The 72,089-nt window shown below is 36.5% G+C and overlaps 6 protein-coding genes and 1 pseudogene across 7 annotated transcripts; 2 read left to right on the top strand and 5 right to left on the bottom strand.

Annotated features, from left to right (window-relative positions):
- Positions 1-12,398: 12,398 nt before the first annotated feature.
- On the bottom strand, positions 12,399-12,974 carry LOC148771503 (secreted RxLR effector protein 161 pseudogene; annotated as a pseudogene).
- A 12,721-nt stretch (positions 12,975-25,695) lies between these two features.
- Positions 25,696-26,960, bottom strand: LOC105966940 (uncharacterized). 2 transcript variants are annotated; one of them, XM_088815394.1, is made up of 4 exons: positions 26,303-26,960; positions 26,093-26,185; positions 25,947-25,995; positions 25,696-25,872 (listed from the first exon to the last, which is right to left on the bottom strand). In XM_088815394.1, exons 1-4 carry the CDS (start codon positions 26,406-26,408, stop codon positions 25,830-25,832), a joined length of 291 nt encoding a protein of 96 aa, XP_088671520.1. In that variant the 5' UTR covers positions 26,409-26,960; the 3' UTR covers positions 25,696-25,829. The 2 variants fall into 2 exon arrangements, with proteins under 2 accessions (XP_088671520.1, XP_012846968.1); XM_012991514.2 differs by having other exon boundaries at positions 25,696-25,995; positions 26,303-26,935.
- A 1,467-nt stretch (positions 26,961-28,427) lies between these two features.
- Positions 28,428-29,913, top strand: LOC105951016 (F-box/kelch-repeat protein At3g23880). Its single transcript, XM_012974408.2, has one exon. The coding sequence runs from the start codon at positions 28,530-28,532 to the stop codon at positions 29,646-29,648; it is 1,119 nt and encodes a 372-aa protein (XP_012829862.1). The 5' UTR covers positions 28,428-28,529; the 3' UTR covers positions 29,649-29,913.
- Positions 29,914-45,630: 15,717 nt separating this feature from the next.
- LOC148771502 (uncharacterized) lies at positions 45,631-47,666 on the bottom strand. The gene is made up of 2 exons (XM_088816020.1): positions 45,799-47,666; positions 45,631-45,661 (listed from the first exon to the last, which is right to left on the bottom strand). The coding sequence occupies exons 1-2, from the start codon at positions 47,664-47,666 to the stop codon at positions 45,631-45,633; spliced, it is 1,899 nt and encodes a 632-aa protein (XP_088672146.1).
- A 94-nt stretch (positions 47,667-47,760) lies between these two features.
- Positions 47,761-48,570, bottom strand: LOC148771501 (uncharacterized). Its single transcript, XM_088816019.1, has one exon. It carries the CDS (start codon positions 48,568-48,570, stop codon positions 47,761-47,763), a length of 810 nt encoding a protein of 269 aa, XP_088672145.1.
- Positions 48,571-48,614: 44 nt separating this feature from the next.
- Positions 48,615-50,345, bottom strand: LOC105951015 (uncharacterized). The gene has a single exon (XM_088816018.1). It carries the CDS (start codon positions 50,343-50,345, stop codon positions 48,615-48,617), a length of 1,731 nt encoding a protein of 576 aa, XP_088672144.1.
- A 6,328-nt stretch (positions 50,346-56,673) lies between these two features.
- LOC105951014 (F-box/kelch-repeat protein At3g23880) lies at positions 56,674-60,154 on the top strand. The gene is made up of 2 exons (XM_012974407.2): positions 56,674-58,019; positions 59,640-60,154. The coding sequence occupies exon 1, from the start codon at positions 56,849-56,851 to the stop codon at positions 57,986-57,988; it is 1,140 nt and encodes a 379-aa protein (XP_012829861.2). The 5' UTR covers positions 56,674-56,848; the 3' UTR covers positions 57,989-58,019; positions 59,640-60,154.
- Positions 60,155-72,089: the final 11,935 nt, after the last annotated feature.

The raw sequence follows: 72,089 nt of genomic DNA, 5'->3' as shown, positions 1-72,089 counted from the left end.
CACATGACTCACACTATTAAAATAAATGAATGACAAAATAAGAGTTTAAAGCATTAAGGAAACTTCCCTAGCTTTAGACACACGTTTTTCACACGTGCTGAAAAATAAAGTCAGAATCCTCTCTGATTCTAACAATCTCTCCCTTTGTCATCTATTTATTATAATCAAGTCCTCCCCCTTAATCAAATACCTGAGAAAACATTAAACTGCATAATAGAGTAACTGTTAGAACAGTTCAAAAAACACAGCAGTTAACAAAAAAACCAGAGTTAAGCCTAACAAACTATTACAGGACATTGTTCAGAAAATAACTCCGACAACAAAACGAAAGAAGAAAAAAAAAAAACTAATCCAGAATATCTTCAGCATCAACAAACAGCTCCCCGTCGTCATCCGTATCAATATTAGCGGTTGTACCATCAACTGTTGGAACAGTTGGAACAGTAGGTCGAACAGTTGGATCAGCAGTTCCCGTAGCTGCATCAGCAGTGAAGCCAGCTCCCCCTGTATGTGGTTCCTCCCTTTTTGATGCTTCGTTTTCAACTCCCCCTGAAGAAGATCCGAGTTCTCGCCCTTTCTGAGCAAGGGCAGTGAAATAGGCGAGCTTTTTCCTAAGTTCTTCGGCACGAGCGACAACAGCTGCATATTCAGCCGAGAGATAAGATATAAAATCCGAGAGTAAGGGTGCGGTAGTAGGAGAAGCAGCCTGGCGACGGGACTTGGCAGATGTTGAAGATGGAGTCGGACGGCACGACTGTTGAGTGTAGATATTACACTCAATACGTTAACTTTACGTGGATTTTTTGTTTAGATTTAATTATATTTGTGCTTTAATTGATTGATTTTGTGTTTTATAGGTGAAAAACGAGAATTAGGTGTCCATGAAGGAAAAAAAGATCAAAAAGAAAGGAAAAAATTGCAAATAAGGAAACAAATCAAATTGGAAGAAGGAATCTCGCCACAGCTTTGACAGTGTCCACGATTTCGAGGATATCTCTCTCATACGAACTCCGAATTAGGTGATTTTGGCGGCATTGGAAAGCTAATTTCAAGGGCTACAATTCTTATTTACACAATATTCCAAAATTCGGACTCCAACATGGCGAAAATCGAAGAACAAGTCCTGATGGGGGAAAGTGGCGGAAATTGATTCCTATTAGGTTTCTACTACTTCCTTATCAAGAAAAGCCTATAAAAGCAACATGTCTCTACACCATAAGCACGAAATTTTACACCACAAAACACGAAGAACGAAGATCAACGAAGACTCAAGCATAGTTTTTCTTATTTATTTTATTTATTCTATTTTGCTTATCATAAGAATTACGAGTAGCTAAGTTTTTAATCTAGGATTTTGTTGGAACCCTATGTGGGGATGGTGAACCCGTTTTCTTGAGATTATGCAATTATGATTTTATGATTATTTCTTATACTTGTTATGATTGTTAGTGCATGAACTTGATCAATTTATGTGATTTATCTGTGATTATTGGGATTGACTCGACAGAGCTATTTTGATAATTAGACGGTAAGTATAGGAACCTTCGAGTAGTTTTCACCGGATGAGTGTGTCAATTGCATGTGGTGTCGTAGACATACAGATATCACCTTAGGTAGCCATTTACGAGACTTGTTAGTTAATGCTTTATTCATAATTTGTTTGCATAGACATATAGTGAACCGTTTATGAATAATAGACTCATAATACACGCGACAGCGGGTTATGAGTAAATTAGTGTCTCGGGTTAATAATCATGAATCATATATTTCTTAATTGAGGGGTTTTGGGTGAGCAAATTCTTGCATAGGGGGAAGACAAAATCCTAGATCCGTTTTTATATTGATATTATCTCTTGTTTATTTGCTTTCCTAATTAGTTTAATATATTTAGTTGATTAAATTTGACAACCTTGCGTAGGCTGGATAAAAATCATAGTTGTTAGAATTTGGTACTTAGGATTAGGTAATTTGAGTATTCCCTGTGGGATCGACATCCGACTCTCACGAGTCCACTTTTACTACTTGTTTGCGATACGTGCACTTGCGTGTTAGGTATTTAGCACCCAACAAGTTTTTGGCGCCGTTGCCGGGGAATACGGCTAAATTATCTATTTATTTTAATATCAAATTTGAGCAATTTTTCTTACTTCAGCCATTTAATTTTTATTTTTATTTTTATTTTTAATTTTTATTTTTTGTTTTTGTTTCATGTCTGGTTACAATGTTCGGGCACCTCAAACGGGATATGAATGGCTTCCATCTGATGACTACCTCCAAAACACCTATGATATGCCTCCGTTTTGTTCAGCATGTGGTGGAAATCATTATTCCGATCAATGTTGGGGATCACCAACAACGACGAATTTCGACGAAATTACCAACGGAGGTTATTGGAACACTTACACCATCAACAAATACGAGCAAAGCTTTCAAGACCAAGATTTGAACGAGTTTCAACATAGAGAGCCACAATTTGATGCTTTTCAAAATTATTATCCAATGCAGCAGCGGCAGACCACTGATGAACAAGTTGATTTGGTATCCCTCATTGCCGAATTCATGAAGTCCACTCAAACATCATTTCAAAACATGGAGATACAACTGGAAGAGATGACACTCAAATTAAAATCTGAATCTCTTGAAAATATTCCAGACGAAATCGGCAATGGTTATATTAAAGAAAATTCGGGTGAAGCCTGCGGTGAGAAAAATCTTCTATGTCCGGAAAATAGTGTCGATGTGAGAGAAATAGAAATTACGAAGACACTTGAGCATGATGAATCTGAGAAGGCAATCGAGCTAAACCACGAAGATGCCTCAGAACAAGAGAAGAAGGAGATGGATGTAATGATTGAAGATATTCTAGTTGTGGACCCTGTCGTTGATCTAAATGTAGATTTGAAGGCATCAATAGAGGTTGACGAGAAGACGAAGGTGTTTGAAGTGGAGGTTATACGCGGATGTGAGGTTTTTGTGTACCGATTTGAGGGAGCGGGTGATGAAGATCCCATCTTGGCTTCGTACCGATTGATTACAACCAAAAACGACTACAAGCTAAGGTGGACGGTAACATATTGCAGTGATATCCATGCCTTGATTGAAATTGAAGTGATAGAGCTCATGGATGGATGCGCAATCTACAAGGCTTTGGATTGGACATAACAATTTCAAGAACCAAAGTCTGGCTGAAGACTTAAAATTTAGCGCTTCTCGGGAGGCAACCCGAGCTTTACTGTTTTTCATATTTTTCTTTAATTTTATGTTTTATTTATTTTCTTAGGCATGCATTCTAATTAATTTATTTGATTTCTTATTTTTAAGGTCGGAATTGCGATCGGGACGGTCACCTGAGAGACAGAGAGGGCATCTTCGCAAGAGGAAAATCAAATTTCTTTCCCACAAATTCTCACACTCCGAAGATAACGATTCCGACTAAATCAGGTGTTTTCTATCCTTAAACTTTGTGCTAATTTCGTTGAGGGTAACGAAAATTTTAAGTTTGGGGGTGAAAAAAAAACATGTTTTTTTTGCTTTAATTTTTTAGTTTGCATGCCTTAAGTTTTTTTATTTGAGTTATTTTATTTTAGTTATTTCTTTCGAAAAAAAAATAAAAAAAAATTGCTTGAGATAAATGCTTCGATGAATCATGATGATGAAAGATGGTCGATGTTTAATGATGAAATTGCTTGTTTTATCTTGATTTTGATCGAATTTTGGTGAGCTTTTGATTCAAAGTTTCGTAAGAAGGAGTCATTGTTAGGAATCTCGAATTATGCGTTGCTTTGGTTGAAAGTTTTGTGTTTTAAAATTTGAGTTAATTTATGTTATATCATATGCTATTCGGTTTTAGAACTTGTCTTATGAATTTACAAAGTGAAATATTAAATTGTTGAGCAATTTGGGAAGTGATTTGGGCCATCTTTGAACCGTTTGAGCCTTTCAAGCCTACCTTTAAATTTTTATCATTCGAACCTTGATTGAGCCTTGGAGAAACGGTGTTCTTTCTTTTAGCCAATGTGTATAAGGTAGAATAAATGGAGATTCTTGAAAAATTACCCTTTGGAGTTCGGTTGGAAAATTTTATACGGTCCTTCTTCTTCCTCTACCAAAAAAAAAAAAAAAAAAAAAAAAAAAAAAAAAAAAAAAAAAGAGAGAGATATAAAAGAAAATAATAAGAAAGAGAAAGAAAAAGAAGAAGAAGAGACTAGAAGGGGAAGTAAGGACTAGTTGTTGAATTTTTGTTTGAAAGCTCGATCCATTGTCTTAAGAGCAAAGTGGAGACTTTTGAACTCTTAAAAAAATAGAGTTTATTAAAAGTCCTTGGAGGTGAATTCATTGTTTCAAACGCTTATCTTTCAAAATTTGGCGTAATCATCTCAATTCAAGAAGCATAGCCACCTATACCCATATCTCCTACCTCGAACCAAAAAGCCCAACATTTGAAAGCCAAAAAGTCCCAATGATCCCAATAGCTCAATTATTTCATACTAGCCGACTAAAGAAATTTGGTGAGTATTTGGAGTTGAATATTAATATGTAAGTATAAATTTTCTCAATTTTTAATGTACAAATATGGGATACTTGAAGCGATAGCATGGTTTGTGGTTTTTAGCAATGGTGAGTGAATACGTATCTTTGAATTACGAGCTTGTAAATTTTTGAGAATTTTCATTATAATTACAAGTTCTGAAAACGTGAAGTTGGTCATTAATCTATGTGATGAGATGCGGTAGTTGAGTTTTTTTCGCTTACGATTAGATTTTGCTTGAGGACAAGCAAAAGTTCAAGTTTGGGGGTGTGTTGAGTGTAGATATTACACTCAATACGTTAACTTTACGTGGATTTTTTGTTTAGATTTAATTATATTTGTGCTTTAATTGATTGATTTTGTGTTTTATAGGTGAAAAACGAGAATTAGGTGTCCATGAAGGAAAAAAAGATCAAAAAGAAAGGAAAAAATTGCAAATAAGGAAACAAATCAAATTGGAAGAAGGAATCTCGCCACAGCTTTGACAGTGTCCACGATTTCGAGGATATCTCTCTCATACGAACTCCGAATTAGGTGATTTTGGCGGCATTGGAAAGCTAATTTCAAGGGCTACAATTCTTATTTACACAATATTCCAAAATTCGGACTCCAACATGGCGAAAATCGAAGAACAAGTCCTGATGGGGGAAAGTGGCGGAAATTGATTCCTATTAGGTTTCTACTACTTCCTTATCAAGAAAAGCCTATAAAAGCAACATGTCTCTACACCATAAGCACGAAATTTTACACCACAAAACACGAAGAACGAAGATCAACGAAGACTCAAGCATAGTTTTTCTTATTTATTTTATTTATTCTATTTTGCTTATCATAAGAATTACGAGTAGCTAAGTTTTTAATCTAGGATTTTGTTGGAACCCTATGTGGGGATGGTGAACCCGTTTTCTTGAGATTATGCAATTATGATTTTATGATTATTTCTTATACTTGTTATGATTGTTAGTGCATGAACTTGATCAATTTATGTGATTTATCTGTGATTATTGGGATTGACTCGACAGAGCTATTTTGATAATTAGACGGTAAGTATAGGAACCTTCGAGTAGTTTTCACCGGATGAGTGTGTCAATTGCATGTGGTGTCGTAGACATACAGATATCACCTTAGGTAGCCATTTACGAGACTTGTTAGTTAATGCTTTATTCATAATTTGTTTGCATAGACATATAGTGAACCGTTTATGAATAATAGACTCATAATACACGCGACAGCGGGTTATGAGTAAATTAGTGTCTCGGGTTAATAATCATGAATCATATATTTCTTAATTGAGGGGTTTTGGGTGAGCAAATTCTTGCATAGGGGGAAGACAAAATCCTAGATCCGTTTTTATATTGATATTATCTCTTGTTTATTTGCTTTCCTAATTAGTTTAATATATTTAGTTGATTAAATTTGACAACCTTGCGTAGGCTGGATAAAAATCATAGTTGTTAGAATTTGGTACTTAGGATTAGGTAATTTGAGTATTCCCTGTGGGATCGACATCCGACTCTCACGAGTCCACTTTTACTACTTGTTTGCGATACGTGCACTTGCGTGTTAGGTATTTAGCACCCAACAACGACAAATCATCCACGCGCGGCACACGACGTGGATCTGATTGGGGATCCACTATCTCTTTTCGAAGAGACAGAAGGAGGAAGTGGGAGTGATGGGACTGCATGCCTCAGATTTCTGATATAGCCTTGTTCACTCAGTAGACAGTAGATCAAGGCGTGATGCCGGTGGTGGCGGTGGTAGGGAAGGAGACTGTGGCAGTGGTGTTGTCTTTAGTGGTTGTGACTGCGGTGGTGACGGGCCGCGACGGCGGTCCAACGGGCGGCGGTGAGGAGGATGAAACCCTAGACGCCAAGACGAGGGGCAGATTTCCAAAATTGGAATCTAAAGCGGGCATGAGGAAGAGCGGAGCCTCAAAAAACGCGAGAGGCATGGCTCTTGAGGCTTCCCCGAAAGCATAACGACGACCGGAGCGACGAGTGGGCGGTGGATGCGCCAGCGGCACAGGCGCCGACGAGTCTTCTTCTTGGAAGATGAAGACGATGCGGCGGTCCCCTTTCTTTTGCCCATTGAGCAAGTTCTTCTATTCTTTGTTTGGATGGTGTTCTACAGAAGAAGAGAGAAAGAGAGCAACAAAGAGGAGAGAGAAATAAAAAATTTGAAAAGAAGATGAAGAAGAATTCGAGAGGACACTGATTCCTTAAAAGTGATTACTGATAGAGGGGTGGTTTAGCAATTATGAATTAGCAAAAGATGGTAATTACATAATGTATTGCACCCAATATTAGTGAAATTTAAATAATCCAATTTTGAGTCCAACACGCTTTCAACTTTTGCAGACAAGTCCCCACACAATTCAAAAACAAGGTCAAGAATTCAGAAAAAAATGCTCATAAAAATGGGTTACGCCGAAGAAATTTATTGCCCCAAAAAAAAATACGAACCCACCCCTAAACCATTTTTTTTTCTTTTTTTTTATATATATATAAATGCCTAATATGCACTATAGCGAGAATAAATGAGACAAAGAAAATAAACATGAATGAAAAAGAAAAATATGAGTGAATGGACACAAGTGAATAGGATACTATGAGGACTATCAAACCCAAGGGGTTTATCTTCAATTTTAACAGAGAGCAAGCTCCAAAAGTCCAACTAAGATGGCTAACAACAAATTTAGAAGCCTCAAATCAGGCACAAGAATGCTCTTATTCGGTAGCATACACATACTTCTAATGGTAGCTTTTTTCATGAAAAACAGAGCAATTAAAAAGAGCGAGATTATAGTGGTCGTGCAATGTGTAGTCCCCTGGGCTTTCTAATTGAGCCGTGTAGTGAGTGTTCGGTCATGTGGTTTACTGGCTCGACTCAACTAGGCTTCGAACTATTCACTGACCGTATATATAATTTATAGTGGTCGTGCAATGTGTAGTCCTCTAGGCTTTCTAATTGAGCCCTGTAGCGAGCTTTCGGCCACGTGATTTACTGACTCGACTAAAAAAGGCTTCGAACTATTCACATACCAAATGGTTGTAATTATATATATATATATATATATATATATATATATATTATTAACAGTAGTTCAAGAGTCGCTTTCACTCATTAAGAGACACAGCTTTTTCTTATAAGAGTGTCCAACTATAACAAGACTGTGGAGGGAAGTAAATAAGCTAAAGCCTCTGTAGCTATCATTTGGAGATTGATGAAGTTCGGGTTTCCACTTTTGGAAAGTTAGAAATCGAGAGTTGGCACTCGTAATGACGAGGACATTATAATGATTCCGAAAATGTAATTGTTACAGTTTTCCGATCATCGAGTTGAGAGAGACGAGCAAGTAAAAGAACTAACGAACTTAAGCTGTTGGGCCCGGTCCAACTTAAGCCCGTTATGGTTTATATGCAAGACACTATAAATACTTGATTTATAGGTCTTGCACATAGACAAGACACGAAGCCCTAACCCTAGCCACTCCCCCTCTCTCTCGGCCACTCTTCCCCGCGGCCACCACCGCCGCCGTCGCCAGAATCTTGTCGGAATCGGCCATCTCTTGGCCGAGTCACATTGGTAGTTATTTCCTTCATTCTATTCTTCCGTTTTTCTAACTATTACGTGTCTAGTGCCACGTGTTTAGTAGATGAAAGTATACGAGGTGAAATCCGAGAGGAGGAAGATCGAAGATCGAAGAATCGAGGAGCAACACACGAGTCGACGCCGCACGCAATCCCACGCGCCGCCCGAAGACAGCGCGTGAGTCACACGCGCCGCCGTAGATCGTCTAGTAGCTGCTGCCGTTTCGCCGCTGCTGCCCCGGATTGTACGGATTGGTTTCCGTAGCAATCTAGCCTTGCTTAGTGTGCCTACCTCACGCTTCAGGAGGTAAACTTTCGAATCCATTGTCCTTCGATTCGTTTTCGTTTAAGTTAACATATGCATGTTCGTTTTAATAGAAGCTTGTATGATTTTATGTGTCTACATGAAATTGATTTTATTATTGCGAGCATGATTGTTTGATTTAAACGCGAGCATGCTAATTGATTTAAATTCGGTTAAATAATTAAGCATGTATGTTGTTTTTAATTTCGCTGGAAGCGCAAAGGTAGGCAATTAATTGTTTTCAATTATCGGGCATGTGTTTATGTGTTTTAAATTCGTTTAATTCGCTTAAAATTTTTGTTTTCCGCTGCGTATACGTGTCTGATTCCCAACATTTTCAACCCAAATCTTTTGCTGAGGCCTGTTGGAAATATCAATTTTTTTTTTGGGTTTTTTTTTTTGGTGGGGGGGGGGGGGGGGGGTGCAGGTGAGTACTCAGTCCTACCAGAATACAGAGAGCGAGCCACTAGTTTTTTCACAAGTTTTAAATATTTGAAACATCTAGGGCGTATGTGACCTGGATTTTGACAGAAAAAATAAATAGGAATTATCCTTTTCTTTGAATGGAGCATCGTTGCTCCAACAGTTGCAACTGTTTGTGAGACATGAGTTTGTTTCACAAAGTTGATCTTTCTCTTTTGATTTTATTTTTGTTTTAGGTCAACTTTGGGCAGCTGACTTGCTCCTATGTCTAGACGATTATAGTTCGGTTTATTGTTATTTAGAAGTTCATCTAAATTACCTCTACCCGTGTTCAATTTTGCAATTGCTTCTTGAGTTTGAATAAGTTTAGCTTCCAAACTATTTTTCACTTGATCACTTGATATGACCCTCTCTTCAAGAGTAGAAATTCTTACCATTAGAGTCTTGTTTTCCTCTATAAGCACAAGCTTCTCCTTTTCTAAGAAGTCATTTACCTTAACAACGTCAAACCATTTTTGGTACGTTTTTTGGTATACCTCTTTTCCTTCTTCCAAGGTTGGTTCTTCCTCATCACTGCTGCTGTCTGGATCCTCTGCAAAAGAAGAATTTGTGTTTAGATTTTTGTCATTATCAGAACACACAATTCCATACCTGGATTCTGTTTCACAAACTGTTGCAACAGTTGATTCTGAGCTGTTCAGAGGGACTTTGCTGCTGAATGCTACAAAGTTGGTGACCTGATCGTTGTTTCCTTGATCATCATCAGAATCTTCTTCATCACTCCAAACAGTAGTAAGTGACCTTCTTTTCTTTTTCTTCAAGGTGTTTGCGCATTCTGATTGAATGTGACCAAAGCCTTCGCATTGTCGGCATTGTATTCTTCTCGGTTTTGGATCCTCTGAGTTGTCTTGATATGAGTTTCTCCTAGGATTTTGAAAGTTCACGGGTTTCCCATTGTTGGGAGAAATTCCCTTTTTACCGATCTTTTTGAGAAATTTCCCAAAGTTTTTCGACAGCAGTGCCAAGGATTCTTCAACTGTCTGTTCATCTTCTTGAGTTGAAAAATTTTGTGGAGTTGCATATGAAGTTTCAGCTTGAAAGGCTATATTATCTTCTGTAGGCTTTTCACGATGATTTTCACCATGATTAAGTTCTTGTGCTAGAAGTTTCCCCATGAGTTCGTCTAATTTGAGCGTGTCAACATCTCTGACTTCTTCAATAGCAACAATTCGGTAAGCAAATCTTTCAGGTAGTGAACGCATTGATTTTCTCACTAATTTACTCTCCGAGTAAGGTTCACCAAGTGCGTACGATTCGTTGGAGATGTCGTATAGTTTAGCATGGATGTCAGTGATCGTCTCATTTTCCTCCATCCTTAAATTTTCAAATCTGGTGGCCAACATCTGTAACTTGGATGTTCTTACAGTTGACGTTCCTTCGTATGTAAATTGAAGAATTTCCCAAGCTCTTTTTGCAGATTCACATGATGCTATCATTTTAAACTGATTATCATCCACACCACTAAAGATTGCGTTTAGGGCCCTTGAGTTGTAGTTTGCGAATAATATCTCTCCATCACTCCAATCCGCTTCTGGTTTGATCACTTCCACTTTCTCTTCTCCTATGATCATTGGAGGTGTCCAACCAGTTATGATGGCATGCCATGCTCTCTCATCTATGGATTTGATGAACATCTTCATTTTTTATTTCCAGTATGAGTAGTTGGAGCCGATTAGAAGTGGTGGACGATTAGTTGAAGCTCCTTCTCGTTGAGTGTTCATGTCTGCACAAAATAAGAGTAATTAGTTCCCAAAATCTCACTCGGTGTATTTAGTGACAGGCTCTTGATGCCAATTGTTATAATTATTTCGTGCAAATTAATTATATATTTGTGCTGTATGAATTCCAGATTCAGTTTTAGATATTGTTTTACTGTTTTACGAAGAGTTGCAACAGTTAATGAAACAATAATAAAAAAGACACAAATTTTAAAGTGGTTCGGATACCATTGTACCCTACATCCACGGGGACCTGCAAATGAAATTTACTAATTTTTAGTTTTACGAATACAATAATAGGACTTAATCAAAATACAATGACTCCCTCTTTGTCGACGCCGTTCTTGTATACTACGCTGAATTATCAATCTTCACTTTGCACCACGTCCCTTGCTCCGCACGTTTGAAATCCCTTCAACGCTGAATCCCACATTCGGCGGATCGACCTCCTCCCGAGATCTTCTAAGCTCTTCCCCCGAAGAACCGATCTTCTTTTCACGTGAAAGAAGCAAACCTTTGAATATATTTTTCTTCTCGAAAAAGATCAAATATCAGGAACAGCAACGAAAAAAGAGTATAAAATTATTTTTCTCTCTCACAAAAGGGCCATCATTACAACACGCTGGTGCTCCTATATTTATACTTCCTTGGTTGAATAGACGAGCCCTACAAAAGATTAGAGCCCATTAGGTTAGTTTCAATCTTACGTAAGAAAAAAGAATTGTGTGATAAGGAAAGTCTTTGTCAAGGAAATTCCTTGTTAACACATGACTCGCGCTATTAAAATAAATTAATGACAAAATAAGAGTTTAAAGCATTAAGGAAACTTCCCTAGCTTTAAACACACGTTTTTCACACGTGCTGAAAAATAGAGTCAGAATCCTCTCGGATTCTAACATAATGGATTAATCTAACGGCTCAGTTTAATCCTTCCAGCACATTCCCACAAGTGGGCTTTATTAACTGTTGGGCCATTCTTTTGTAATGTGTGTGTGTAAGTTAACAGTGAGATTGGGCTACATGCCCAAACACATTGGGCCACAACCTTAATATATATATATATATATATATATATATATATATATATATATATATATATATATATATATATATATATATATATATATATATATATATATATCATACACACACATAGTTATACTATGTATATGTGTGAAGTGTAGGGGTGTTTTGGCCGACTCGAGCTCGAGTCTATATTGCCGACCTTGAGCTCGAACTCACTGAGGTATTTTTTTTTTTTTGCTCGAGCTCGAGCTCGAGCCAATTTTGATGAGCTTGAGCTCGAGCTCATTGACGTTTTTATTTTTATTTTTTTTATTTAATTTTTTTATTAAAATCATTTATTTTTTATTAAAAAATATTTATAGTAAAATGAAAAATATTATAAAATAAATAATGAACTTTAGTTATATATTTTTTAAAATTTTTATATTATTATTAATATAAAATTTTATACTATTATGAATTATCTAACTAATATATATTTGTTTCTATTTAAATGCTAGAAATATATATTATTATAAATTATCTACAAAAAATGTAGAATTGAAATCACAAAGATAGACACATTGCAGTTCACAAAGAAAAGAATGCATACAAGCAATCACACAGAAAGCACACAAATATCAGTCACACAGATTGTAACAAAAGCACACAACAGTTTAATCTTGTGAAATTAGGTTTAAGTTTTTCAAACAAAAACGAAATTTCTCAACTGGTAAGCACTTAGTTCCCATATCAGCAGGGTTGAACTATGATGGGATTTTTTCAACTTCTTCCACAATTCTCCTAATGAAATGAAATTTGATCTCAATATGTTTGGTTCTATCATGGAAGACAAGGTTTTTGCACAATTGAATACCGGATTGACTATCAGAAAAAACTACCACTTTGTTCTTCAAGAAACCAATTTCAAGCAATAGACCTTTCAGCCAAATAGCTTCTTTAATAGCCTCTATAGTAGCTACATACTCTGCCTCAGCAGTACACAGAGCAACAATGCTTTGGAGCTGAGATTTCCAGCTTACACATGAACCATTTAAAATAAACACATAAGAAGTGGAGGATTTTCTGCTATCCTTGTCGGCAAAATTAGAATCCACATACCCACATAGTTTACTATCAGTTTCACATTTAGAAAAAAGCAAGCCAGTTTTAACAGATCCTTTTAAATAACTAAGCAACCATTTAAGAGCCTCCCAATGAGGCAAATATGGATTAGACATGTACCTATTAAGATAACTCACAGAATAAGCAATATTTGGCCTAGTGCTAACCATCAAATACATAACAGACCATATAGCATTAGCATATGGCACATTCTTCATTTCAGAGATTTCAAGTTAAGTTTTGAGAGATTGTTCCTAACTTAGCATAAAGTGAGCAGCAAGAGGAACACATACAGGTTTTGCAAATTACATAGAAAATTTCTCAAGGATTTTTTCAGTATAAGAAGATTGATTCAGAAACAATGAACAACATTTTCTATCTCTGATTATATCCATGACAAGTATCCTTTTAGCATTACCAAGCAATTTCATGTCAAATTCATCACTAAGACATTTAATGACATGATTAATTGTTTTAATACAAGGACTAGTCAAAAGCATATCATCCACATAAAGGAACAAGAAAACAGGAATTTGAGCAGATTGTTTGAAATACAAGCATGGATCATAAGAACTTCTCTTAAATTTCAAGGACTTCATGCATACATCAAATCTCTTATTCCACTGTCTAGGGGACTGCTTAAGACCATACAAAGATTTTTTTACAAAAGGCACACATAATCAGTATGTTTCTTATCAAGAAAACCTTCAGGTTGTTTCATATATATTTGCTTATCTAATTCACCATGCAGAAATGCAGTTTTCACATCCATTTGTTTTAATTCCCAATCAAATTGAGCATTTAGAGCAAGCATTATTCTCACAATATTACATTTCACAACAGGAGCAAATATTTCTATGTAATCAATTCCTTCTTTTTGGGTAAACCCCTTAGCCACTAGCCTAGCCTTATATCTAATTGAATCAGATTCATGCTTTACCTTATACAACCACTTACAATCAACTAAAGATCATTCTGCAGGTTTTGGCACAAGAATCCAAGTATGATTAACATGCAAAGATTCATTTTGTTCATTCATAGCATTTAACCAAGAGACGGATTCATTAGATTTAAGAGCTTCCCTATAAGACTTAGGTTCGTTACCATCTAGAGACTCAAAAACATGAAACGCATAAGAAGCAAACTGATAATCATCTAAATGGTGAGGCCTAATGATGTTCCTTCTACTTCTGTCCCTAGCAAGTTGGTAATCACCAAGATTGTCCACATAAGGCGCATCAGTAATAGCATTTTGATCAAAGATATCATTTTCAGGCACATTGTTATCAGTTTCACTATCAGAATCAGATACAGTTTCATGTTGAGCAGGAATAATAGGGGAAGTCCCACCTCAGTAGAGGTAGACTCAGAAGAAACAACAGACAGACAAAGAAACTCACTTTCATTGAATATCACATTTCTACTAATCAGAGTTTTATATCCATGTTCCCCCTTAAGCCAGCACTTATAACCCTTAACCCCCTCTGGATAACTCAAAAACACACATTTAACAGACCTGGAATCAAGTTTATCATGTTTTTGGTGCACAGAAGCAGAGCAACCAAATACTCTAAGATTAGACAAACTAACATGATTACCAGACCACTTATTTTCAGGTAATTCACCGCATAGAGGCACAGAAGGTGATCTGTTGATCACATATGCAACAGTTAATACAGCTTCACCCCAAAACATTTTAGATAAGCCAGATACATCTAACATGGACCTAACTCTATCAAGTAATGTCCTATTCATCCTCTCAGCAACACCATTTTGTTGAGGGGTGTAAGCTACAGTTTTATGCCTCTTTATGCCAGACTCAACACACAAAGCATCAAATTCAACATTGCAGAATTCAGTTCCATTGTCAGTTCTCAAGGTTTTAATTTTCTTTCCAGTTTGATTTTCAATTAAAACTTTCCATCCTTTAAATCTTTGAAACACATCAGATTTATTTTTCAGCAAGTATACAAACAATTTTCTGGAAAAATCATCAACCACAGAGAGGAAATATCTATTACCACCATGACTAGGAACTGGGGCAGGGCCCCACACATCAACATGTATATATTCAGGATATTAGTGCATTTAGAAAAATTAGGGAAATGAGACACGGGAAATTGGACTTTAGTCTGTTTTCCTAAAATGCATGAGTTACATATGGGCAGATCAGACACACGGTCATTATCAAGATAATTGTTTTTATGCAATAACTCAAGCCCTCTAACACTTATGTGACCTAACCTCCTATGCCAAAGACTAGAATGATCATGTTTAACATAATTAACATGCAACAAAGGTTCAACCGAACACACATACATATTTTGCATTCTAATAGCTTTGAAAACAAATTGATCATCTTTCATAATATTTTGGCAACCATTTCCCCAACTTCCATGCAAACCACTATCCTCAAGTACAGCAACATAAAGCAAATTACTACTCAAAGTAGGAACATGTCTCACATTTCTAAGCATAAGTTCAAAACCAGATTCAAACTTAAGAAGAATAGTTCATAAACCAACCACATTTATACCACTGCTATCAGCCATAGACACATGTATTACCATTTTTTAGTTCCACATATGATGTAAATAAGTGTCTATTAGGTGTCATGTGGTGTGTGCATGCTGAGTCAAAGATCTAATCATTATCAGAGAGAGATGAAATCACAAAGTTAACATAATCATGCACAGACTCACCAATCATGAAAACATCACCAAGATTATCAACAACAAAATTAGCCTATTCATTATTCTTTTCTTTCTTAGGTTCAGTGCACTCATTTGCATAATGACCAGGTTGACCACAATTATAATATTTTTTGCCTTTGAACTTGTTCTTACTCCACTCCTTGCCATTTTTAGGTTTTTGAAAAGACTGATTTTGGTTGTTATTACTGGAATAGGCCTTGTTTTGAAATTTGAATTTTAACTTTCCTTTCACAAAGTTAACATCACCAAAAGATTGATTACCCTAATTGGTTTTTAAATCCAGTTCTTTGCTTTTTAAACCATTTATCACAGTGTCAAGAGTACCCTGATCTCTACCATACTTAATGGCAGATTTTACATCACTATAAGTGTCAGGAATAGCATTTAAAAGCACAATAGAAGTATAATCATCAATGTTTTTATCTTCAATTAATTTAATGTCGTGAACTAGTTTTGTAAAAATATCCAGATTCTCATCTATATCTTTACTTCAATCCAGTTTAAATCTGAAAAGTTTTTCAACTAAAACCATTTTTGAGGGCAAGGAAGTTTCAGTGTACAGATCTTGCAGTTTATCACATAGGCCTTTAGCATTATCTTGCTTTCCTAATTTCCTAATCACAAAATCATTTAAATTCAAGATAATCAAGGAATATGCAAGTTCATCAAATTCAGCTTTCTTAGCAGCAGATGTGGTATCTTAATAGTTTAGAGTAATAGCTTAAAAACATTTTTGCTTAACCAAAATCCCTTTCTTTTTTTGTTGGCATATAGATAAGTCACATTTTCCGTCAATAGGAGAAACAGGATATGCATTCATAATTCACATAGATTCACACAGTGTACCAGCAAAAGTATTTACACACAGATCAAAACCAGCAGATTCACACAGAGCAGTCAAGACACTCAAGATCACACAAAGTTGCAGATAGAAGAACCTAAGTCCTGGACAACCCACAAGATTCCTTTCACTAGATGGTCCAGACAAGGGAGGTTTGGAGAAGAGACAGTATAGGTTCTCTAAAAGAGGAAAAAATGCGGAAAAAAGAAACCAGTTAAGGAGGTGAAAAATAAATCACATATGAGCACATCTGCCACAAAGGTAACCGTTGAAGGGACCACCAATGGGACAAGCACGGCCAAGGACGGCGACGTTTGGCCCATGGTTGCTGGAGCAAAAGGAGTAAAGAGCAGAAGGGGACAAACGGGAAGAACAGAGGCTGTTTAGGGCACAAAACGGGAAAGGAGAGTACAAGGGGAGAGGAAGAGTCAGAAAGAGTCAATAGCCAGGATCAAATGGATTAATCTAACGGCTCAGATTAATCATTCCTGCCCATTCCCACAAGTGGGCTTTATTAACTGCTGGGCCATTCTTTAGTAATGTGTGTGTGTAAGTAACAGTGAGATTGGGCTACATGCCCAAACACATAGGGCCACAACCTTAACACACACATATATATATATATATATATATATATATATATATATATATATATATATACACACACACACACACATAGTTATACTATGTATATGTGTGCAGTGTAGGGGTGTGAATGAGCCGAGCTCGGCTGTTTTGGCCGGCTCGAGCTCGAGTCTATATTGCCGAGCTCGAGCTCGAGCTCACTGAGGTATTTTTTTTAACGAGCTCGAGCTCGAGCTCATTTAGGTTTTTTTTTTCTTTTTTTTTTATTATTATTATTTAATTTTTTATTAAAATCATTTAATTGTTTTTTAGTAAAATGAAAAATATTATAAAATAAATAATGAACTCTAGTTATATATATTTTTTTTAATTTTTATATTATTATAATAATATTTTATATTATTATGAATTATCTAAGTAATATAGATTTGTTTCTATTTAAATGCTAGAAATATTTGATATTATAGACTATTTACTATTTAGTTAATAATAATAATATATATATATATATATATATATATATATATATATATATATATATATATATATATATATATATATATATATATATATATATATATATATATATATATATATATATAACTAAAAAAAAAGGCAGGTCGCGAGCTATCGAACAACTAAAATTGTGCTCGGGCTCGAGTTCGAGCCTTTGTCGAGCTGGCTCGGCTCGTTTACCACCCCTAGTGCAGTGTGCGTGTGTTCACCATGAATTTAATGTCTGAAAAATCGAATTTATAGAAAAAATAAAAATGGGGACAAATAAATATTATTAATCAAGAGAAAATGGGTTAGAATTTCTAAATAATGCCCTTGATTCCTCTCCTAAATTTAATTCAATGAGCGAAACTTATTTTTGAATTGAATACGTTGTTTTTTTCCGAGATTTGCGGAAGAAAGTATGAATATCTTGAAATCGATTTGGGGGTTTTTAGGTCTTGTGGATTTGGTGCCTAAATGAAGATACAGAACCTCCACGGTTGTTGTGCTTCGTCGTGGCGAGAACTCGAGATTTGAGAGCTTTTGTTGCCTCAAAACTTAGATCGGTGGATTTGAACACTTACAATTTACTTTATGTGGGCCATATTTAGGCTCAAATAGCTAACCCAAATAACTTGAACATTTGCAATTTACTTTACGTGGGTTGTATTTAGGTTCAAATAGCTAACTGAAAAGCATAAGAACACATGTGAAATCCAAATTTTCTTGAACTTCAATATAAACCCTATGTTTATTACGGACTTCGATTCGAGATCCAAATTAATCACCAATTTTCTTGAGGTATTGATCTATAATATAATCTCAAAATTTTGATAGAAAGCCCAAATTATTATGGACTTCTAATCAATATCCAAATTAATAACCAATTTATTAGGCCATTAATATGTTATTTTTTCTCAAATTTTGATATCAATAAACGTCCCCACTTCAACATCGGCGAAGAACGTGCAAAGTACTACTGAAAGATGAGACTGAAAGTATTCAGTAGTACCTTTCTTCCCTGGTTGACAAAATCTTGCACTAAGTGATATAGTTGGTTGTTGTTTACAAATTATTTTTTAGTATTGTCCAACGCATATATTGTTTGTTGTCAACTTCAACAAAATGGCTAGGCATCATAAGGGATAATGTGAGTGGCCTAACACTTAAACCAACATACACGATGGAAATTTCGTCCTCAAAGCGTCAAACCATTATTTCTTCAAATCGAAGAAAAAATGGATGATTTACTGGATTTGGTTAGTAGCAATGAAGATAGGGGTCAACAACCAATGAGGTTCTTGGTTTCGTGACAAATGAATTTAAGAGTTTTGATTCCTTATTAAGTTTGGTTATTTTGTATGATTTATTAGACTCTAAAGAATGAAGAAACACTGTTGATCTATGATTCAACTTCTTAAATATATGCTCAAGAGAAGAAGAAGATCCAACGGAGAAGATTGCACTCTTAGAAGGAAGTTGGGAGTTACCTTGTGAGGCAAACTTCGCATACAAGTTTGCTAGCCCATGCAAGTTTCCTTGTTGCAGTAGAAATCTTTCCGTATCATGCAATGAGCTACAAAAATAGATTTAGAAAGAGAGATACACACTTGAAGAGAGAAAAACATTTTAGGGTTTTCTTTAGTATGTATTTTTTAATACTCCGTGAATTAGTCTTAGATTACTGTGGATTGATTGTATTCTGTAACTCTCTTGATCAATATATAGTTCTCGGATAGTTTGGTGGATGTAGGCTCTCATTGAGTCGAACCACGGTAAATTTGGTGTTCAATTGTTTGACTAAGTTTCTGTTCACACAAGCACAATTTTTCACAAATTGTTCTTGGAGCCAAATATTACTTAACAAGTGGCCGGTGCGATGAACGTGGAGATCCCTAATTAGGTGATCTGTTGTGAATTAAAATTAATTCAAAACAAAGATCATCTCAGATCAATCGAACAAGAAAGCGATCCTTAAGAAGATTTAAAATTGATTTATGCAACATTAGTTCAAGCAAGTTTTAATTCGATTTATGGAGAAGCAAACACTTACCATGTCAGAAGTAAAGTTTGCACTTAAAGGGAGAGGTATTTTGTGAGTGAGAGGATTGAGGAGAGATTCCAAGAAGGGATAGAATAGGTCTAAGTCAACCTCTAAGAAACCTACTAGTGTCTAAAGCATGTATGGGTTCTTGATTCAGGTTTCTCCTTTCACATGTGCCTCAATGAAGACCGGCTCCACGAATTACGTACATCAAACACAACAAGGATTAGCCTTCCTCGGAAACAATGAGACACTGGATAAAGATTATGTTTTCTTCTGGACAAGACAAGTAGTTTGGAAATGTGAGGTATATGTTCCAAATCTTGCCGAAACTAGCCTTTTTTTAAAAATTTCCAAAATTTTTCGGAAGTACAAAATCAATTACAGTTTCAATTCCATTTTTTTGGAATCTAAAACTTCATTTCAATTCCAAAAGGATCGGGAATTTCAGTATTACGAAAAAAAAAAAATCGAAACTAAGCGGAAATTTTCTGAAACTACCGGTTGTGACTTTTGACTTGCAACTGAAACTATAACTATTTGCACAATAAATAACAAACGTGGGTGTTTTTAGGTGACAAATAGCATAGGAAAGTCTTTAACATGGTCCATAAAGTATAAATATTATTAAATCCTTAGTTTATTTTGAATTACGTAACATAAATAATAATATATATTATTTATATGTTTATTTTTTGGAAAAGAAAAAAAAACTCGGAATTTTTTGGAATTAATTTCAAAAATTAAATTAGATTGGAAATTCTAATTTTTCTTTAATATAATTCCAATTGCAATCCAAAAAAAAAAAATCAGAAATTCGAACGAAAAAAGTTGCTCCAAAATCGGAATTTGAATTTCTACATCGAAACCCGCGGAAAAGATACAAAAGTAAAAGTATATATATTGGTGTTTATCCTTCAGTTGACGTATTGGTGAGATAATCATGGATCTAAGTTAGGACTATCTATATAATCTCAACAGATAGTGCTAATCATGGGATTCTAACCTATATATAATATATTTAGGGTTTCATGCATTTTCGTGAAAAAAGAACAGAAAAAAAAAATTAATTCTTTGTTACGTGATTAGCAAGCTTCTTTTTAAGACAACCTGAGCGTGGCCAGGAAATGATTTGAGTCTGACAAAAAATTCGAGACGTTAGACAAAATTGAATAATTATTCATGGCATTTCCAAACTGTGATCTTACTCTTGATGAGTTTATCAAGAATACAATGATGAAATTCGCGGAAGATTCCGATATGAAAATTATTCAAAACCCTAGTTATTCTTCATCTTCTTCGTATTCGCCTCCGTCGGCCGAGAAAACTATACGTCATGCCGAACAAAATTATGCCAATAGTGCAACGAAAAACCCTAATTCATTATCACAGCCTCAATTAGAAATAAGTTCAAATAATGGAGGGGATATTACACTTGACGAATTTCTTATACAAATTGGAGCCGTAAGAGCTCGGGAAAATCGAGAGGGCTTAGTTCGTAATTCCGCGCCTTTGGTACCGAATGTGAATCAACATATGGCTATAAAATTGGAGCAGCAAAATATGGGATCAAATTTTCAGGGTTTGGAGAATAATAATATTTACTATTATGAGAATAAGAGGATGGATATTGATTATAAGGAAACAAACCCCGAAACGATGGCAATGGAAAAAGGTTCGGATTCGAGGCCCGAATGTCGAAACAAGCGCATTTTTATTGATGAAAAGAGGCAGAAAAGGATGATCAAGAACCGGGAATCGGCTGCACGATCAAGGGCTAGAAAACAGGTTAGTTCTTGTTTCTTAGGGTAAATTACAGTTACACCCCTGATGTATGCTAAAATAACTTTAAGGTCCATGTGGTGTTGGTAATTACAACCACACCCTTGAAACAATTACCGGAGCCAAGTTTTCATGTCTTGGGGACCGATATGCACTATATTTGTTTCCCACCGAGCCGTTAATGATATCATAGACGAAATTTATAAATATTATATAAAGTAATAAGGATTTAAGAAATGTTAGGAGAGCCATGTCACCCCCTAGCTCTATGTTGTCTCCACCACTGCCCGAAACTAATAGTCCGTTAGAACCCTAACATAATAACTTATCCAATGCATTATTCCGTTAGGGCTTATAACAATGTTTCAGGGGGTGATTATAATTACCGACACTATAGGGACCTTAAAGTTATTTTAACATAGCTTAGGGGTGTAGGTGAAATTTACTCTAATTCTTCTTATTAGTTCATGTCATGTACAAAATATTCAAACACACCCATATTTATGGGGTTTATTGCATTTAGCCCCCATGTGTTTACTCTAATTGTGAAAAAACTCTCCCATATTATAAATATGAAAAACTTTTATTAATTCTAATAGATCTCGCAATTTGGGAACAACCCAATCTACGGAGTTCTCATTTTAATTTTCTATGTTTTTTTTCTAAAACTTACCTAAAATGGCAAAAACGAACTTTTAATTATCTTAACAACGTCTGATAACCAAAATCTAAAGTGATTCATGGGTTTTGTTCCACGGGTGGTATGGTTTGAGATATGATTTCTCTATGATTCAATTTCAATAGCAAACTTGAACTTGTGTGTTAAAAAAATCCATTATAGGAGTTTTTTTTTCTATAATATTTATAACATAATGAGTTTTTTAGCAATTCAGTATAAATCAAGGTGCTAAATGCAATAAACATCATATTTATGATAATGTGTATGTATTGGATGATGGATAAATGTATAGAAGCGTTTGATTAATTTGCCAACGCTTTTTAGGTTAGGGTTAACCAAGTGTAGTTTACATCTGCAGTGCAGTTTGGGAGTGACAGTTCACTATGTGCACTTATATATATAATTAGATATATATACGAGTTCATTTATTACTGATTAACGAAAAAAAAAACAGATCATTTTTATTTTCATTATCTTTTTTCCGTTGTATGGTTTAATTTTAGTATTGTGATTCATCGTGACAAGTGATTTTAGAGACAGATAATGAGAGCTTCTAGTACAGGGAATGCCTCGACGGGGGAAAACATTATCTTCGGTGTGGTGGCGCACAGTCGGAACGGTGTGAAATCGGCCCGAACATAGGTGCAGCCCCCCATTGGATCGGGTGTATCCCCTACTAATTTCTCTCTTTTCTTTTCAATATTTTTTAATTATCGTACTGCTAATCTAAGAATTTCGTTATTTTTAATTATCCCCTACTAATCGTACTGCTAATTGTTCGGTATTTTTTTTAATTATTTACAATATCGTTTTACAATCTTATAATCCCTCCGTTCCTTTATAACTATTATTTTTTAGCTTTGCGCAAGGATTAATCATTAAGTGTGACTTGATTTAGGTAAACGTATATTTTTACACTAAAATGCCCTTGTCCACTAATTAATATTTCCTCTGTTCCATAATAATAGTTTTTTTTTAAATATTTTGTTCTAATATTGCATTAATTACTTTATTATTATTATTATTATTATTATTATTATTATTATTATTATTATTATTATTATTATTATTATTATTATTTGATGATGATATTAGAATTAGATCACATTAAATAGTTGAAGTATGATGAGCTGGAAGAACAAAGTGGATCATTGGCTCACGAGCTTGATGACCTTGAGATATCTGCGACCTTATTTGAAGCATCGGTGGTAGTGGTCTTCAATATTGAGTTTGTCGCCCAATAAGTTAAGAAATTATAGGCCCATTGAGTTGACCCAGTTAGGCATAATGATATTACTTTATTATGTATCCGGTTAACTACATGAGGCATATCCCCTTTTTCCCTTTTTTTTTTGTTTTTTGTTTTTTGTTTTTTCTTTTTTGAGCAAAGTAATTAATTAGTTTAATTGTGAACTAAAAAGTGCCAATTTATGTTGTAGGCTTACATAAATCAATTGGAGCATCGTGTGTTGCAACTGAAGACAGCAAACAAATTTCTGAGGAAGAGAAAGGTATTTTCCCTTTGTTATTTTAATTTGGATATTGGAATTTTATTATTACCATCATTTTGGAATTTGAATTTTGATATATATATATATATATATATGTATATTACTAATATTTAACACATTGTCACCGAGTCGGAACCATGAGAAATTATTATTTAAGGCAGATTATTAATTTATCGCGGTTCTACTATACTGTATAAAAACAAATATCTATTGTATATTTTGTATCCATTTTGGTACTATATTTTTGTTGACACCGTTGTACACTAGTCCTCCAGTTAAACATAGACCATAATTTTGCTTGAAATAAAATGTAAAGAAATTGTTTCCAAGGATAGTGTTAGTAAATTTCATTTCATCATATATTGATTAAATAAATGTTGTGAATTTTGTAAGTAATATTAAAGTAATAATGCTTTGATTTCCACACCCCCCCTATGTTTTGGTGTATGTGTTAGGAATTAAAGCTTAGTAAGTTTAATTTAATTTTTTTATGGTAACATTTTGTCCATTGCACCCTCCCACAACATATTTTGCACACTGCATCATGATTGAATATGTTTAGTTATTGCACTTTGTGGTTTACCATTTAAATTTATGCATGCTTCACTTTTGTTTTATTTTGGGGTTTATTGTGTATTTAACGCTCCTATGTTCACTCTTCGTTTTATTATTAGCGAAATTTCGTATGATTCAATTTGTTTTAGCGAATTACCGCCTACAACTTTTCTTTTGCGGAGTTGTTTGTTAAAAACATGTATCGTAACAAATTTTGTTTTTGCTAATATTGATTTCTTGGAATCCACTCCTTTCTAGCCCGTATTCATATTGCTTAAAATAGTAGACGGGGCACGAAAACAAAGTTAGCGAGCATCATGCAAAACGTTAGCTGAACTAGAATTTTAAGTTTGGGGGGTGAATGCATTAAAAAAATTCTGAAGAGGGATTGTTAATGCTATTGTACAAAAGAAATATTTATATATAAATTAATAGAGATATGAGTAATGTTAGGGGGGCTGGGGGGCATGGCCCCCAATGGTCTTATGCGGGCTCCGCTACCGATACCAAACCTTTTTCATAACAAATATTAATTTGTGAGTAAGTTGAAATATGATAGTAGTAAAACAAATTAATTGGTTAGCTTATATGAACAAAATTGGACGTGAATCTTCGTCGTAGATATATTCATCCAACTGTTTCTTCTTTTCTTTATAGGGAATTTATTGCGATATTTTGTTTAATTTGTTTGCAGGAAATTATTACCGGTTTTTTGAATTCAAACTCGATGTATGAGTCACGGCACCAACTGAAACGGACGAGATCATCTGAATTCTAGCTATTCTCTGCAACATTTCTTTTCATACGAATCATAGAATTCGATCATTTCATTTGATATGTTTTTGATATATCCCGAGAAATGATATATAGGAAGATGAAGAAAGAAGTTCATCGCGATAACCGAATCTCATTCATTTGAAAATTTCTAGCACCCTTCTCGATAATTTGTTTTTTTAAATCCAAGAATAAACTTCTCATCGGAGATTTCATTTACGCAATTTGAAATATCATAGAAAGCTAACGAATAGATCTACAACTTTCATATTTTGAGTTGGAATAAATTTAAAAGCCAACGTGATGACTTGGAGATAAACTACGTTTACTCTAGGTCGTCTTGAAGTTTTGAATTATTTATTTTATTTATGTTGGTTGTTTTTAGGAGAATTAATTATATTTTTCATCATGATTATAGCCTTTGTATGATTAAATTTAGAATTTTTATTAGTTTATTTGTTTAAGTTGAAGTCGAATCATTTCCCTCATTAAGAATTGATTATAGTTTAGAATTTATATAGGTTCTTATTATGCTTATGAAATAGATAAATTTTATGAAATTAATTCTACGTAGTTTCCTTTTAGAATTTATGAACTAGTCGAAATTATTCGGGCGCTCATCTTGACTTATCAATCAATTTGCGTAATCGAATAAATATTAGAATAGTAGCCTAAGCCCCATTTTTATTTAAATTAGTTTTATTATTATCTATTGATAACTGGTTCAATGAAATAAAACTTTGTTTGTTGACTATGATTTGCATTGGGATATTATTGGCATTATGAATAGGGTAAATAGCATTAAACCACCTAAACTTTTTGAGTTTTTGCGGATCACCACCTGAACAATTTTTTTTTGCACAACTTCACCTATACTCAATTAATTGTGCCACTTTACCCTTTTTTGCCGGTTTGCAGGTCAAAATGACCGGTTCTCAACCCATGTGCGTCGCACATGACAAATCCAAGGCTATTGACGTCTTTTCCATTTTTAAAATTGAATAAATGTTAAATAGAATAAATAAAAAATTAAAAGAAAAAAAAGAAAAAAAAAAACAACAAAGGTCTTCGTCTTGTTCATCAGCCTTGTTCACCAGCCCACCATAGCTACTACTGCTGCAATTTTATTTCCCCTAAAATTACAGAGAGGTCAGAATACATACCAAGAACGGAAGAAGGGGAATCAAAGTCGGAAAAGCCACCATACAAGCACGGAGATGATTCCTTCATCTTTGACACAGGCTCTTCATCATTCACTTTACGTGCATCAATTTAATACAAAAAAAGATATCTCATTTTCCTCAAACAAAAACGAAATTCTTAATTTAAATACATACAAGGAAATAAAAATACCTTGAACAGGCGGAGAAGGAGTACCGAAGTCAAATCGGGGAACATCGTCAAATCTCTCATTGGGCTTTACCGTTGATTGGATTACATCATCGACTAAGGTTTCCAAAAATCAAACGCCAAAAAAATAGAAATAAAAATTAGGGCAAGGATAAACTCGCGTATATAACTACAGATATGCATATATATACATGAGAAATTTTAAAATTTTACCTGGTTTTGGTTTGGGTTTATTAGGTTGAGAAGCAGAGAGGTCGACGAGATATCGGCTGTGAAGCTGATTGAGGCTCATCGCCGGCTTCCTATAGCCGTCCGCCATTGACGATCTTCTGGTATTGTCAGAGTGGATTTTGGGCAAGGGTTTCCTCTTACTTTTGTTCTTCAGAGTGGTAGCCGTCCGCCATTGACGTCCACCACCACATCTTCTTCAGATCTGCCGCCATCTTGACTGAAATTGGACCTAAAATTAGGTCTAAAATGTTCATTTAATTTCCCCATTTCCCCGATTGAGGTTATATGAACACTATTTTCTCTCGATTTCTTCCTCCGAATCGACTAGATCTTCTTCCAACGAAGATTCTCACAATTGAGGCCGCCCCATGCCGCGGCGAAGGTGTGCGGCGCTCTGCCGTGAGATCGGGTGTGCGGAGGTGGGCGGTGGGTGGTGAGATTGGTGCGACGGCAGTGGTAATCCTTGAAATTGCAGAAGCGAGAAAGTGTTTATGTCCGTGGTGGTTTGTTCGGAGTTTTCGGGCCATGGGTTCAAAATCCAGGCTGAGTTGCTGGGAACAAGATGACGTTTTACTTTTTCTTTTTATTTTTTTAATTATTCTATTTAAGAAAATTCCATTTCAAAAAACAAAAATAAAATAAAATAAATAAATTAAAATTAACATTTATTCCATTTTAAAATGGAAAAGACGTTAATAGCCTTGGATTTATCATGTGCAACGCACATGAGTTGAGAACCGGTCATTTTGACCTGCAAACCGGCAAAAAAGGGTAAAGTGGCACAATTAATTGAGTATAGGTGAAGTTGTGCAAAAAAAAATTGTTCAGGTGGTGATCCGCAAAAACTCAAAAAGTTTAGGTGGTTTAATGCTATTTACCCTTTTTTCTATCCGTTTTCGTTCTTCATCCGTCTTCATCTTCCTCAAGAAGCCACCCCTGTGAAACATGGCCATCTCCAATTCTCTGAGAATTTTGATCAATCATGGCCCGAAAACTTCGAAGAAACCTAAGCTTCCAAGGATGACCGCCGCTGCCGCCGCACGAAGATGAAGATGGTGGAAGAAAACTCATTTCTTTTTTTTGACATGGAATTATTTGCCAATTCGCAATTTCACAGGGGTGGTATTTGCAATAAACTCTTCCTCATACGAAACAAAAATCTCAAAACCCCCAAAACGGTAAAACAAAAGGGAGAGATAGGGAAGAGGAGATGTTGGATAATGCACACAGATTCTTCTTTCATTTTCAATCCCTTTCGGGTCGGAAACGTGGGCTGCTGGTGGGGCTGTGCCCATTCTCCCTCTTCTTCCGCTTTACAACCGGTTCCGACCGACAACTAATCAATTCCCATCGGTTGATACCATCGTCAAGTAGCGTAGCTGGGCTGATAATAGGGTCCACAAGATGAATGGAAAGAACACAATTTTGGGGGGCTTTGAAAGGAAATAACGCAATTTCTGGGGGTTGATAGTCAACGGCGGCCCAAAAAAATTCAAGAAAATTGCTTGACGATTATGAGCGGGTCGACGGTGCACTGGTCGGGGGAATTGGGTTCGGGAAATCGACGGTGATATGGATGGTGCAGACGTTTTATGATCCGATGAATGAGAGGTTTTGATGAATTGGGTCCTCTATATCCATGTGGCTGAGTAGTCCTCTGTTTGCGTTGGGGGTGAATCAGAGCAAGGGCGGAACCAGGATCAGAATTTAGGTTCACAAAACATTACAAAAAATAAGTTTATATTACTAATTTTTAATTAAAATATCATATATATTATAATTATATCATCACAAAATTTCTAAATTAATCCAAATTATTCTAATAATGTACTGCACTTAATATTTCGGGAATTCATGGCACGATCTCGTACTATTTTTATAAAGGCATTGATAAAAAAATTAAAAAATAAGTAATATTCATAAATTTTATTTAAAATAATACAAGTTTTAACCATTTTATTTTATATTTTATATTTTATATTAAATATGGTATATTTATCTATAATTTATATAAGATTATGGAGAAAAATAAAAACAAATAAAGGGGCTAAACACATATTTACAAAAAAATTGGGAGAGCCAAAAGTAATATTCAGAAAATATAACACCAAATTCTCGTAAGATACAACAACCTCAAACCCTAGTCTGGTGGCTTTCCTCGTACGGCCGAACTCGTAAACAACCGCCGCCACCGCCGCCGCCGCAGCAAATGGAGACCGTCAAGGCTGAGCATACCACCGATCATCTTCCCCAAGAAATCATCGAAGAAATATTGTACAGACTCCCGGTAAAATCTCTATCGAGATTCAAGTGTGTTTCCCTATCATGGCGTTCATTGATCTCCAGCAAACAATTCATCAAAACCCATCTCCAACGCTCGAAAAAGATCGAATCTTTCGCCGACCAAAGAATCATCTTAGCCTGTAAAGGCAAACTAAAGGCATGTTCTCTGTCCTCCTTGTTGACCGAACCGGTCACTCGCGCCTTTTCATTCGATTTCGTTCCGATGAATAGTTCGAATGATATAGCTATCGTCGGTTCTTGCAACGGTTTGATCTGCGTTCTAGTCGACGCATGTCGGTTTTTCTTGTTCAATCCTTCGACAAGAGAGTCCAAGGAATTGCCTGATTTCTTTACCGGAGCGATGTTCCCGAAGAATATCAGTTCTATTAGTGCATACGGATTTGGATTCGACGAGAGTAGTGGCGATTATAAGGTTTGCGCCGTTTGTTATCTCACATTAGTGTTTGGTTCGAACGTCACTTTTCCGAGAACCGTAACAGTGTATAGCTTAAAGGCCGATTCTTGGGGAGTTAGTAGTTTTTTCTATAAACTCGACGTATGTTTGATTGGTGCAGCCAAGTTTGTGAGTGGGAAGATTCACTGGATAAGCGATTTTATAAAGGATCCGAAATGGGAAGTTGTTTGTTTCGATTTGAAGAGTGAGACTTTCGAAACCGTAAAACAACCTAGTTGTATGGAGGGTTATTACAATCCGAGGTTGGGAGTTCTCGAAGGATGTCTTTGCGTGTTTTCCAACTATTCTCCGACTGATACGTTCGACGTCTGGATTTGGAATGAGTATGGGGTGGAAGATTCTTGGGCTAAATACGTCACTATTCCTTATCAATCCGTTACTAATTACGTAACCCCGTTGTTTGTTTGGCCAAGTGGCGAGGTTCTGTTTACATGCGGATCGGGTTTTTTTATTTACAATAAGAGAGACAATTGCATTAGGCGACAACACACCGTTGACTTTTACCGTGATCGTAATCGTGAAGCGGAGGTCTACACACAAAGTTTAGTCTCACTAGTACTTGAGGATTGATGGTGGTGAATATGCGAGGCAAACTTTAATGGTATGATTTGATTAAACGAAAAAACAAGAGTAGCATAAAAAAGGAGTATATGTAATATGATTAAATGATGTTTGTTTAATTTTCTTGGATTTTTCTTTTTCAAAATTCAAATCGTGTTACGAATTGAGAAAGTAGGTGACATGCATGATTCGAACCCTAGTCTTTTACTCAAATAGTAGATGTTAGGTACCAATTCGTCGTAATCGGATAATACTAAGATGGTATGTAGTGTTGGCTTTTAAAGTAGTTTTTGTTAGAAGTGTATTATCATATTGCTTTGTTATGAAGTTTTTTTTTTTTTTTTTTTTTTTTCTTATTTATTGGAGTATGATTTCTTGATTTAATGATGATTTATGCAAAATTGTTTCATATTAGACATCATATATCAACAAGTTAATGTTTAGTAACATTAGTCATAATTAATTAATTATTTTCTCTTTGATTAGTTTGATAATTTTTCATGCTGACCCAAAATAAGAAAACATGAGCAATTACATCTTTGATTTTATGAATGCATTCAATGTGCTCTCAGTGTGGAAGTCAAAACGTAACAGTTTAAGACGGTTTCGTTAATAGTTTATGTGTTTAATATGCTCTTTGAGAACTATAAATAGATGGTATTTTAATGGATTTAAGACACACTTGAGAATACAAAAAAGAATAAGAAGAAAATATTTTATTCTCCTTATGTTTGATCTCCCATATTATTGTTTTACTTGAGTAGTCTTTTAAGTAAGTTTATAACATATTATCACCACGAATTGCTCTACCTCATTACCCGGTAAGGATTTGCATAAAATTGAAAGCCTGAATACAATAGCTGTCCTAAATGTTTGTTGATTGAATAATTTATATCAAATTCGGTTCTCATTCTTTTATTCGGATGTGCATACATTCACGAGGAACATTAAAGGTAAGATCATATAATTAATTAAAATTATGTATGCCATGAATTGCTGAGAACCTGAATCATTCCGGGCATGTGAGAATTTAAAAGAAAAGAAAAATGGAAAATCATGAGTCTGTGAACAACTTGAACGATGGAGACATTTGTTTGATTGATAGTGGAACAAAACACACATATCTTTTAGGTCAAAAATATTTCTCGAGTTTGGTATTGATAAAGGCAAATGTTAGTACAGTTTCAAATACTACCAAACTAATTGATGGCTCCGAAAGAGCTAATATATTTTGCCCCGTGGAACAAATATTTTGGTTAAAGAAGTTTTTGTACTCTAATAATCCAAAAGAAACTTATTGAGTTTAAGGACATACGTCTCAATGGGTTTCATATCGAGACTATGAATGAGTGTAATATGAAATATCTTTGTATTACAACCAATATTTCATACCAGAAGCATGTTAAAGAGAAACTCCCAGTTTTCTCATCAGGGTTGATTATGCGACTATAAGCGCTAAAGAAACAAATATTGTGATGGACCAGAAGGGTTGTATTTTTTTTTTCTTTTTTCTTTCTTTTCAAGTTAAAAACCCTATTTTAGCCTAATTTTCCCCAAATCCTTATACTGAATCTCCTTTCTCTTCCAACAAAATTTCGTCCATTTTTTTTTTCCTCTTTCTTCTTGTTCCTCCTACTCCTCTTCTTTCCAAGCAAAATCCAAACACAGTTATGAAAAAAAATTACAAATGAAAAGAATAAAGGAAGAAAGTTGACCACTTAAACGTTAAGAAAACCCAATTTAAATCTCAAGACCATCATTCAATTACAACAACAATTAGACTCCGACAGTAACTCCGTGATCAGGTGAACCAATTTCAATATTACGATTATCCAAGAATAATAAAAAACGACGGATTCATTGGTGCTTCAGCAATTTTCGATTCTTTCGAACAATCCACTTTCCGCTGAACAATAACGCCAACTTGTCCGTTGGTGAAATTCAATCCTTGCAAACATGAACCTTATTTAATTTGTTTTACTAAATATGGTAAAATTGTCCCGAAGAATAATTCCCGCTAAAAGATTCACATTGCCCAAACTAATAGCAGACACATCATCATAATTGTGCTTGGATATTTTATTTTTTCATCTGGGTAATATGAGAATTGAGAAGAGGAAATGGGGAAAACCTGGGAAATTATACACGCATCGGGGACGATGACTAGAAGATGAAAGAAATAAGAAAAATATTGTTGGAAGAGGAAGGGAGATAATGAATTACGGAAAATTAGGCTAAAATATGTTTTTTTTAACTTTATAAAAGAAAAAAAAAACCCCTCTAAATCGCATGTGCAACGCCCAATTCCGGTCATTTTGGCCTGAAAATGGGCAATGTGGCACAACTTATTGAATTTCAGTGGGATCGGAGTTTTTTATTTTATTTTATTTTTATTTTTTATGCTGAGGCGCTAATCCGCAAAAACGGACAAAATTTAGGCGATTTAATGCTACTTACTTTAATAAAAAAACCATATGGGCATACTTTAAAGCACCAGAAGATTATTTTGCCCCATGAATGTCTGTGCATTGCATGCTCACAAGGGAAATTGTTTATGAGACCATCTCCAATGAAATTGGTAGCGATGCCCCAACATTGTTACTAAGAATTCAAGGGGATATTTGTGATCCTATAGTTCCACCTTGTGGACCATTTCGCTATTTTATGGTTCTAATGGATGCATCATCTAGATAGTCACATGTAAGTCTATTGTCAACACGTACTGTTGCTTTTGCTAGACTTCTTACTAAAATTATAAGATGGGGTTTTTGTGCATAATTTAGTCTCTAACCAATCATCTTTATTATTTTAGGTTCAAAGGTTATATCTCTTTGACCAATAAGAACATCCCTTTACTATGTATTTATTATAAATGAAGGAAAAATTAAAGTATATGAAAAAATTACCCACAACCATTTACACTCAATTCTTAATTATAACCCCAATTTAATAAATTTTGAGCACAAAATCCAAAATTGACTTTTTTTAAACTTTTTTTTTTCTGAAATTATCTTTTTGCGGCCGCTTTCCGACGTTGACTTTTTTGATTTTTTTTCCTTGTATGCTTTTTCTGCCGCCGGCTTCCGGCGTTGAATTTTTTTCGAGATTTGTTTTATCCGTTTTTTTACTCCCGCCGCTAAATGTTAATCGTAATTGTACTGTCATTAACAATATTATACTGTAATACGATCACAGACAATACATTAACGTAATTGTACGTTGACAGTACATTAATGTAAGTGTACTGTCGTTGACAGTACATTTACGTAATTGTACTGTCGTTCACTTTTGTTATTTTGTTTGATTTGTTGACAAGTCAACGTAATTATATTACTGTCGTATAACTTTGAACACTTTATATATTCGATATGCTTTTTGAGAACTATGAATAGATGGTATTGTAATGGATTTAAGACAAACTTGAGAATACAACAAATAATAAGATGAAAATGTTCTTATCTTCCATATTATTGATTTGCTTGAGTTTTTATTGGTAGATTTATAACATTTTGTCAGCACGACTTTCTCTACCTCATTATTCGGTATTTGCATAAAATTGAAAGCCTACATGCACTAGCGATCGTGAATGTTTGTTGGTTAAATAATTTACACCAAATTTGGTTCTCTTTCTTTTATTCGGATATGCCTACATTCACGAGGAATATTAAAGGTAAGATAATATAATTAATTAAAATTTTGTATGCCATGCATGCCTCAGTCATTCTAGCAGGTAGGAATTTAAAAGAAAAGAAAAATGGAAAATTATGAGTTCACGAGCAACATGAACGATTGAGACATTTATTTGGTTGACAGTAGAACAATACACAATACAATTATTAGAGATAAAAAATATTTCTCGAGTTTGATATGGGCAAAGACAAATGTTAGTACAATTTCTGGTACTACCAAACTAATTGATAGCTCGGGAAGAGCTAAAAGAGGAATTGAGAAGAGGAAATGGTGATAAATTGGGAAAATTGGAAAAATTATACACGCATCGGGGACGATGGCTAGAAGAGGAATGAAATAAGGAACAAGATTGTTGGAAGAGGAAGGGAGATAATGAATTAGGGAAAATTAGGCTAAAATAGGTTTTTTTTTAACTTGAGAAGACAAAAAACCCCTCGAAGTAGCACGTGTCCAATTCCGCTCATTTTAGCTTGAAAATGGGCAACGTGGCACAACTTATTGAGTTGGGATGGGATCGAAATTTTGTTTTTATTGAGGTGGTAATCCGCAAAAAAAAAGACAAAGTTTAGGCGGTTTAATGCTATTTACCCTAATAAAAAAATCATATGGGCATAATTTAAAGAACCAGATGATTTTTGCCCCAGGAATGTGTGTGCATTGCATGCTCACAAGGTAAATTGATTATAAGACCATTTCCAATGAAAATTGGTAGCGATACCCCAACATTTTTACAAAGAATTCAACGGGACATTTGTGATCCTATAGTTCTACCTTTTGGACCATTTCGCTATTTTATGGTTCTATTGGATGCATCATCTAGATAGTGACATGTAAGTCTATTGCCAACACGTACTGTAGCTTTGCTTGACTTCTTACTCAAATTATAAGATGCGGTTTTGTGCGTAATTCTCTTACAAACCATCTTTATTATTCTAGGTTCAGGGGTTATATTTCTTTGACCAATAAGCTCATCCCTTTAATATGTAATATAAATGAATGAAAAATTACTGTATATGACAAAATTACCCCCAACCCTTTACACACAATTCTTAATTGTAACTTCAATTTAATCAATTTTGAGCACAAAAATCCAACTTTGACTTTTTTTTTTAAAAAACAAATTTCCGAAATTATCTTGTTGCCTCCGGGTTCCGACGTTGATTTTTTTTCCTCGTATGCTTTTTCCGCCGCCGGTTTCCGGCATTGACTTTTTTTCGAGATTTTTTTTATCTGTTTTTTTATTCCCTCCGCTAAACGTTGATCGTAATTGTACAGTCATTAACAGTAATTATACTGTCACCGACAATACATTAACGTAATTGTTCTGTCGCTGCCAGTCCATTAATGTAATTGTACTAACGTTGACAGTACATTTACGTAATTGTACTGTCGTTCACTTTTGTTATTTTGCTTGATTTGTTGACAAGTCAACGTAATTATATTACTGTCTAAAATAACTTTAAACACTTTTTGTATTGGGTTAATAGCATTTTGCCACCTGTACTTTGCCCGTTTTTGCACTTTGCCACCTTAACTAAAAAAAGTTGCACATGCACACCCAAACTTTCATTTTTGACGCACATTACCACCTGGGGCGAATATTCCGACGAATCTTCTCATATTCCGGCGCACGTGCGTTGCACATGCTTATTTTTGGGTTTTTTAGTCTTTTCCACTCCAAAAATTTGTGGGTATGTTCTTTTCTCTCTTTCTTTCTCCTTCTCTCTCTTTGTCTCTCTCCCTCATACGCACACACATACACACATTTATTCTCTAATAACTGAATATTTCTACTCATGAAATTTAATTTGATGCTTTCTGCAATTCACTTTGAACTATGATTCTCTTTTTCATATGAGTTTATCTCTAATAAGTTGACTTGGAGAACATTGTTAACCATTTCTTTTTTTAATTCCTTGTCTTGGTCAAGAATTTTTGTTTTTAAGATTGATGCTCTGGTTCTCCAAAAAAAAAAAGAATTTACCATGAGCAAGAATTTATTCACATTTCTCATCACAAAGGTTATGATTCATTTGTTTCTTTACTCCTTGAATATTAAGCCCAACAAAAATTGGAAAGAAATTGAAAATATTCGGTTTTCCAAACAAATCAACAATCTTTGGTGCCACGACCAGAAACTCAGACGCAATTCCTTCATCCTCTTCACCTATAGACTTCCCACCCCACAACATCATGACCTTTAGTTTGGTTCAGAAAATTAAGGGCCTAATTTCGACGGGTTTTTCATCATGGTCCTTGCTAAGATTATAGAACGAGTCGAAACCTTTGATGTTCATCATCTCTTGAGCGAATACTATTTCTCATTGCTCGCCACTTATTGTTTGCACCATAAGTGGCAACAATTGCTACAGGAATGTCCCGACGAGTGAAAATGGAGTCTTGATCTCGAACCACCTCTTTTACAGCACACAGTTTGTTCCTAAGAGAAATCCTGAATATTGTACCATATTTGTGCCTCAAATGTGTGAACTTTTGAAATAAATTGTTGCAAAGAAATGAAAAATATCCGAGGATTGGAATCCCAAGAGGACCTGGTGGCAAGGGAGGATTTTTATTTCTGCTTCGTTTGTACGAGTGTGCGTTTGAGAAAAAGAAAGAGAGAAGGAGAGAGAAAGAGAGAGAGAGGAGAAAGAAAGAGAGAAAAGAATTGGGCCCACAAATTTTTGGAGTGCAAAAGACTAAAAAGTCCATGCATTAGGCATGTGCAATGCGTGTGCGCCGGAATATGAGAAGATTCGTCGGAATATTCGCCCCAGGTGGTTATGTGCGTCAAAAATGAAAGTTTGGGTGTGCCCGTGCAACTTTTTTTAGTTAAGGTGGCAAAGCGCAAAAACGAAAAAAGTACAGGTGGCAAAATGCTATTAACCCTTATGTATTCAATATGCTCTTTGAGAACTATAAATAGATGGTATTGTAACGGATTTACGGCACACTTGAGAATACAACAAATAATAAGAAGAAAAGTTTCTATTCTCCTTATGTTTGATTTCCCATATTATTATTTTGCTTGAGTTTTTATTAATAGATTTATAACATTTTATCAGCACAACTTACTCTACCTCATTATTCGGTATTTGCAGAAAATTGAAAGTTTGCATTCACTAGCTGTCCTGAATGTTTGTTGGTTGAATAATTTATATCAAATTCGGTTCTCATTCTTTTATTCGGATGTGCCTACATTCACGATGAATATTAAAGGTAAATCATATAATTAATTAAAGTTATGTATGCCATGAATTACTGAATGCCTCAATCATTCTAGGCAGGTAAGAATTTACAAGAAAAGAAAATGAAAAATCATGTGTTCGTGAGCAACCTGAACAATTGAGACATTTATTTGGTTGAGAATAGAACAACACACACAATTCTTCGAGATCAAAAATATTTCTCGAATTTGATATTGGCAAAGGCAAATGCTAGTACAATTTATGAGACTACCAAACTAATCGATGGCTCCGGAAGAGCTAAAAGAGGAATTGAGAAGAGGAAATGGAAAGAGGAAATGGGGAAATTTTGGGAAAATTAGGAAAATTATACACGCATCGGGGACGATGGCTAGAAGAGGAATGAAACAGGGAAGAAGATTGCTCGAAGAGGAAGGGAGATAATGAATTAGGGAAAATTAGGCTAAAATATGTTTTTTTTTTAACTTGAAAAGACAAAAAAAAGCCACTCGAAATCGCATGTGTGCAATTCCGGTCATTTTGGCTTGGAAATGGGCAACGTGGCACAACTTATTGAGTTTGGGTGGGATTGATTTTTTTTTTTGTTGGGGTGGTAATCCACAAAAACGGACAAAGTTTAGGTGGTTTAATGCTATTTACCCTAATAAAAAAATAATATGGGCATAATTTAAAGAACCAGAAGATTCTTTTGCCCCATGAATGTGTGTGCATTGCATGCTCACAAGGTAAATTGATTATAAGACCATCTCCAATGGAAATTGTAGCGATACTCCAACATATGAAGAATTCAAGAGGATATTTGTGATCATATAGTTCTACATTGTGGACCATTTCGTTGTTTTATGGTTCTATTGGATGCATCATATAGATGGCACATGTAAGTCTATTGTCAACACGTACTGGCTTTTGCTAGACTTGTTACTCAAATTATAAGATGGGTTTTTGTGCATGATTCTCTTACAAACCATCTTAATTATTCTAGGTTAAGGGTTATATATGTTTGGCCAATAAGCCCATCCCTTTAATATGTATTATAAATAAGGGAAAAATTAATGTATATGACAAAATTACCCTCAACCCTTTACACCCAATTCTTAATTGTAACCCCTATTAATCAATTTTGAGCACAAAATCCAATTTTGACCTTTTTTTAAACTTTTTTTTTTTTGTGAAATTATTATTTTGCCTCCGGTTTCCGGCGTTGACTTTTTTTTTTGTGATTTTTTTATCCGATTTTTACTCATGCCGCTAAATGTTGATCGTAATTGTACTATCATTAACAGTAAATATATTGTCACTGAAAGTACATTAACGTAATTGTAATATCTTTGACAGTACATTAACGTAATTGTACTGTCGTTGACAGTACGTTTATGTAATTGTACTATCGTTGACAGTACAATTAGAGTCAACAAAAATATTATTATTATTATTTTGCCTTTATTATTTGTTTTTTTGTTTGATTTGTTGACAAGTCAACGTAATTATATTACTGTCGTTGACAGTTAAATAACTGTAAACACAATAATATTACTGTCAACAACATCATTATTATTTTTTTCGGTTTTTGTTTTGTTTGAGTTGTTGACGGAGTAACGTAATATTATTACTGTCTACTATTGTAGTATTACTGTAAATTCAAATAATAATATTACTGTGGTTGACGGTAATATTACTATTGTTACAAATCACATCAATATTAATACTTTTGACTTTTTGTTATGTTTACATTTGTTGAACGGTCAACATATTAATATTACTCTATTACACAATACTATTGACTTTTGTTGTGTTAGTTTTAGTGTGCTAGAGATTAATATAACAATATTATTGTGTTAAAGTGTAAAGAGTTAATATTACTGTCAACCACAACAATATTGTTGTTTAAATGGGGGCAAGAAGATGTTAAAGTAAAGAAAATTCAAAAAAAAAAAAAATCAACGCCGCCAAAAACCGGCGTTGACCGCCAGCGGCGGCAGAAACCGAAAAAGTTAACACAAGAAACCGGCAGAAAAACCAGGAAGAAAAAAAAAAGGTCAACGACAACGACGTGCGAAATTGTTCTGAAAATTGTGTTTTGGGTCAAAATTGAATAATTTATGAAATTTGAGGTCAAACTGGGGTTAAATTAAATTAAAGGATGAAGTTGATACATACTAAAAGGTGATGGGCTATTTTAGTTTTTTACAAACTTCTGCGCAATTTGTGGACTTTGTTGTAAAATAGTTTTTTACAAACTTCTATACAATTGTAGTCTTTTACAAACTTCTGTACAATTTGTGGACTTTTTTGTAAACTAGTTTTTTACATGGACTCCTTTATGATTAAGTATGGGATGATAGACTTATTTTTAATGGACTATAATAATAAAAAGGAAGAAAGAAAATTTTGTTTAGGTTTCCTTAATGAAAACCATAGGCTGGATTCCTCATAGAGTTAATTGCAAATACCACCCTTGCCTCCTTGTGTAAACAAAGTCAAAGCATGCAGTCCCCACAGAACAAATCATCTCTCTCACGCGCTGTACGTTCAAGTTTTTCTCCATTTTCACGTGTGAATTGTCTGAAATGCCCCCAAGTCTCTCCCTTTTGCTTTCCATTTGCTTTTTTTCCCTCTTATTTCCGTCTTTGTTTTTCATCCGTCTTCATCTTCCTCAAGAAGTCACTCCGGTGAAACATGGCCATCTCCAATTCTCTGAGGATTTTGATCAATCTGTTGGAATTTTCATGATTTCCAATAATTAATATTGAGTAATATTAATTTAATTGTGTAAAGATTAATTTCATTTATTTACCTGATCAAAATCATGAAGTAAAGTGAATGAAAATTGTCTTGATTAAATGGTTAAAGTTCAAAAGATGTGCGCTCGGTGTGATCGAGTGATAGGACTAGTTTGGGTTTAGATGTCCATAAATATTACTTTTGGGGACATTTAGTAGTTAGTCAAATTATTTGAACCAAAATCCAAATAATAAAATACTTGGCCCAAACCAATTTAATTAATTGGCCCATGACCAATTAATTTTCCTACGTTTTTTGAACTCGATAAAAAGAACAGACACATATCTCTCTGCTTCTTCCAACAATTGCATCCCTCTGTGAATGGATCTCTACAACCTATAAATAAAGGCGGAATCTGGCCAATCCTGTACTGAATTTAATCGGCAATTGAGAGATAGTTCTTCATATTTTTCTTTCTCTTCGTCAAAGTTCCGTTCGTTGTTCAAGTTCATCGTGGGTCGAATATTCGTGCAAATATTCGACAACCGATCGTTGTACCTTGGGAGACTACCGGGAAGAGACTGTGCACCGTTGACAGCCCGGAAATATTGTCTTAAGGGAATTGCCTTGGCAAGCCTCGATCGTTCTTTGTGTTTTTGACAATTCCTCTTTTCGACAAACAAGTAAGTATTTTTTCGTTTACGCAGATTGTTTATAATTATACCAACAATCTTAAGACAATATACAATTTCCGTGTTTTATAACTTCTGCGTAAATTTCTTATGCTGTGAGAAATTTGCTTCAGGTTTACAAAAGGTTGCGTAAAACTTCTTTATGCACAAAACTTGGGACGTAATTATTATTTTGTAAACAAAGTCAAACTTGTTCTATATTATGTATTATATTAGTGATGACGTAAAAAATAAATCACCTAGTGTGTTGAAGCTGGGAGAGCAAAGTAGGTCACGTGCTCACGAGCTAGATAGTCCTGAGAACTTTAATTTACTCTAGGATCCTGCGAACAGAAAACACGTAATCTAAGTCGGGGGTTGATCCGGCGGAAACCCCTCCGATGCTCAAGTCAGACGTGAAGATAGTTGGTAATTGTAGAGAGAATTCGAAAAGAAGCTTTGATTGAATAATAATAACGTACGTTTATTAAATGAATTTAAGTTGTATTTATACTTTATTGATTGGGCCTAGATCAATTTATCGGGCCCAACTTTCTTTAGGTGTGACTGGGCCTTCGTATAAATAGCTACTGAGTTGGGCCTGTGGCCCAGTAAATATGAGACTATTGGGCTGGGCCAATAGGCATATCATTAAGCCCCCCACTCTCGAGTCGATGTGGGAGTGAATTGGGGTGAAGTGCCATATCGTGTCGAGAGTAGAATTTTATTTCGTTTTTCGTGCTTGTGTCGTCGACGGAGGGATAATAATAATAATTTATTATTATTACTGTGTGGGCCGGAGTCGTGAGCGGAGTTATATTTAAAGTGCACAAATATAAAAATTTGCTTAGTAGTAGATAAGTCCTTGTGAAATCAGTAGAGGAGAGTATCAAGAACCACGCCGAATAAATATGGGTGAGTAATCAAATTTATTCTTTATATATCTCTCTCTTTTATTTTGCTCCATATACTTCGTTGTAGAAAAGAATTTATTCGCTGGCTGAGAAGATCTGTAGATAAAATAAGTATATGTCCCAAGTGGGGAAGGCGAAACAGTTGAAAATTATCCTGCGAAAGTCGATTGTAGATACCGAGATGACGTTTGGAACCATAGTGAAGGTAATTGGGTCGAGTTCCGGTAAAAAAGTTGCACCGGAGAAAGAAACATCGCGTTCCGATTGCACGCGGTTAGGGATATCTGGAGAAATTTCTGCGGAACCAGTAGATGAAGCCGCGCGGCTCGAGAATGTGAGAGGAGCCGCGCGGCTCGGCTCCGCGCGAAGTGGAGCCGCGCAATCCGTGTCTGAGGTTGAAGCCGGGCACGGAGCCCGGAGTGGAAAAGTGTGTGTGGAGAGAGAAGAGAGAGAGAAGGGGGTAGGTGGAGATGGTGGGGTTGGGGTGGGTGGTGCTGAGGCTAGTAGGAGTAGGGGGAGGGAGGAGAGAGAGAGAGAGAAGGAGAGGGTAGGTAGGGCTGGTAGGGGTAGGGAGGAGAGAGAGAGAGGAGGAAAAGGGTAGGGGGTAGGGTGAGGCGCGTCGCGCGGGGGGGGGGGGGGGGGGGGTACCCGCGCGACGCGCGGGATGGGGGGGGTCTGGCGCGCGTGGACGCGCGTCCGGCGCGTCCGCCGCGCGTGGGGGGGCGCGTGCGGGCGCGTGGAGGGGTCGTTTTCGGCCGTTTTCGAGGCGCGTCAACCTGTTTCTTCTCCGGGTGATTTTTTGGCATCAAATGTTGGTATTCCTAATATTGGTGATGATGTTGGTACTAGTAGGAGACGTCTTCGGTCTCAATTTGTGGATTTTGGGAGTGATAGTGAAGAATCGCTTAAGTCGAGTTCTTCTAATGAGTCCGAGGGATCCGAGAGTGATGTAATTCCGGATGGAGATGTGGAAGATGGTGATGACATTCCAGGCGAAGATGTCATTATAGACAAAAATAGAGGGAAGAAAATAAAACCACTTAATTTGAGTTTGGTGGATTATGATACTTCGTTAACCGAATCTCAATTCGGTATTCTTCGTAAGCTAGTTGGGGCTCCGAGGAATATTGAGATGCTCTTGCCTAAAAAAGGTGAACGATTGTATGCACCCCCTGTAGGGTTCGTCACCCAATACGTCGCATATTTGACATGTTCTTCGCAGATTGTGCCTGACTCAACTCTTTTGAAGATATGCGAGGAATTTCGGGTAGGATATAGTCAATTAACTCCGAACTTTATTCTCACGTTCGAAGCGTTTCGACGAAGAATGAGCGAAGTAGGATTACCGATTAGTGTTGAGATGTTCAAGGCATTGTTTACCCTACATCGTTCAAGTGATTTGCCCTTCTTCTGCACACATCCTCGGGTTCCTTTCAGATTTTTGAAGGGGATTATATTGAAGTGGGAAAAATGGAGTACTTTATTTTTTTATGTAAGGGCTCCGACGGCCGATGTTCCCCTTGTTTGGAATCCGGTATGCGAATCATTTAAGATAATGAAGAATATGAAGAAACGTATTAAGGAGTCGAGGTTGTGTGCTTTGGAGTTCGATCCGACTTGTATTATTCCAAAGGGTCAGGCGTCTACTTCGTTGCGTGTAGTCTATGCGTTTTATGCCTCTGACCCTTATTTTGTCTTGTCTCTACTCTTCTATTTTATCTCTTTGTGAGTAATTTTATTTATTTATTTATTTATTTTTTTTTTTTTTTATAGATGGGTGTATTGATTTCGCGGCTCTTCGGAAGAAGGCTACTGGAGGTGTGAAAAAGCAAGCGAAGAGGGATACTTTGAAGCAAGCGAAATCAAGTAGTAGCAAATCGCGCGAAGTGGCCCGCGTGGAGGCCTCACATGTGAGTGGAGATGATCGTAATCATAGTGTTGAGGGGGATGAGCTGGATCGAGTGGTTAATAATGGGAAGGATGAGTTGGTTGAGATCGAGTATGTGCCTGCACCGAAACGGCCTCGAGTGGATCCTGAGGTTTCTCATGTGCCTCCAGGGGGTGCAGGCAAATGCTTGTTCACGTACGGGGTGAACCGAGAGGGGAAGGATTCTTTTTGGGATACGACAGATCATACTATCGCGCTGAGGAAGACCGATGGTTTCGTTGGGGAGTACGATCGAAATCGGATGTCGGGTAAAGGTCGTGCTCATATGCTTTCGTTGGCTGGAGGAGACATGTGTCGGGTAAATATTTGTTTTAAGCTAATATGTTTTCGTTTTAGATTATAAATCTCGATAATCTAATATTATCTATCTGAATTTTGATATAGCTTATAGCTACGTGGAGGTATCTAGTGGAGCTGGAGGAGCAAGTCGAAAAGATCCATGATGAGGAGCGTGCTGGTTGGGAGGCAAGGGAGAAAGAGCTAAAGGCTCAATTGGAGGCTGCGGAAACCAAACTAGAGGTGGCCGAGACTCTACTCATTCAGAGGACCGATGAATTGGAGATTAGTAGGAGCGAGACCGAGGCGAGTAAAATTGAACTGATGAAACTAGATCGGTGCTATGACGAGCTGAATGAGAAGTATGATGCCGAGAAGTTTACGGGGAAGAGGTTTTTGGCTTCTTCGGCTGGAGCAGCTTATAAGGAATCGGTTATGTTAGAAGGGGAACGTCGCTTTCAGAAGAGTGATATCTGTCGAGCTATGATCGAAGATCGAGCAATAGCTGGGGTTTATGCTCCTTTGGTTAGGACGTGTCGTCAGTACTTACGCAAGGTTGGTGGAATTGACGAGAAGATTATTCGAGGTATGGAGGAGGACATTCCTGATGATGGGGAGGATATTGATGTCGAGTGTACTGAAATTGCCTCGGATGCGGAAGTAGATGACCGAACTACCGAAGCTACTTCTGCTCGTAAAGTGTAGTTTGGTGTGATGTTATTTTGATTTTCCTTAGAAAAAGACTTGGTTTTTTTTTTTTTTATTAAGTGGGTATGTCCACTAGTATTTTTGCATGCTTCATGACTTGGTATTTGTTTGCACCTTGAGACGTTAATTTTGCTATCAAAGTTATTGTTTATTCTTATTCATTGATTTCGCACTAATGTTTTGCATATAGCATTGTTCGAGATATTCTTGATGAGGGGATCAGTCTCTCAAGATTTTTTTATAATTTTTTGGGATCATGCCCTTTATTTTGGACCTTGTAGGTCGGAGTATTGTTTAGTCCATGGCCACGTTTTAAATATGAGGACCCTGTAAATCAACATAGAAAGATTCAGATAATCCTGCTGGCCAGGCTATGTGGATTATCTTAATTTCTCTAAGTGTTTGTAGGGTTGGGATGATATGAACCCGTTGTAACGGTTAAGTAATATATGAACAATAACTTTGAGAGTAAAGTAGAAACTTGATTTAATCATTAATAGGGAATGCGAAATGTCATAAGCCTCCGTGAGGCGAAGGGAAATAAATTGTCAAAACTGATAAATCGAAATATCGAAAAGTAATCTATGTAACTATAAGAGTTTTATTCTTCTTCCACGTCTTCCTTGTGCTCATCCGTACTTGGTGTATGGGTAGTATGTCTACTATCTTTGGTGTCTCTATGCCTGAAAAGTACTGAGGTAAAAAGAAAAAATCAAATACTTGTATTGAAGATTTAATTGTTTCATAAGTTGGAGTGATGCGTATTTGGGATCACGTACCCAATATGGGGACTATCTCTGTTTCTCGCATTCCGAGATATGAGATCAACTCATGAGTTGTGGTGAATTGATGCGCGACCCTGTCTGTCAAAGAAGATAGGGTTATTGTTTAGTATAGAGATCCACTAATGTGTTTGTGATATGACTTAGTAAAAAGTGGTGTTACCCTTTGTGAGGTAGTACGAAGTATCTTCTCTCTTTGGGCGAGTGGTGGGTGGTCGGCACCCTTTCGTAATTGAATCTCAATCTGTACGAAAATGATGAGACGTGTTATGGAATGCTGATGTAGATAATATCAATAGCCCCCCAGTTTGGGAGGGATGTTTACGCACCTCGTTATGGAGCCCCTTCTTGGGCTTTTAGAGACATTCTTGCAAGAAGAGAGACGTGGAAGGTTGTGAAGCCTGCAAGGGTAGTTGTTTCTAAGCGGCTTTCATACGAGGAAAATGTAGATGCAAACATAAACAAATTTGATTTAAGGTGGATGTATACCTCAAGCGTAGAACCTTTTGAGATTCCCTATATTCCAGGTTCTGGGTATAGGGCGTCCGTCGAGGTTCTCGAGACGATATGCTCCATTGTTGACCACTTGTGTGATTTTATATGGTCCTTCCCACTTCGGGTCGAGTTTACCGATTGGGCGTGAGGCTTCGGCTTTGCGGAGAACTAAATCTCCTACTTGGAAAGAGCGAGGGCGGACTTTGGGGTTATAAACTTTCGCCATGCGACTCTTGTACATTTGCTGTCGGATGGATGCAATCTCTCTTAGTTCGTCGACGAGATCGAGGTTAGCTCTCATTGTTTCTTCATTTGCCTCTGGAGAATAATTGATGACTCTCCAAGAGGGTTCGCCAATCTCGACGGGTGCTACAGCCTCTGTCCAAAAGCTAGGTTAAATGGAGATTCTCCTGTTGCTGTTCGTGGGGTTGTTCGATATGCCCACAGAGCATTGGGTAATTCTTCAACCCACTTTCCCTTGGCACTTCCAAGCCTTGTCTTGAGATGTTGAAGTATCGTGCGATTGGTTACTTCAGTTTGACCATTTGCTTGGGGGTTTGCAACCGAAGTGAAGAATTGCTTAATAGATAAGCCAAGACACCAACTCTTGACTTTGTCTCCACAAAATTGTGTTCCATTGTCCGAAATAATGGAACGGGGGATGCCGAAGCGGCACACGATGTTCTTCCAAAGGAATTGGATGACATCTTCTTCGCGAATGCGAGCTAAAGGTTCCGCTTCTACCCACTTGGTGAAGTAATCTACAGCTACAATGAGGAACTTGCGCCCTCCTGTTGCTGGTGGAAAAGGACCGACCAAGTAAACTCCCCATTGAGCGAAAGGTATGGGACTGTCAATCGGTTGCATCGGTGCTGCTGGGAGATGAAGGATGTTAGCGTGTTCTTGGCAAGGCTTGCATCTCTGCACTAGTCTTTTCGCATCTTCATGCATGGTGGGCCAATAGTAACCTTGTCTCAATATTTTGAGAGCTAAGTTTCTTCCACTTAAATGATTACCACAAATGCCTTCATGTACTTCCCGAAGCACATAGTCTGCTGCTGATGGGTTAAGGCATTTAAGATAGGGGAAGGAGAACCCTCGCTTGTAGATATCTTCACCTATCCTTAGAAAACGAGCCGCCCTTACCTTTATTTTCTTCGCTTGGGCGATGTCAGTCGGAAGTTCCCCGCTTTTGAGAAAGTTTGTGATGGGGGTGATCCAACAGGGTTCGCTCTCTTCAGCGCAATTCACTCCGTCGGTGGAGGCTATTTCTGGTTGGGAAGCCGTGAGGAGGGTGATTTTCCGGCTTCCAATGCTTGCCATGGAACTTCCAAGTCTAGCCAACTTGTCTGCATCAATATTGTTGGCTCGTGGTACTTGTTTTATCTCATAGCTGTCCAATTTTGAGAGGAGGGTATGCGCAAGAGCAAGGTACTTTGCCATGGATTCTTCCTTGGCTTCATAGGTCCCAAGGACTTGGTTGACTACTAACTGGGAATCGCTGTGTATTATGAGTTTGCGAGCACCCGCTGCTAAAGCGAGGCGGATACCAGCGACCAAAGCTTCATATTCGGCTTCGTTATTGGAGGCTTTGAAATCAAACCGTTGAGCATACTCTAATTCATCGCCATCTGGGCTTGTTAATACAATACCCGCGCCTCCTCCTTTAGCGGTGGATGATCCATCGACATTGATGGTCCAAGTGGGTATGGAGGTGCTCTCCTCCGATGTAGTCATCTCTACTACAAAGTCTGCCAGGATTTGAGCTTTGATGGCTGGGCGTGGTCTGAATTCAACCCCATATTCACTTAGCTCTATAGCCCATTTAGCTAATCGTCCGGAAGTTTCGGGACTTCTCAACATTTGTTTAAGGGGATAGTTGGTGAGAACTATCACTTGGTGCGATTGGAAGTACGGACGTAATTTTCTGGCTGCATTGATGAGCGCGAGAGCAAGTTTCTCCATATTGGTGTAACGGTGCTCTGGGCCTTGGAGAGCTCGGCTTATGTAATATATTGGTTGGTGACCCTTTTCACCATCCCGAATGAGCACTGCGCTAATGGCATCAGCAGAAATAGCCAAATAGAGGAAGAGAGTATCTCCTGGTTGGGGCTTCGTTAGTAGAGGTGGGGAAGTGAGATATGCTTTCAATTCTGTGAAGGCTCTTTGGCAGTCCTCATTCCACTCAAACTTTTTCCCACCTCTTAGTACCTTGAAGAAAGGAAGGCCCTTATCAGCTGATCGAGATATAAATCGGTTTAGGGCTGCCAAGCAACCGTTAAGTTGTTGGACCTTCTTAATCGATGTGGGAGGGGCCATGGAGGTGATAGCTTCAATCTTTGCTGGGTTGGCTTCAATTCCCCGTTGTGATATCATATACCCTAAGAATTTTCCGCCTCGAACTCCAAAAGAACATTTTAGGGGATTGAGCTTCATCTTGTATTTACGTAAGATGGAGAAGCCTTGACTTAAATCGGTTAGGTGATCCGCGACTTTAATACTCTTGACAAGCATGTCATCAATGTACACTTCCATGTTCTTACCAATCAAGTCCGCGAACATCGTGTTCACCAGGCGTTGGTAAGTAGCTCCTGCATTCTTGAGACCGAACGGCATAACTCGATAGCAGTAGATGCCTTGGTCAGTAATGAAACTAGCTCTCTCTTGATCTTCTGGGGCGAGCAATATTTGGTTGTATCCTTGATATGCATCAAGGAAGCTGAGAAGTTCGCACCCTGAGGTTGAGTCTGAGCTGGTTGATCCTTGGTAAGGGAAATGGATCCTTCGGGCATGCCTTGTTGAGGTCGGTGAAGTCTACACATAGCCTCCACTTGCCTCCGGGTTTAGGTACTAATACTACATTGGATAACCACTCGAGATACTGAACCGATCTAATGTGGCCTGCATCTAAGAGTTTTGCCACTTCCTCTTTGATATGTTTGTTGCGCTCAGGACCGAAAGTCCTTTTACGTTGCTTGACCGGTTTCAATCTTTTGTCAACGTTTAGTCGATGCAATGCTACTTTCGGAGGAATTCCCGTTAGATCTTGAGCTTTCCAAGCAAATACGTCACCATTGTGCCTAAGGAAGTTAACTAGCTGATTCTCCACTTCTTGATCTAGATCAGAGCCAATGCGGAGAAGCTTAGAATTATCTCCGGGTATGAGTTCTACTGATTTGAGCTCTTCAACCGCGGCTAGCTTGGCGGTGTCGTCGGGTACGCTGATTAGGATTTCTTTATCAGCTTCGATGACTGCGTTGACCCATTTTCGCTTATCTTGTCTCGGGGTGTCGTCTCCTTTCCCTAAAGGAATAGGTCTCTTAGATGGCTCACGTAGAGCTCTTGCATAACATTCTCGAGCGAGACGCCTATCTCCAAGTACCTCTCCCATTCCATAAGGAGTGGGGAATTTCCACTTTTGGTGGTACGATGAAGGTACAGACTTGAATGTATGGATCGCGGGCCTTCCCACGATGATGTTATAAGGGGATGGTTTGTCGACGATAAGGAATTTTATCATTTTCGTTACTCGACAAGGATCTTCCCCTAAGGAGATGGGTAACTCTACTTCCCCCTGGATAAAACACCTTCTCCCGTGAATCCTTTCAATGGTGTAGTGATGGGACTGAACCGTGCGTTATCTATGCCGAGCTGCTTGAATGTGTGGAGATACATAATGTCGGCTGAGCTCCCACCGTCCACTAATATCTTTTTAACTATGAAGTTGGCCACCGTTGATGTTATCACTAACGCATCGACATGATCTTCATCAGGACCTTCAAGGTCCGAGGAGTTGAAGACTATGCCATGATCAGGTCTTCGTATTTGATAGACGGATGCGGATGGAGAAGCATGTTCTTGATTCATACGTGCTGATCGAGCGAGGGTGCGTCTCGCATGTTGTGAGTCGCCACCTGCCGGTCCTACGGAGATAACAAAGATGATTCCTGGGGTGGGTTGGTTATCATTGTTATCTGGGTCGCGCCGATGACCCCCCTCCTCTCGTCGTTGCTTTTGATCTCTATTGTTATCTCGGCGTGGAAGATCATCGCGGCGCTTATTTCGAGGCTTATCAATGTATTCGCTCAAGTGGCCTTGCTTGATCAACCTCTCTATCGCCAATTTGAGTTGCACACATTCCTCGGTAGTATGCCCTTTATCTTTGTGGAATCGACAATAGCGATCCGATTTTTCTCGTTTCGCATTGGGTTGCATTGGGCGTGGAGGCTCTGCCAGACCTTTTTGTTCAACCACATGAAGTATTTCAGTGAGGCGAGTATTGAGTGGAGTGAATCGATTATAAGTTGAAGATGATTGGCCTTGAGGCGGGGGTGGAGGACGTCGATCATCTCGTCTCCTAATATCCGGGCGGTCATCTTCTCTCTTCCTCTTGGGAGGAGCATTGGCAGAAGCTTCCTCTATGCGTATATATTTTTCAGCTCGATTTAACAGCTCATCTAAGTTGCCAGGAGGTCTTCCTGCGATAGATTCTTTGAACCTACCCGACTTCAGGTTTTGCTGCATAATCCCTGAGAGCATGTCTTGTCCTACACTGGGAACTTCATGAACAACTTCCACAAAACGCCTGATGTAGTTGCGGAGTGTTTCATTGTCTCTCTGTACGATAGAAAAGAGATGTGCTGGAGTTTTAGCATATTGCTGATTGATGGCGAATTGGTTGGTGAAACGCAATGACAACTGAGCGAAAGTGTCAATTGATCCTGTGGGCAGAGCGTTGAACCAATTCATGGCTCTCTTGGATAGAGTGGTGCGAAACATCTTGCACATTGCTGCATCTGTCGGGCCATATAGGTCTGCCATAGCGTGGAACTTCTCTATGTGTTCCTGCGGGTCGGTAGTTCCTTCGAACTGAGGTAAGCCCGATACTTTCACTCCTTGAGGCAATACCTCGTTGAGGATGTTTAGGGTGAAAGGACTGCGCCTTGTTGGGACTGGCGCTCTTCCGTCGATTGGGTTGTTCAATCTGGGGAACTGGTTTTGGCGAGATACTCTACTATTTATCTCGTCTTCCCCTTCATTAAAGATATGAGCTCTTCGTGGAGACGCATCACCCCGTTGGAGTGAATGGTGGCGTCGCTGTCTGGGTTGTGGCTCCCTGTGATTGGTAGATAGCTGCATCCGGGATCTTGGATCTGAGGTGGATGAGGATACACTTATCCAATCGTCATTGTTCTGGGCCGGTTGTTGTACCCTAGGTGGCATTGCGGGTGGAGCATTAGCTGGGATCACGGGGGGAGCGTTAGCTGGGATCGCGGGGGGAGCGTTTGCTGCCATCGTGGCGATATATTGCGCCACCGCATCAGTGGCGGCGCGAGTAGAAACTTCTGTTATCATTCGTTGGAGTGCCTCCTCGGTTATTTGAACCGTTCGAGAAGCAGGTAGAGGTGGAGCCTGTAGTGGAGGATCGGCGAGTGGTGGATCCCGAGGGGGAATCACCTGAACCTCATGTGGTGGATCCGGAGCACGTGGAGGAGGTGGCAAGCCAGAGCCTCCTCGAACTGGGAGGTTGTTAGCTGTGTCATTCTCTCTCCGAGTGGACTCAGGAGGATCTTGCTGGCTACGTGATCTGGTCTGCATTCCCACAGACGGCGCCAAAAATGATGACGTAAAAAATAAATCACCTAGTGTGTTGAAGCTGGGAGAGCAAAGTAGGTCACGTGCTCACGAGCTAGATAGTCCTGAGAACTTTAATTTACTCTAGGATCCTGCGAACAGAAAACACGTAATCTAAGCCGGGGGTTGATCCGGCGGAAACCCCTCCGACGCTCAAGTCAGACGTGAAGATAGTTGGTAATTGTAGAGAGAATTCGAAAAGAAGCTTTGATTGAATAATAATAACGTACGTTTATTAAATGAATTTAAGTTGTATTTATACTTTATTGATTGGGCCGAGATCAATTTATCGGGCCCAACTTTCTTTAGGTGTGGCTGGGCCTTCGTATAAATAGCTACTGAGTTGGGCCTGTGGCCCAGTAAATATGGGACTATTGGGCTAGGCCAATAGGCATATCAATTAGAATTTTCTGTTTTAATTTATCTGCGTAGATGAAAGAAATCTGTGACATTGAAATTTTGTGTTAATTTTCCCTGTCTTGAAATTATCATCAGTATGGTAATTGGTAGAAAATATATTTTATGCCAATAACTATCTGGGTTTTATGCAATTCTATTGTTTTTTTATACATATTCAGGGTTTTATACATATTCACGTGTGTATGCAATTCTATTGTTTTTTTATACATATTCAGGGTTTTATTGAGTTAATAAAAGTGGTTTTTTCATGTTTGCAAATAGTGTAGCAAAGTGAAAACAAGTTTTAAAGTCTTCTGTATACATCATATTGAATATTCTAAATATTCGTATTTGCCTATTTAGTTTAGAGGAAGTTTTAAACAAATTCCCAAGGCAAGGAATTTTTAATTATAACCGTTGTTTGAATAAATTTGTGAAGATGGCTTCAATCAATGATACTACTCCTAAAGTTGTCGGCGCGGCCGAAAAACCAAACAAGTTCACGGGTACGGACTTTGCTACTTGGAAGAACAAAATGCTCTTCTACCTTACTACCATGAATTTGGCTAAATTTCTCAATGAGGAGGCACCTAAGGCGAAGGAAGGAGAAACTCCCGAAATAACAAGGAAGTCTTCCAAGCCATTGATGCCTGGAGTCACTCTGATTTCCTATGCCGTAACTACATCTTGAATTGCTTGGACGAACCGTTGTACAAAGTTTATAGTCCTATAAAGACTGCTAAACTTTTGTGGGATAGTTTGTCCAAGAAATAAAAGTCTGAAGATGCGGGATATAGGAAATTCATAGTAGACAAATTCCAATTTTATCGAATGGTCGATAGCAAAACTGTGAGTGAGCAAGTGAATGAACTCCAACTCATGATCTACGATATTCTCGCCGAGGGTCATGAGGTGAGCGAATCCTATCAAGTGGCTTCCATAATTGGAAAGCTTCCACCGAGTTGGACGGAGTTCAAACACTACCTAAGGCACAAGAAATCGGTTGCCAAATGGACGCTGGAGGAACTCATTGCAAGGCTCAAGACCGAGGAGGATAATAAAATTACCGACAAGGGTGATCAATACGTGGCTAAGGCGCACATAGTGGAGAGCTCGAAACAAAGCAACAAGCGAAAAAATCCTACATTTAACAAAGGACCAAACAACAAGAAAAATAAGAGGTTCACCGGAGCGTGCTTTGTTTGTGGAAAGAATGGACACCTTGCGAAGAATTGCCGCCACCGCAAAGAAAACAATAAAAATGAAGCAAATGTCACCGTGGACTTAGCTACTTCCGAGAACGACAACATGCACCTTTCGGCAGTCGTAACAGAGGCCTACCTATTGAGCGATACTCGAGGATGGTGGGTAGACACCGGGGCAACTCGTCACATTTGCTATGATAAGAGCATGTTCTCCTCCTATAAAAAGTTGGAACAAGAAAAAAAGCTCTTCATGGGAAATGATGCTTATTTGGTGGTTGAAGGACAAGGACAAGTGATCCTAAAATTCACTTCCGGAAAGGAAGTTACCTTGAACGATGTGCTACACGTTCCGGATATTAGGAAGAACTTAATCAGCGGTTCTATCCTAACCAAGAAAGGTTTCAAGTTGGCTTTTGAGTCAGAAAAATTTGTGCTAACCAAAGGAGGATTCTACGTCGGAAAAGGGTACCTATGTGATGGTCTCTTTAAGGCGAACGTAGCCGTTATCGGCAAGAACTAAGCTACTACATTTATATTAATAATTTTTAGTTTATATGGTTTATTTGCATTTTGTGATAAGAGTTGTAAGAATTTATTGTGTTGGAAAAAGTCGTGTGTAAAACAAAGTTTTATCATACAAGTTTTTGACTAGTATATTTAAAAAAAAAAAAAAAAAAAAATTTGCCCTATGTTTTATAAGTCTGTATGAAATTTAAAATTATTAAATCATATAAATATTTTATTCTTTCTTTTGAAACAATATTGTTTCAATCCAATGACTTGGTTGAATTTGGGCATAATTAATATTTATTTATACTTCAAATAAGCACTCATGAGGGGTGCTTGATTTCTCTGTTTTCAGTGCAATATGATTCTATCCAATCATATTGTGAGTATTTTTAAAAATTAAAGTTCTTAAAATTTTGAGTTTAATAAAAAGGTAGCAAATGTGTATTTGTGAAATACAAAATAAGAAGATAACTTCTTAAATCCGATAGAGCGGATAATATGAGTAACTTATTTGTGTGCATGGAAAAATCATTGCACCCTATTCACATTGAATGGGATAGTCAAATGAAAAATCATGATTTAAAGACACGATTAAACTTGAGTTTACCGAACAACTTGTGGGGGAAACTCCTTGTGTGTCTAATGACATATTAAATAGAGTTTCACACAAGATGAACATTCCTTATGAGTTATGGAAATATATATAATTGAGCTATAAATATCTCAAAATGTGGGGGTATTTGACTACAAGTTAAATATGTTTGTATATGTCCTTGGGGATATAGATATAGCGAAGCAATATAATTAGATATTTGATTTAAAAATAATCAATTAACAAATTGCTCTCATACTTTACTATAGTAAGTCTCGACATATTCATTGTAGACATATAATGTGATAAATTTACTCTCTAATGGAATAAATTTCCATTGATTTTGAGAAGTCCTAAGATAACCTAGCGGATCCATTTAATAAAGGTTTATCTAGCGAGAGAGTTAAATGTGCATCGAGGGGAATAGGTTTAAAGCCTAAATAACTAAGTTACCTTATAGGGAAACCTAACTTGGCGACTGGAGATCCCACGGACCAAGTTCAATAGGACAACCAGTTCTGTGTAACTTAAATAAATGGAGCACTTAGGAGTTTTAACTCCATCTTATTCCTATGATGCAATAAGTGCAACCTACAACGTTCAAAAAGGTTAAGCTATTGCTTATAATGACGTCTATATCTTGTAAATTACAAGTGGGGTATAGTAGGATACTATTTATAGATGTGGTCACCTATGTTAGTGTGAGCTGGGTCGGCTCGTTGAGAACTCTTAAAGGCTGGAATTCTCTAAAGCACTCGCAGAACCCGAGGATGTTCAGGGCCAAAACGAACACAACCGAGAACTTGAACAAGTTCGTTTAGTAAGGTGTTAAGTTTATTGTCTTGGTTTACACAAACAGCCGACGGTTCAAGATGAAATAATTCACCGATTGGCTAAGTAAATCCAATAAGCTTTAACTAGGGAAGGTTCAAGATGAAATATTTCACCTATCCCGATGTTGTACTATTCACTAAGGAATTTTGACAAATAGATCTTATGCTATAAGATTGGAAGAACAATTTTATTCATGTGGGGGATTGTTGGAATTTTCATGATTTCCAATAATTAGTATTGAGTAATATTAATTTAATTATGTAAAGATTAATTTCATTTATTTACCTGATCAAAATCATGAAGTAAAGTGAATGAAAATTGTCTTGATTAAATGGTTAAAATTCAAAAGATGTGCGCTCGGTGTGATCGAGTGATAGGACTAGTTTGGGTTTAGATGTCCATAAATATTACTTTTGGGAACATTTAGTAGTTAGTCAAATTATTTGAACCAAAATCCAAATAATAAAATACTTGGCCCAAACCAATTTAATTAATTGGCCCATGACCAATTAATTTTCCTACGTTTTTTGAACTAGATAAAAAGAACAGACACATATCTCTCTGCTTCTTTTTCCAACAATTGCATCCCTCTGTGAATGGATCTCTACAACCTATAACTAAAGGCAGAATCTGGCCAATTCTGTACTGAATTTAATCGGCAATTGAGAGATAGTTCTTCATATTTTTCTTTCTCTTCGTCAAAGTTTCGTTCGTTGTTCAAGTTCGCCATGGGTCGAATATTCGTGCAAATATTCGACAACCGATCGTTGTACCTTGGGAGACTACCGGGAAGAGACTGTGCACCGTTGACAGCCCGGAAATATTGTCTTAAGGGAATTGCTTTGGCAAGCCTCGATCGTTCTTTGTGTTTTTGACAATTCCTCTTTTCGACAAACAAGTAAGTATTTTTTCGTTTACGCAGATTGTTTATAATTATACCAACACAATCATGGACCGCCGCTGCCGCTGCACGAAGATGAAGATGGTGGAAGAAAACTCATTTCTTGGGTCTCCACCGCCCACCGACGCACACCTCCGTCGCGGCATGCCTCAACTGGAGGAAGATCTGAAGATGTGGTAGTGTTGGGGTGGTGAACAGCGGCAGAAGGCTCCGACTTGGGCTGAATGGTGAATGAATTATGTTGTGAGTTGGACGGATTGAGTGGAGTGGTTGGGGGGTGGAGGCAGGAGGCGGTGGTCGGGGCAGGGAAGAAGAAGATGAAGACTTTTTTTAATTTATTTTTTATTTTTTATAATTATTATTATATTTAACATATGTTTTATTTTGTATTTTCTTCATTATTAACATATATGTTCATTGTATTTAATAAATATATTTGTTTACCTATATTCTTTTTTTCTTTTTTTCTTATTTTTTAATTATTATTATATTAACATTTATTTTATTTGTTAAAACACTATTACTTGTCTAATTGCAAAAAAAAAAAACACCTGGGTTTTTTTGTCTTTTAACTTTTGGTCAAGCAAAATGCCACTGGGTGCGTGCAGTGTGCTTCAAACTAGGTTACACATGGAGGTAGGGTAAACAGTATAAAACCCCCCTATGTTAAGGAAAATTTGCGCCAAAAACCCTCCTATGTTTTTTTTTCTTGCGTTAATTTACTTTGCACGAAATCCTCTTTTCCGTTAAAAGTTAACACCGTTAACTATAAAATGGATTTTATGCAAGTTTTTTATAATATAGGGTGATTTAGTGCATAATTTATACAATACAAGGGGATTTTATGCAACATTAATTTATTCATTTAAATTTTTCACACTATCTTCTCAAATTAAGTCGGACACTTAGTTACCATATAAAAAATATAAATTTAATATGTGTGGTAAGTATTTAAAAAAAAATCAATTTTTATATAATATAATTATTAATATATTTAAGAATTTTGATTTTGTAAAATTTATAATTATTTTGTTAGAATTACATGTGAAAATAACGTAAATAATTTGAGAATTCGTTCCATCTTCCATCTCGAACATTAATTTTTTTGGTTTTCATGTTTTAAATTAATCGACTTAATTTAAGAAAATATTTTGAATTTTAAATAATAAATTAATTTTGCGTAGAACCCCCTTGTATTGCAAAACCATGCACCAAATCCCCATATGTTATAAAAAAATTGCATAAAATCTATAGTTAATGGTGTTAACTTTTAACATAAAAGGGGATTCCGTGCAAAGTAAAATGAAATACATGGGGGTTTTATACTGTTTACCCCATGGAGGTATGGTAGAGTTTTTTTTTCACAAAGGTTATTTGCCAATTCGCGATTTCACAGGGGTGCTATTTGCAATAAACTCTTTCTCATACGAAACAAAAATCTCAAAACACCCAAAACGGTAAAACAAAACCCTAATTTTGTGGCAGTGTCAACCAAGAATAACATTTTGAAGGGTGACAATCACTTTTTAAAAAAATGAGGAGGTAAAGTGCAAAAATTAGAAATGTATAGGGGGTGATGTTCAATTTTCCCAAAACGAAATTAGATAATAATAATAAAGAAGAAAAGAAAATTGTGTTTGGGATTTCCTAATCAAAACCCTAGTCCGGTGGCTTTCCCGTACGCTAAACTCGTAAGCCACCGCCGCCGCTGCCGCTGCTGCAAATGGAGACCGGCAAGGCTGAACAAACCACCGATCATTTTCCCCAAGAAATCATAGAAGAAATCTTGTACAGACTTCCGGTAAAATCTCTATCGAGATTCAAGTGTGTTACCCCATCATGGGGTTCATTGATCTCCAGCAAACAATTCATCAAAACCCATCTCCAACGTTCGAAAAAGATCGAATCTTTCACCGACAAAAGAATCATCTCAACCTGTAAAGGCAATCTAAAGGCATGTTCTCTGTCCTCCTTGTTCACCGAACCGGTCACTCGTGCCTTTTCTTTCGATTTCATTCCGATTAATAGTTCGAGAGATGTAGTTATCGTCGGTTCTTGCAACGGTTTGATCTGCGTATTAGTAGATGCATGTCGGTTTTTCTTGTTGAATCCTTCGACAAGAGAGTCCAAGGAATTGCCCGACTTCTTTACCGGAGCGCTTTTCCCGAAGAATGTCGGTTCTATTCGTGGATATGGCTTTGGATTTGATGAGAGTAGTGGTGATTACAAGGTTTGCGCCGTTTGTTATATGATATTCCGGTTTGGTTCAAACTTGACTTTTCCGAGTACCGCAAGAGTGTATAGCTTAAAGGACGATTCTTGGGGACGTAATTTTTTCTTTAAGGATGTGTGTATATTTGGTTCAGCCAAGTTTGTGAGTGGGAAGTTACACTGGATTAGCTATTCGAAAACGAATCCGAAATGGGAAGTTGTTTGTTTCGATTTGAAGAGTGAGACTTTTGGAATCGTGAAACAACCTAGTTGTATCGAGGGTTATTACAGCCCAGGATTGGGAGTTCTCAAAGGATGTCTTTGTGTGTTTGCCGACTATGTTTCAACTATTAAGTTCGACATCTGGATTTGGAATAAGTATGGGGTGGATGATTCTTGGGCTAAACATGTCACTATTTCTTATCGATCCGTTTCTTGGGAGCCTTCATTGCCGGAAACATATAATCTCATAACTCCGTTGTTTGTTTTGCCAGGTGGCGAGGTTCTGTTTACGTACGGATCGGTTTTTTTTATTTACAATAAGAAAGACAATTGCGTCAGGCAACAACACACCGTTGACTTTGACCTTGATCGTGTTCGTGCAGCGGAGGTCTACACTGAAAGTTTAGTCTCACTTGTACTTGATGATTGATGGTGGTGAAGAAGTGAGGCAAACTTTAATGGTATGATATATGGTATGATATGATTAAAAGAAAAGTAGCATAAAAATGTTTAATTTTCTTGGATTTTTCTTTTTCAAAATTCAAATCATGTTAGGAATTGAGAAACTAGGTGACATGCATGATTCGAACCCTAGTCTTTTATTCTAACAGTAGATGTTAGGTACCAACTCTTTGTGCTCGGATAGTACAAAGATGGTTAATGGTGTTGGCTTCTGAAGTAGTTTTTGTTAGAAGAGTATCATATTGCTTTGTAATAAAGTCTTTTTTTTAATCTCATTAAAAGAATAAAAAAATAATAATGAAAAGAAAAAAATTGGATTTTTTGAAGTTAACTAATGTTGAAGTTAACTAATAGTGAGTCAGTCAACTGAAGCTCAGACGACCCGGAAAAAAAAAAAGAAAAAAAAAAAAAGACAAAAAACACTAATTTTTTTTCTAAACAAAGAAAAACAAAAGAAAGAAAAAAGATTTCTAACAATGTTAAAGTTAACTAACACTAACACGTTAAGACTTGGGAACTTTAATTTACCATTCAACTTTTTATTCACCTATAATATAATATGGTTTTAAATACAAAAACATCCATGTACTATGGACTCTGTATCATATACCACATGTACTATACATAAATACAAAAATCTCCCAACCATTACATATTTCCAAAATTTGTTTTAGCAGGACGAAAATACCCCTGCAAAAGCCTATAAATATAAGGGGTTCGGTTGAGCCAGTTTCCACTATATTTTTTAACATTTTCATTCTATTTTTTTTGGAAAATTTTGGTATTTTTATTTTTTTCTTCAAAACATATAATTGCTTAGATTTTTTTTTTATGTTTTTTTTTTTCTGAATAAATTTTTGTCCTTTTGAATTTTTTCATTATTTTCTTAAATGTCTTCACGTATTCAAATTCTCAACAATCATATGGTGTTTTCTAGCTCTATGTAAATGAAAACAATCCTTACCCGAAAAACATCCTTAAAATCCCATAATTGTTGAGAATTTGAACTACCGGAAGACATTTAAGAAAAAAAATGAAGAAATTCAAAATGACAAAAATAAAAGGTTTATTCAGAAAATAAAAAAAATCAAGCAATTAGATGTTTTGGAGAAACAAAATAAAATAAATAAAATTTCATAAGTAAAATCGACCGAAAATGTTAAAAATATAGTGGAAAATGGCTAAAACAAACCATTATGTTTATAGGCTTTAACATGGGTATTTTCGTCCAGCTAAAAACAGGTGTTGAAAAAAATGTAAAGGTAGGGGTTTTTTGTATTTATGTGTAGTACATGGAGTTATATGATACAAAGTTCATAGTACATGAGTGTTTTTGTATTTAACCCTATGATATAAGGGTAATATGTCTCACACCCGTCAAACCAAACCTAATTAGATATGAGTGACAACTTCATATAGAACATTTTAACAACATCCCTACTTAAAAAAAAATTGATACATATCCTTTGATTTTTATTTAAGCCAAAAATTCCCTTACAGTACCTAATAAAAATCACGTTTTTCTCTTCATTTCTCTCTCTCTTCGTCCCCAACCCCTCCCTTTTTTTTTCTTTTCTATTCTCTTTAACAAATCTAAATTTAATAAATGTTATATTCAGTTATTGTTGTGGGAGGCTACGATGGTGGTTATAGTAGGTGGCGGCGACGATGGAGGCGGTGGTTAAGGAGGCAGTTATGGAGGTTATGGCAATGAAAGAGATGGTTATGGAGGCAATGAGACAACAACTATAATGGTGTGAGGTTAGATCTATGTTAGGAGGCGGCAACTATGGCGGCTGGAGTTGGTGGGGCGACTAGGTTTTGGTAGATGGGGTTTTGCGGCGGCTAGGGAGTCATTGATTGCTAAGGTTTGGCAACGACTGTAATTTGTTAGATGTTATGGTTTGACGGCGGCGGGAAGATGTTTGATGTTAAGGTTTGGTGGCGGCTGGGAGTTGTTGGATGCTAGGGTTCGGAATAGTACATTGTAGTAAACAATAGTATATTACAGCAAACCATAGTATACTATAGTACACCGTAGTATTTTTACAATCTGTTGTATTATTAAAAAAAACAAGAAAATACGTTTTTTTTCGTAATTTTCAATATAATGTTATAAACAAGGAAAAAAAATAACTTGCTTGTAATAATGTAAAACATGCTAGAATGAAAAAAAGGAAAAAAATAAAGATGCCGAAGTCTGTAAAAATAAACTAAAATAAAATATGTTAAATGAAAAAATGAAAATTTTAAATGTATAATAAAAATGATAATTGTAATTTGAATTTTACTTAATGCAGATATCAAATTTGTTATTGGAGCGGCATTTTTTGAATGAATTTTATAAAGGATGTGAAACAAATATTTAGTTTGATTTGCATTTAATTCTAATAACTTTTCTCACGAGAGAGACCTATATCTTAAGACTCCAATAATAATATAAGGGTGAATTTGAGCTAGGCCCATGAAATGAAGTTTTGCTACAAATCAACATATCCTTTAACTTTAATTTCAAATAAGCCCACAAAAACATAAATTCCCAAACATAGTCTATATATATTTCTATTGGAGATAAGCCCAACGTAACCCACCCCCCGCCCACCAGGTCCGTTCCGACCTAACCCGACCCGGTCCTGTCCGACCCAACCTTTTCCTTTTATTTTTTTTTTGTGGCATTAGTCCGGGTTGTCGGAGCTCCGGTTAGCTAATTCAACATTAGTTAACTTCAACATTAGGTGACATTCCATTTTTTTTTTATTTTTTTTTATTTTAATTTGTTTCCAGTGGTGAATCGCCGGAGCTACGGTTAGCTGACTCAACATTAGTTAACTTCAACATTATTTAACTATTAGTTAACATTTTTTTTTGGGAAAGTACAATTTGCACCTCTGAACTATGAGGCTTGTCACAAACACCCCATTGAACTAAAATGGCCCATTTGTTTACAGTCTGTTAGTGGATGATGACGTGGCATATTCATTTTATGATTTTTTCTATTATTTCACTTTGCGGGACGCTTTTACACTCAATTTTAAATAATCAAAATACAAAAATAAAATAAAGAGGAAAGTAAAGTTTTTACCCCTGAACTATAGGAGTTGTACTAAATATCCCTATGAAACGTATCAAAATGGCCCTCCATTTATAAGCTGTTAGTGAATGATGATGTGTCATTTTTATTCTTTTTTATTATTGTTGCACTTATTAGACTTTTTACCCCTCAATTTATATTTGTCTTTTTGTTCTTTAAATTAAAAAAGGAAAAAGCTAGATTGAATAAAATATAGCTTAAAATCATACATCAATTCTGAAAACTAATCGGAGGTAGCAAATAACAGACCTTCAATCTTGGTTCTTTGTGACATTACCTATGACGTTACCATGCTTCCAAATTTGAAGATTGCTCTCATCTCCAATAAGAACATATAATGAGTCAAGAATAACTAGAACACGCATATCAAGAAGCAACTAAGATGAGAAAAATGGGATCAACGCTGTTACAACAAGCCTCTGCCACCACCCACCACCGTCGACGAACCACCACCGGAAGCGGTGGCGGAACCAAAGACAACGGAGGAGGTAGAATCTACTTCATTGCAGCACTCAACCATTATTATCGGCCGAAGACATAATTGAGAGCCCATTTGACTCCATCCTTGACTACATTGACGAAATCCCCGTAATTGAACCCCATTGAAATTCTGCTCCCCTCCGATGAAAATTCATCAACCTTGGCCCCTCACCATCCTCATCTTCATCTTCTTACATGTGGGGACAGTGATTCGATGAGCGATTCTTGTGATATAAAGGTAAGGTTAGAGAAGAAAGAGAAGAAGAGAGAGTGGAGATCGATGAGAGATCTCCTGTTAAAGAAAATGGCGAGAAGACGAAGAGAGACGAGAGAATAAATAGTGGAGAAGACCGAAATTGGGGGCAAACAAGTTAATGCACATTTTAACTGACGACGGTGTTAGCATTTTTAACGTTGACCACAAATGACAAGGGTTATTTTGGTACGGTTGATAGTTCAGGGGTGTAAACTGTATTTTGCCTAAAATAACGATATTATTAAATATAAATAAATGAGTAAGTTAAAAAAAAAAAAAAAAAAATAATAAAAAGGAAAAATCTGCAAAATCTTCAACAATCTCTCTCTGTCGACACTCAAAAGAACACTGCATCCTCACCAGAATCACCATGAAACATACCTCAATTCAACAAATGCTCACATAAAATTAAAGAATAAGAGAAACAAAATCATCTCTTCAATCCTTCTATTTGAACTGCAATTTTTCTCCAAGAAAAGCAATCTCAAAAAATTTCACCAAAAACCCAAGTTTTAATGAAGATCAAACAATAGCAGCAAAGAACCAATGAGATCCCACCGCCATGAAGAGGCAACTTTCTTTGCCGCAATCCAAAATAATTTATTCTCTCTCCCCTTAGACCAACTGGAAAACCACTGCCCCGATTCGAGCATACTTCTATTGCTCCTTATTCGATTGATTTTTTCCGAGTTTGGCGATGTTGGATGAGAGCTTGACGTTAGGACCATCAGAGAAAAGATTATCTTCCAAGTGGGTACGATGGTTGTGAGGATAGAGGATATGCCGGCGAGATGCTTTTGGCGGCGTGGATCCTGCCGCTCAAGATTTTATAAAGGTAAGGTGGAAGTGTGCTTACTATGCTTACTCAAAGATACAACCGAGTAGTGCAAACATATATTTTAAGGACAACAAGGTAAATGCATGTACTAACGGTGTTAAGTTTTTAACTGTTGGCTGGAAATGGTAGGGGGCGTTTTGTCAAGTTTTGTAGTTTATGGAGTGTTTGGTACAACCTCCGTAGTTAGGGGGGGCAAACTGTACTTTTTCCCTTTTTTTTTTTTTTTTTTTTTTTTTTTTTTGCTTCGGCTGTGGGTCGTCGGATCTCCTGTTAATTAGCGGTGCCTGCATTAGTTAACTTCATTATCAGTTAACTTCAACATTAATTGACATTCGATACTTATTTTCTTCCTCCGATGGCGGATCATCAGAGCTACGATTAGTTGACTTCAACACTAAACAGTCCGGTGTTAGCTAATGGTTAGTCAGCTAATCGGAGTCCGAAATACTCATCACCTAGGAAAAGAGGGAAAAGAGTTAAAAGAAAAAAAAAAAAAAAAAAAAAAAGGCCGGATGTCTGCTAATGTGAATTCGACTAATGCATAGTCAGTTAATCAAAGCTCCGACGTTTCGTTGCTTGAGAAATAAAAAGGTTAAAAGAAAAAAAAAATGGACGTCAGCTAATGTTGAAGTCAGGTAATACGTAGTCAACTATATGCAAGTCAACTAACCAGAGCTTCAACGACCCGCCAGCGGAAAAAAAATAGGGTCTATTAGATATAACCCCCTTAGACATTCAAATAATAGGGGTAGACCCAAACTTAAATTTGCCATTTTGATAAAAACCCAAACTTTTCTAAATTACATAAGTACCCTCAATCAAATCCCACAAATCCCGTTACTTTACCTTTTGAAATAATATCAAATCCCTCTCTATTTTCCCGTTAAAACACTATCCCCACAAAACCACTATCAAAATCTGCAAACGTCCCAAAGAAAACCAGAAATTTATACACCGGCGATTGACGATTTTCTGCACTCCGAAATCCCTCCTTATTTTCCCGTCGGGTTCGTCGCTTCCACCTCCGACCGCCACCACCTCCGTCACCGTTGTCGCCGGTGGCCAACGGCGATAACAACGATATTGGCCATAAGCAACACCTCCACCATCGCCTAGTCCTCCACCACCACCACATCCGAATTACATTTGTGTTAATAGACTATCCCATATCATTTAATAGACTATCCCACTGGTATAATTTGACTATGGATCTCGTTAATCGACTATGGGCCGAAGAATCATCAAAACCCTAGATTTGAGAAGTGACGGCGGCGGATTTGTGTTTTAAAATTAGTAGACTATTTCATATCATTTAATAGACTATCTAATTCGACTATGGGTTTAGTTATTTGACTATTGAAAAAATAATAATATATATGGAAACTGAATAATATGTTTGTTTGAAATACTAATCAATTAGGGTAATTTTCCTTATTATATGAAAACAATTAGGGTAAATAATAATATATATGAAAAAATAATAATATATATAGAAACTGAATAATATGTTTGTTTGAAATACTAATCAATTAGGGTAATTTTCCTTATATCATGTAATAGACTATCTTATTGATCTAATTCGAATATGGATCTCGTTAATCGACTATGGATCCCGTATTATTCAACCACATAGTATATTAATAATTTCAATATAGTACATTAATCTGCTATGATAGTATATTACGGTTATAGTAGTGATATGAAATTGTGTTACAAACAATATACCACTGAAATGACAAGAATATTGAGAACAAAATCAACGTAAAGTATTCCAACATAACCAATAAAATAGTACATTAATAATCTCATAATTTCAATCTAGGGTTTTGATAAAATACATAAAACACATCATAACACAATCAAACCAATATGTCGAGTTAAAAAACTCTAGTACATTAATAATCTCATAATAGTATAATAAAATGATAATGGTAGTATCATACGGTATTCATAATAGTATACTACTGTATTACAACGGTTTAACACTTAACCGAAGATACCGAGCCATTACATCGTAAACACCTCTTTATAGCAACCAACCCACCAAACCTCAACAAAATCCGTACGAAATTCGCCATCGAAACAACCTAAAATCATGAAACAAAATTAAAAATGCAGAATACTAAAAATTGATTAAATACACTGCAAATACATTTGAACGACAATACATTAATGTCATAAAAAATAAACTTAAAATGCAAAATCCATACGCTAAATTAAAAAAGGCTACGAAATATATTTTAATGTACTACCGAGCACACTAAAATCGACTGTTGTAAACAAATAAACCAACTATCAATATGGATCAAACTCATGAACTCGACCACAGCAGACATTTATTTCGATTATTGCATAAACCAACTACGACGCTCAAATAAAACAACTCTGGTCCGACTGCGTGAACCATCCTCTTATAACTCTGTGAATCTTCTTCCAAACAAACATCATCAGCCACAAATAACGATGTATATGTGACGACGTAATTTTGTTAAAAAGCGTTCTACTTAATAGAATCAAGTATCAACACAACTCTTAAAAATGTCTAACCACCGTACACGACAACCCTGGACATACAGCGAAAATCAAAAACGAAAAAAAACGCATTCATACCCGCTTAACAACGTACAACAATGAACGCTCAAATCCGATCCTATTTCCACACCGGTGAAAAAATCTTCAAAGACGATAGAAAAACGATGAAACGCTGGAGAAAATCTTCAAAACAGATTGTACACGATTTGATAGAAACAGCCAATAAACTCACGTAAATTTATTCCGTGATTTTAGGCAACGTATCAGCAAATCTCATATCACGTAGTTAAGGAAATAAATGCCGTTCAAAAATAAAACAGGGGTATTAAAGGGAAATTATATAATATATTTTGTCAAGTTGGCAAATTTGGGTGTATCTCAAAAAGGGAAAAATTAATTGGATCTACCTCATTAGAAAATATGAACAAGGGGGTTATCCCTAATAAACCAAAAAAAATAATAATAAAAAAACGATAAAAGAAAAAAACAATGGAATGTCAACTAATATTGAAGACTTGAAATTAACTAATGTTGAGTCAGACCAGATCTCAGACGACCCGCCGCTGGAAAAATAAATTAAAAAAAAAAAGAAAAAAAGGAAAACAAATGGAATGTCAACTAATATTGACCGGAGCTCCGACCACCAAGGCCACCGCCGGAAAGGGGATTATTTTTTAATAATAAATAAATAAATAATATAATCATAATAAATAAGTTAACAAACCCTAGTTCAAGTTTGAAAATGATAAAATGGGTATAAACAATAATTATTTGAGTTTATATCGGATGAAAGTTAGAATAAATGGGTTTTACTCAAAAACATTAAAAAAAAAACATAGGCTTACCCCACAGTATGTAAGTTTGTGAGGCGGCTATCTCAAATAAACTGTAATATAAAATACATAATAGTTTTGATGCTACAAGTGTAGTTATCTGAAGAAAAAAAAAATTAGAATTTTCAGAACTATTTTCGAATACCAAAAGCATATATATTGGAAATCGCAATCTCATATGTAGATCCTAATTCCGATAAAAATCATCATATGAATCTTGTAAAATCTCTCTTGAGATTCAATTCCGTTTCCAAATCATGGCGTTCTTTGATCTCCACCAAATACCTTATCAAAAAATATCTCCAAAATTCAACAAACAACGAAACTCTGGCCCACAGCCCACCACATGATCAACTCACCCTCTTCACCATTTGCAAAATATCCAAATGAGATAAAATGTAATTACAAAAGAAACCCTTTTCTTTGATAAATTGCATTCAACCCCTTGTAGTTTGTAAATTCTTACATTCACCCCTACAAAAGGGTGCTAATGTAAGAAATCTAAAAATTACAGGGGTTGAATGTAAGTATGGAACATTGATGATTTTTTTTGTAAATAGACTTTACCTTAGAGGGGCAGTTGTAATTTACCCAAAAAGATATGGCTTTGGCTTTGATGATATTAGTTAGTGGTGATTACAAGGTTTTTGAAGGGTTTATTTATGGGTAAACGACTGTTTATCGGAACTGTTAGAATCTCGTGGGATTCTAAGTCCACAACACCAAGTGAAATTCTATGGAGATGTTTATTGTCATTAATTGGTTTAGGTCTTCACAAGAATATAAAAGGAGGAGCTATAATGCCGATGTTATTTGCTGAGTCTCTTATCACGTGGATAATTTACCACGTCGTCATCCACCGCCTCCCAAGTCTACCAAGCCAAGTAAGCAAAGGGGAAGTATGAATGCATTTACAAGAAGAGCTGCCTAAGGATCATTCACATGGGGAGATACACATGCAGAGGGAGCTGACTCCGTTGTGAACCACCTGCCGAAGCCACTACTGTGGGAACAGTTGCTGAAACTGTGGCACTTACTATTGCAGCAGTTGATGCCACTCTTGTTGTTGAAAGAGTTGATGATGATCTTTAGCTTTATTTGCTTCCGTCTAATCATCAGATTGTTTTATTTTCATGTTTTTTACTCAGCGGGAGAAAATGATTATAATCAATAAACGACAAAGGGGGAGATTGTTAGAATCCCTTGGATTCTAATTATACGAGAATTAATGAAACTTGTGCCACAAGTTTGCATATACCGTGAGCTAAAGAAGGGAAGAGTCCTTGTAGCTTTTAATTCTTTTAATTTGTCATTAATTGATTTATAATAGGAATTATTCTTCTAAAGAGTTATTCTTATTTTAACCCAAGACTTTCTTGTGTGCAGGTCTCTTACTGTTAGAACCAAAATTGAATTCTAATTATTTTCAAAGTCTTGGGCAACAAGCCTTGTATGGGCCGTGTGTTTTTTTTCTAACAAGGAAGAAGTGGTTTCCATTGGTTTATATATTGTCATTAATTGTGATATTATTTTATATGGAAATTAGAATTAGATTAGGATTGAATATCTTGTGATAAGGCATGATCACATTATTAAATATCTTTTACGATTCTTATACGTCTTTTATACGTCATGTGAAAACCTGTAAGAGAGTCCAATGATTAAAAGACGTATAAGAATCGTAAAAGATATTTAATAATGTGATCATGCCTTATCACAAGATATTCAATCCTAATCTAATTCTAATTTCCATATAAAATAATATCACAATTAATGACAATATATAAACCAATGGAAACCACTTCTTCCTTGTTAGAAAAAAAACACACGGCCCATACAAGGCTTGTTGCCCAAGACTTTGAAAATAATTAGAATTCAATTTTGGTTCTAACAGTAAGAGACATGCACACAAGAAAGTCTTGGGTTAAAATAAGAATAACTCTTTAGAAGAATAATTCCTATTATAAATCAATTAATGACAAATTAAAAGAATTAAAAGCTACAAGGACTCTTCCCTTCTTTAGCTCACGGTATATGCAAACTTGTGGCACAAGTTTCATTAATTCTCGTATAATTAGAATCCAAGGGATTCTAACAATCTCCCCCTTTGTCGTTTATTGATTATAATCATTTTCTCCCGCTGAGTAAAAAACCTGAAAATAAAACAATCTGATGATTAGACGGAAGCAAATAAAGCTAAAGATCATCATCAACTCTTTCAACAACAAGAGTGGCATCAACTGCTGCAATAGTAAGTGCCACAGTTTCAGCAACTGTTCCCACAGTAGTGGCTTCGGCAGGTGGTTCACAACGGAGTCAGCTCCCTCTGCATGTGTATCTCCCCATGTGAATGATCCTTAGGCAGCTCTTCTTGTAAATGCATTCATACTTCCCCTTTGCTTACTTGGCTTGGTAGACTTGGGAGGCGGTGGATGACGACGTGGTAAATTATCCACGTGATAAGAGACTCAGCAAATAACATCGGCATTATAGCTCCTCCTTTTATATTCTTGTGAAGACCTAAACCAATTAATGACAATAAACATCTCCATAGAATTTCACTTGGTGTTGTGGACTTAGAATCCCACGAGATTCTAACACTCTCCCCCTTTGGCATTGATTGGTCAGAATATTTACTCCCCCTAACTATATGATACATGCATGAACAAGGGTTAGCAAATTCAGAATAACATCTGCACATATAAACTGTTGCAACAGTTTATCAAACAGTTCACCAGATAGTGTAAACCGTAAATAAACCATAGTTCCAAAATAAAAGCAGATAATTCGTTCAGATAAGCACGAGATAAAAGGATATGCAGTAGCAGAAACAACTTCTCTTCACAATGCTTATTATTTGTCCTATATTTCTGCCCAGCAACTGTCTCATGCACTGTTTCAACAGTTGTCTGAACTCCCCCTGCATTCCTGCACTATTCCAGCAACTGTCTGATGCACTGTCGCAACAGTTGTCGGAACTCCCCCTGTGTTCATGTCATCGTTACTGTTCTTTTCTCCTGTTCTTTTCTCCCCCTTTCTGGGCAATCACCATGCAGAGATAACTCAACATGGACTAATGATCTTGATGATTCAAGCAAGTTGTTCAAACACTTAACAAAAAGATCAAAACGAAGAGAGAATCTTGGAAGTAAGTGAGAAGAATCACTATACATAACGTGCACATAAAATCACAAACTCACAAACTCAATACCACACGATAATTGCAATGCGAAAATCAAAGGATAGTGATATCAAATCCAACATTAAATAGCAAAGACTACAGACTTTGCCAAACTTCATAAGAAACGTGGAAATGTGAGGAGTAAGCCCAATCGATCCGGTTGCAACAAAAAAAATCAAATTTAACCGGCACATAAACAAAAATCCCGTCTCTCTCTCTCTCTCATTTTTTTTTTTTTTTTTTTTTTTTTATTAAATAATGCGTAATGCAAGACAAGAAGTAAACATGAGAAATAAACATGAGTGAAGAGACATATGTGAATAGGATACTGCATGGACAAACAAAACATATGGGATTTATCTTCACATTCACGATAAGCGCAATCCCCAAAAATCCGACTGCCAATGCAACCAACAAACTTAATAATCCCAAGTCAAACACAAAGATGCTCTTATTAGGTAGCGTACACACACGTCTAATGGTAGCTTTTTCCCATGAAAAACAGAGCAATTAAAATGAACGAGATTATGGTGGTCGTGCAATGTGTAGTCCACTGGGCTTTCTAATTGAGCCTTGTAGTGAGTGTTCGGTCAAGTGGTTTACTGGCTCGACTCAACTAGGCTTCGAACTATTCACTGACCATATGTATAATTTATATTGGCCGTGCAATGTGTAGTCCCCTGGGCTTTCTAATTGAGCCGTGTAGCGAGCTTTCGGCCACGTGATTTACTGACTCGACTCAAAAAGGCTTCGAACTATTCACTGACCAAATGGTTGTAGATATATATATTAGTAACAGTAGTTCAAGAGTAGCTTTCACTCATTAAAAGAGGCAGCTTTTCCCTATATAAACATCCAACCATGACAAGACTATTCAGAGAAATAAATAAGTTGGAGCCTTTTAAGTAATCATTTTGGGAATTGGTGAAGTTCTACCCCACAAAATATACACGAAGTATCAAATTCACATTTGTCTCAATCATATGCAATATGCTTAATGCAGGTCCTATATGAGATGCAAAAACATATGAAGTGTCCTACCTCTAAAAGTTGCAAGTCTGGACACACAGACTGTTGCAACAGTTCATGCAACTGCATCAGATTAAACAACATAAATTCCCAGCGATTTTCGCAAGGAATCAAATTTCTGTGCATCAAGGGTTTTTGCAAAAGCATCAGTTAATTCATTCTCCGTTGCAGCATAATCAATTGAGACAACCCCCTTTTCGACCAAGCCCCTTATGAAAAGATGACAAATATCAGTAAGCTTAGTTCTCGAATGCTGAAATGGATTCATAAACTTATTTTTTGCATACAAATTATCACAATTCAGATTACCAAGTATTTTATTCCCCAAACTAGCTTTGTCACCAGAACTGTTGGAACAGTTAGTACTATCATCACATGAGTTTAAAGAAGTAATGGCAGATAAACAATTAAGATCAGACTTCTTTACCCAGATTTTTTGTTGAGTTTTATTCACTAAATCAACCTTTATCTTGGGTTTTCGAGACGACACAAAAGTGTGATCAATTTTAGCGGAAAGTGGTGAGCGGACCATTATTTTTTTAACCATTTTCAAGTACTTAAAACACCTGGGTCGTATATGACCAGGAACATGACAAAAATGACAGGTAGGAACAAAAACTTTTCTTTGAAATGGCTGTGTTGGTGCAACTGTCGCAACAGTTTGTGAAACAGTGGATTGTTTAACAAAATTGATTTTTCTTTTTGGATTCTCTTTCTGTTTCAATGCATCATTAGATAGCCGATTACCCCCTATACCTATACGACCATAGGTCGGCTGATTTTTGTTCAAAATTTCATTCAAAGTTACTCTACCAGTATTAAACTTAGAAATAACATCTTGGGTTTGAGCAAATTTAGCCTTCAAATTATCTGTTTCTCTACTAGCAGAAATAGCATTTTGTTCAAGAATAGAAATTCTTACCTTCAACACTTTGTTTTCCTCAATTAGGACAAGCTTCTCTTTTTCTAAGAATTTATTCGACTCGCATACCTGAAGCAATTTTTCGTACATCCTTTCGTAGCACTTTTTCAATTCTTCCAAGGTCGTCTCGTCATCATCACTGTTGTTTTCTGAATCCCCATCGTCACCTGCAAGAATAAAGGGAGTTAAATCGATGTCGTCTATTGAAGGCAAATTATCATACCTGAGTTCTGTTTGAACTGTATGTCCAACTGTTGCAACAGTTTCAGCAACAGTCTCTTTGCACTTGCTTATCAGAGTAGTTCCTTCGTAGGCCTCTTGTAGAACATCCCATGCCTCCTTTGCTGATTTGCACATCGATATCAATTTGAATTGGTCGTCATCGATACAACTCAAGATAGCATTGACTGCCTTGGAATTATAATCTGCTATTCGTACTTCTTCATCACTCCACTTCTCTTTTGGCGTTTGAATGATCTCGTGTGACTCATTCATTGAGGTAGGAGGTGTCCAACCAAATAGAATCGCGCGCCAGGCCCATTCATCAATAGATTTGATGAACATCTTCATCCTTATTTTCCAATCAGAGTAGTTCAATTCACCCAAGAGAGGTGGTAGGAATGCGCCTACACGATGATTATTCATATCTCTGCACAAAAAAAATAAAAAAAATTAAATCCCAAAATCTCACTAAGTGTATCTAGTGATAGGCTCTTGATGCCAATTGTTAGAATTTATTTCGTGCAGATATAAATTATTTGTGTCAAATTCAGTTTTTCGTTACTGTTGCGTGAAGTGCTGCAACAGTTCGTTAAGTAGTTCGTAAAAACAGAAATAAACGAGACACAAATTTTAATGTGGTTCGGATACAATTGTACCCTACATCCACGGGGACCTGCAAATAAAA

This window comes from Erythranthe guttata, chromosome 3 (assembly GCF_056151865.1).
Source record: "Erythranthe guttata isolate IM_541 chromosome 3, IM_541, whole genome shotgun sequence".
NCBI classification, from domain to species: Eukaryota; Viridiplantae; Streptophyta; class Magnoliopsida; order Lamiales; family Phrymaceae; genus Erythranthe; species Erythranthe guttata.
The sequence above is the reverse complement of the archived record's forward strand: the minus strand, read 5'-3'. Positions and strand labels throughout refer to the sequence as shown.

Coding starts and splice junctions, on each gene's coding strand:
- LOC105951016 (XM_012974408.2), top strand. CDS start 28,530: ATGGAGACCGTCAAGGCTGAGCATACCACCGATCATCTTCCCCAAGAA.
- LOC148771501 (XM_088816019.1), bottom strand. CDS start 48,570: ATGATAAAATTCCTTATCGTCGACAAACCATCCCCTTATAACATCATC.
- LOC105951015 (XM_088816018.1), bottom strand. CDS start 50,345: ATGGCAGCAAACGCTCCCCCCGCGATCCCAGCTAACGCTCCCCCCGTG.
- LOC105951014 (XM_012974407.2), top strand. CDS start 56,849: ATGGAGACCGGCAAGGCTGAACAAACCACCGATCATTTTCCCCAAGAA.
- LOC105966940 (XM_012991514.2), bottom strand. CDS start 26,408: ATGGCGGACGGCTATAGGAAGCCGGCGATGAGCCTCAATCAGCTTCAC. Junction 26,186..26,302: donor TAAACCCAAACCAAAACCAG/GTAAAATTTTAA, acceptor TGGAAACCTTAG/TCGATGATGTAATCCAATCA. Junction 25,996..26,092: donor TCCTTCTCCGCCTGTTCAAG/GTATTTTTATTT, acceptor ATGCACGTAAAG/TGAATGATGAAGAGCCTGTG.
- LOC148771502 (XM_088816020.1), bottom strand. CDS start 47,666: ATGCCGTTCGGTCTCAAGAATGCAGGAGCTACTTACCAACGCCTGGTG. Junction 45,662..45,798: donor GCTGTAGATTACTTCACCAA/GTGGGTAGAAGC, acceptor GTGGAGACAAAG/TCAAGAGTTGGTGTCTTGGC.